Genomic DNA, 72,089 nt, shown 5'->3' with positions numbered 1-72,089 from the left:
TTAAGAAAAATGTAGATTTTGTGCAATTAAACGTCCAAACCATCGTTTTGATCTTCGCTCAGGAAAATTCAAGTACTGTTGGAGGTGAAGATTAAAAATTTGGTTTTGTAATAGATTCAAAGGAATAATGTTCGCAAAAATCAAACACATGTTATTGCTTTGAAAGGGGGAAAAACCCGGGGTTTGCAAAGCATATTTTGTGCTAACATGTTTGGCAAACAGATAGAAAAGGAGGTTGCCACCCAGAATGTTTCCACTGCCTGCCCTCATTGCCAGTTGTAATGACTTATAAATGGCTTGTGGGCTATGGCGCCTCAACTAAATAATACATCAGATTAATACTTTTTTAGATGGTTTTGGGCTTGATATTTTCTTGCGCTAGTTTTTGTTTAAATATCAACACATAGGGTTCGTCTCCTAAGGTTATTGAAGACTCTAATTTTGAAAATTCAAGTTGTAAAGTGTGTTTGTATCTATAAAAAAAGTTGTAAAGGTTTGTTTAAGCTTGAAGAAACATTTATCTCTTTCATCCCTCAGGAAAAAATTGAGATAAGTCGGGAGGGGGGTTTAAATCTTCATGGCTTTATAATTTTTGAAGGCTGCAGGATTCCTGTTAATAATAGGATAGATAAGATTTTATTAAGCAAATGCTGCATGGTTACATATGATATGTTGGTGTGTGATTTTATTAAAATATGGTTTTTCCAATTGATGTACACATTAGAGGATAAAAAAATTCTATTTGATAAACCACCTTGTAAGAGGAATTTAGCTGGTGCAAACCGCTTTCCCGGATCATATGTTGAAATAAATTTACAGAAAGAAGCTTCTTGTGATGCTATAATTGGTCCTTTTAGTTCTTGTCCTTTTCTAGATGGTATGGTCATTTCTCCTTTAAACACCAGTCCCCAAATCCAATCCTAATGAGAGACGTATTATTTAGATTTGAGTTTTCCCAAGGAGGTACAGGAGTTAATGATTTTGTTTTCGAAGGATGAATATCTTGGTTCTGATGTCGAACTGGTTTATCCTAAAATAGATGACTTTTGTGGTCTTTATTAAAGCCAAAGGTCAAGGTTGTTTAATGTTTAAGTTAGATCTGCGTCGAGCGTATAGGCAAATAAAAGGCATTTGTCCATCCAGTTATTAATTTAGTGGGGTTTCAAATTGGAAAAAAACATATTTTCTTTGACACTGTATTATCTATGGGGTTAAGATCTTCAGCACATATTTGTCAAAGAGTGAACAAAATGCTTTTGCTTTTATGATGTTCAAATTTGGTTTTTTTGTATATGTAATTATCTAGATGATTTTTTGTGGTGTGGAAAAAAAAATGATGTGGCTCATTTTGCTTTTATGTTACTTAGAGAGATTTTTGTTAGGAGTGGCATTGAGGAAGCTCCTTGATAAAGCTTGTCCTCCTATCTGACATTATGGTCTTTTTAGGTGTTTTATTTAATAGCAGTACTATGACCATGGAGGTTACTCAAGAAAGACTTGCAGAGATTAAGTCTTTTGGTTTCTTCTTGGTTTAGGGAAAGAGTCGGTTACTTTAAAAGAGATACAAAGTTTGTTTTGGGTAAACTTAACTTTGTGGGTGCTTGTGTTAGGTCAGTAGAATATTTGTTAACAGGATTTTGAATTGGTTTAGAGAATGTCATGCTTGTTCTTCAAATAAATTTTTAGTGACTTATGACGTTAAAAAAGAATTTGTTGCTGGTGGCATAAATTTTTATCTATATTTCAGGGCAAATCTCTGATTGATTATGGAGGGTAATGGTCGCTAGTAGATTCGGTTTTTAGTTGTGATAGTTGTTTAACAGGATGTGGTGGAATTTGTGGTAATAGTTTTTTCCACAGTGTTTTTCCTGGTTTTATTTTAAATCAGAATTTGAGCATTACATGTTTTGGAGATGTTAACTGTCATTGTTTCTCTTAATTATGGTGTGGTCTGTTTTGAGAAAGAAAAAAGTGGTTTTTATTGTGATAATCAAGCAGTTTGTTATTGTTATCAATACGGGCAAAACTCGGAGTTTTGTTTTTACAAAAGTGCTTACGGAGCTATGTTTTTATTTACCTCAGTTCATGAGATTCAAATCAAAGCAATTCATCTCCGTTTTCAGATGAGAATCGTATTGCGTTGTTTGTCCCAGAATGGGATTCGATCCTATGTATTTAATGCTTTTTATGAACAAGGTTTTCTCAATGGTTTCTTTGTTTGGAGAATGTTTGCTTTTTTCCTGAAGATATTTTTAGATTTTTCCATGATTGGTAAATTGTAAATTTGTTTTCAGAGAAAAGTTTGTGATTCTTAAACAGGGACCTCAAGGGGAAGTCACCTAAATCAGCTTTTGCTGATGGTACCAACACAAGAATTTGCATAAACAGTGGGAAGTTTCATCTTATTTTGTTTATTTTTGGACTTTGTTATTTACCTGGCTTCTACATCACTTTACAATTATAATGGCTTCAATTTTCTTAGTGTCTTTTTTAAATCAGTGGGCAAAGTATTAAGAATTAAACATTTAGTGGAGAAGGAAGAATTGCCATATGTGTTTAGGTTATAACATTGATCTTATTAATACTTATTTACTTAATTTATCCCTTAGAGGTATTGCTTAGGTTAAATCCTTGGGCTGTTCAACGTGCAGAGCCTATTACTTTAGATATTTTATTGGGGATTTTTGAAAAGTTGGATTTTTAGCTGTAAAGACAATGTTGTTTATTGGTGTTTATTTCTTTTTGCTTTTTTTCTTTGTGCAAGAAAATCGAATTTGGTTCCCACTTTCTTTGGATGATATTGATAAAAGGAAAAATTTTTGAACTCTAATTGTATTCGCCATTGTGGTAATTCATGTTTTTAATCATTTTAATTGGTCAAAAACTATACAATTTGGAGAAAGAGAGGTTATATGTCCCCTTAGTTAGATTAAAAAATAGGAGGTTATGTCCTGTTACAGCTTATGATATGCTTTTTTTTTGAAAAATTCGTTTCCAACTCGTCATGTGTTATTTACTTTACCCCAAATGGTTCAGTGGTTTACATATTATTTTTTTCCAGAAAAAGTTTTTAAGGGGAATGTTAAATTCAAATGAATAGGTTTAGGATTGTGAGAAATTTTTTCAAGTCATTCTTTTAGACGGGGGGTTTTGCAACTCTTGCAACACTAGGTCAAATATCCCCCCATGGAGCTTATTCAATTCTAGGTGAAATTGGAAAATCGGACGCTTATAAAGGTTTTATTTAGATATCTTAATTGGAATGATAAAATTGATATTTTTATTTCTAGGATGTTTTTGTATTAGAAACAAATGATTTTTGGTTATCTGTTTTTCCCTTGATCATTTCAGGGCCTGATGGTTATATTATTTCTGATTCCATTGGCCCAAGGACGTTAGCGGCATTTTTGCATACCCAAGGTGATTGCCTTCCCAGGGATTTAACATAGCCCGTCTCTCAGCTAGGAATACAGAATGCTCATTTTTTGGTGCAAAACTTTCCACAATTATTCCATGTTGGCACTAATGCATTAATTCTCGGGGAGAATTATTCGTTGATGAGATTATTCAAGTTTTTTCAATAATTCTATTACTTTGATTAGGAGTATTATTCTCATGCTCATAATTTTTTTTTTTTTTGGGGTTTTTGTCTTCTCTTCCTATTTTGCCTTTCTCCGTGTGATTATAGGATACAAGTGCAAAGTTAAACAAGTCCAATTTAAGTTGTTGGAAAAGGTCTATGTAAAGAAAGGGAATTGTTCAATTTATTTCATTCATTTTAGGCCCTTTTTTCAAGTTTGGTAACCCAAATCGTTTCACTATTTGCTGTTAAAGACAAAAGGTCTTCAAATTTGAATTTAGAAGGCACGCGTTTATTACGCCGTTTTTTCATTAATACTGTGTCGCATTTGGTTAAAGGTAAAGTGGTTCTGTAAGATGTTGTTTGCTCAGCATGTAGCACTGTATGTTATATATGTATATATTCATGTTTATATGTTAAGTTTATGTCTGTATATAAGTTTGTTATTTCAATGAATGTAGCTCTGTCAAAATTGTTCATGGTGCTTTATTTTGATTCAGATACATAGTCTTTAAAGGGAGTTGTTCTTATTCCTTTAGACTTCTTGTACGTGGTTCGACAGTATCTTTATGTCTTACACGTTTTTGTTACCTTTTGAAGGAGGTTTTTGTCACTTCTTCGAGGTTAGAAGACTTGTGGTAATGGTTTTCTTGACGTTACCCTAGTCTTGTTGAGATTGATATAGTTTTGATTTTGCTGCATTCTTTTATGATTATTAGATTTGTTAAATTTGTAACATTGATTGATATGTATTTTGTCAGTGATTTGTTTTTTGTTTTTTTTTTGCTTTATGTTTTATGTTTTGGCGGGTTTTGGCGGAATCTGATTAATGTAAGCCCTTTTGTTATATTGACTTTGGACATTTATAATTTATCATGGATTATGTTCTATAATGTTAGTTCTTACATTAATCCATTATTAAGTAATATTGAGTTTTATGTACTTAAGTGTCATACATAAATCAATAAATATATTTCGGTACTTTATTTCCTGGAGTTTGCTTCTGATTTTGAGATAATTTGAAGTATTTTTTGTGAAACATAAAATCTTTTAATTATCGATATTGACAGGGGCTTTTTATTATTACGTCTGTTACCTGGCTTATAGTCTCCCTTTTAAAATCAGTGACTTGTTTTGATTTGCTTGACTGATTTTTTGTATTCATCCGCGATTATTATAAATAAGTCGCTCAACTAGTTTTTGGTACAGTTTGTATGACACGTTTTTCATGGAATGTTAAATTTTGCCACTCCCGCCCGCCCTATTATTTTGTGTTTTTTTGATTAGGTACATTATATATACCTGTTCGTTAGTTTTTTGTTGTTTGTGTATTATGTCATCCAAGGGCAATTTTGTTTGTGTGCTGTTGAAAATATAGCAGAATCTGATTAATGTAAGGGCGGAATCTGATTAATGTAAGCCCTTTTGTTATATTGACTTTGGACATTTATAATTTATCATGGATTATGTTCTATAATGTTAGTTCTTACATTAATCCATTATTAAGTAATATTGAGTTTTATGTACTTAAGTGTCATACATAAATCAATAAATATATTTCGGTACTTTATTTCCTGGAGTTTGCTTCTGATTTTGAGATAATTGTTAAAGGTTTTTTTTTCTTGTCAAGTCATACGCTAGAATTAAGGTTACTAATATTATAGTACTACTAGGAAAGACAACAGCCAGAATTTGGTCTGTATTAGTAATTAGTCGTATCAAAATCTCTATCAGATGTTGACTTGAAAATTTAAAAGTGGTAAGGTAGCAGCTTAACTGTCAATGTTACTCATTCCTATGTAAATTGGAATACCATCAGTAAAATTCATTTGTCGTTGAATATATTCTTATCAATAGTTTTAACTTCCTTGAAAAATATTTAACCTCAGACAGTATGTAACCTGGTGTTTTAGGGTTTTTTTTTTTAAGTTTCTTTTTCCAGGAAATGTGGTGTCTACAACGTTTTAAAACTTATATGCCTATATTCCTTTAAAGTCCGCTGATGTTGATTGTAGGCAATCATGCAAGTGAATTATGTTTAGTACCTAAAAGGTATGATAAACGGAAACTATGCGACGGTAAATACCGAAAATAAGCGGAAAATACGTTTATTTACGATGATTAAGTGGGCGGTAAAATGGGCGGAGCTTATTTTATCTCCTATTGAAAAACGTGTAAAGCTGGATGATGCTGATCTGAATCATGATGGTTCGACAATGTAAAGCTAAGAATGTTACTTCTGTTTTGAGTATTCGAACACTTGGTATTGCTACTATCAGTTAATGTTTTGTCGTTTTACAAAATGTATTTTGTTGTAATGCATGTTTACAATGTTAAATCGGCAAACTCAATCCAAGTATGCAACATTGCAGTTTACATACAAAGAAATACAATTGTATTTTTTCCATTAACAAACTGTTCAACTCAGATCAACAAGGCTGGATTTTTGGCAACGAATAGCTTCCATAATGAACGAGGAATTTAATAAAATCGCCCACTCTACTAAATTGTTATAAATTAAGTAACAAAATGTCAATATCAATTTGCAATTAATCAAGTTTATAACGTTTATTCTAAATTTCTCCAGATCTAACAAAGGTGACGATAAAAATGAAAAAAAAAAGAAGTTGTAAGTGTAAAAACAGAGAAACATATAATTTAAAGAAATATGTGTAGAGAGATACTAGCCAAATACCATTGAATCTATATGACGTCACGAATCATTCGTCACGTGGTCTCTCTCTAATCTCGTCTGATACATACAAAATGCTAGATTATAAATGTTTCACTCGTAAAATTCGGGATTTTGACAATGCTGTTAAGAAATTTGTGAATCAGTTAAGACAGCTTTGAGTAAGTTCCAAAGACATTCAAATTCACTTACTTAACTTATATATATTTTGCGTGACAAGAATACATAGACATAAGAATTAAGGACAGAACACCAACCTCCTAAGTGATAATTTAGAGGATATTTATGATTGTCTTGATAAATCAGTGGATGTTTATGATGGTCTTGAAAATTCAGGCGGTATCTATTATGGTCTTGATAATTCGGTGGAACTTCATGATGGCCTTGATAATTCAACGGATATTATGGTGGTCTTGATAATTCAGTCGATATTTGTGGTGGCCTTGGTACTTTAATGGACATTTATGATGGCCATGATAATTTAATGGACATTTATAAGAGTTATGATAATTCAGGTGGTATCAAAAATGATTTTGATAATTCAGTGGTGATTTATGATAGTCTTGATAATTCAATGGATATTTATAATGGTCATGTAATGACATTGATGTATTACTGTTGGAGGAAAACCTCATGCCCCCTCAATGCATTATTTCAGGCAAAAAGTGCTACCTTAGTAGTATCATCGACGTTCCGTTAGCTAGCTGGGTTGCTTCCTCACATAAAAGAATGCAAAGTCCCTAGCGACCTGGCGGGATTTGAACCCGTAGCGGCGAGGGGTTAAATGTGTTATTAGGCATTTTATATACATAAGACACATTCGTTTATTTGTGTTTGTGTGCGTGCGTGCGTGCGTGTGTGCGTGTCTGAGCTTGGGCGTGCATATATTTCAATTGACAACAATTTTTCGCTTTTTTTCTCGGCCTTTACTTTTTATGATCTCGTATTTGTCGTCACCAGCTAGAAACGAGTGTCCAGATGGCCTGATGTTTTCGTCCTATATTAATTCAATTGTTTCGTATGAAGCTGAAATAGTATCGCCAATTTGTCGGAAAAAATATCATCGATAGCATATTGCTTTAGTTTTTTCACCAGATATCGTATTTATCCATTAAACGTTCTGAATATTGCTTTTTATCACAGGTGTTCGACACGTTTTCATGACCAGCACTATTCCTCTACAACTCTACAACCCAAAACCCAAACAAAAAGAAAAAAAATGACTCTTAAAAATTAATGCTTATTATATTTTAATATGGGTTTACTAATACATGATTCATTACAATATCTGTATGTTTGTAAATGTTTTTAAACAAAGTTTTTTCTTTCTTTTTCTTTTTTTTTCGTCATTTCGTAGCGCTTTAAAACTCGTAACAGATTGAATAGCTTCATTAAATTTACGATACCAGTTACCTTGATGCGAATAAAAACAGTTTTTAGTTCAACGTGATTTGTTTATTTTATGCATATGTCCTGCATTCCAACTCCAAAACACACTAGATTTTTATACAGAATTGAACACTATATATAGTTCTTTGCATTTAATTCAACTCTTGAAAAAGCTTAATTTATTTGGTTACTGTTAACCATAATTTCCAACATAACTGGTAAAATTGTCGACGGTAGTATGAAATATATTAAATTCACTTACATTATTAAACATTTGAAAGAGTTTAATCTATTTTTTACCTAATTGTATCTAAAGGGAAGTAAATGCAATTACATCTGTCATGTCAAGCTATACTTTTTATCTCCCTTCATCTGCCATATACGCGCTCTTCATTACATTGATAGTATTTAAGTAATCATTAAATTTTATTCTATTCCCTATCTTTTTTCTTGTTGTTAATCTTTATTCTTCTCTATTTATACCTTGGAAATGGTTCGCATGTTTACTGAAATAGCATATTCATTTTGTTCAATACTGTTCACGCAACATAATATTGTGTTATATGTTTATTATTATTATTATGACTATTAAGCAGTAATCTACGGTGGCACTGAGGTGATATGTGTGTGTGTTTAACTTATCTCGTGCGCACGAAGTACTACTACGAAGTGCTCACGAGGTAATTAAATTGTGCGCACGATATACTATGTCGTGGCCAAGAGTTAATAAGACGTGCGCACGAGATAATTAATTCGTGGGCACGAGATACTACGTCACGGCCACGAGTTACAATGTCGCGGGCACGAGCTTATTAAGCCGTAGGCACGATAAAATTACTGCGCACTACATACGATGTCGTGGCCACGTGTTACTAAGTCGTGCGCACGAGATAATTATGTCGTAGGCACGAGAAACTATGTCATGATGACGAGATACTAAGTCTATATTTTAAATAATTAGTCTATAATTTAAATAACCAGTTGTCAAATGGCCTAAGTTTAGAGTCCCAATCAACGTTGTCTTTCAATGCCTTTCACTTCAAGAATATAAACGTAAACTCGTAGATTCGAATCCTTGTTCAGCCACTTTAACATCTTTCCTTATTTACATGTTAATGTAATAAAATAAAACATGTAACTGTTAAAAAACACGACTTAAGTTCATAAGAAATTTACGACATGAGGTCAGTTTAAATTAAGGGTTGTATAAATTTACGATTTATGACTTCTGTCAAAGTAGTCCTCCTCGAAATCAAATTTAAAACAATCAATGAATAAACTAAAGTAAGCCGCCCCTCCCTCCCCCTCTTTGAATATATTTAGAAGAGTGTAAAAACATAAGATACTAATAAAAATGTCATAACTAGCATGCTAAGCAGTCATGAAGCTGCACACATTTATTGTAACAGTCAAATGAAATTGAATTTCCAATAGACCTGCATTGTGGCGACGTAATATGTCGCAAGATATCTACCGTTAAATGTCGCAACTGTAACGTTAAATGTCACACGATTTTCCCTTACCGTTAAATGGCGCACACCACCGTTAAATGTCGCAACATTTAAATTCACATACAAAATCTTATATTATGACAAAATACAAATATTGTATTATGTCACTATACAAAATCTTCAAAAACCTGTATTATGTCACTATACAAAATCTTGTATTATGTCACTATACAAAATCTTGTATTATGTCACTATACAAAATCTTGTATTATGTCACTATACAAAATCTTGTATTATGTCACTATACAAAATCTTGCCAATATTAAGGTGTTGTATGTGAACTGGGGGCCAGCTCTCTCTCAGATAGGAAATAATTAGCTGTGATGTCTAAAATATTGGTTGAAATTAAAGTAATTGTTGTCGGTATTATAAATAAACGACCATTATTTATGCCAAAGGGCCCTTGTTGATAAAACGCATTTGTATACTTTTTCATTTAGCAACCCAGAAAGATTCAATAAAAATTAAATTTTAGATCAGTATTTTTATGCTGCGTTTCGGCCTTTCATTTACAAACATGTTTTGTAGACATAGGTATTATACTATCTAGGTATCACAATTGGATTAGTTTTATAAATTCATTGATGCAACAAATCTGATTTTTTTTCTCTTTTCTTTATTCTTTTCTTTCATTGCCAGTAGAAAAGAATTATTATGACCAGTTTAATATTCTTCTCATGACCAGTTTAACTTCTCCAGCTTAATCATTTAAAAAAAGACGGAGAATGGCAGACACTTTACTTATTGGTTTAACCTGAACGATTATACAAGATGATACTTACATGTTAAAAAATGTATTATTTGATTCTAGTTACTTTGGTTCGTATTTTTTAAATGGCAACAATCGATGTAATAGGAAATTGTTGTGCGTTAATAGAAAAGTCAACACAACCAAATGCAGTGGTTTTAGCACGGATTCCTACTTAAGACCGGTTTGGACATTTTAACTTCATGAATTTCCGATTTTATCTTCATTAATTTCCGATTTCAACTTCACGAATTTACGATTTCAATTTCACGAATTCACGATTTCAACTTCATGATTTCCCGATTTCAAGTACACAAATTCACGATATCAACTGCACTAATTGAAGTTCGTGAATTCAAGACTTCAACTCTATGAAATCACGATTTCACCTTCACAAATTCACGATTTCAACTTCATGAAGCTGAAATCGTGAATTCGTGAAGTTGAAATCGTGAATTCATGAAGTTGAATTCATAAAATTGAAATCGTGAATTCGTGAAATAAAAATCGTGAATTCATATAGTTATAATCGTGAATTCACGAAGATGAAATCGTGAATTCGTGAATTTAAAATTCGATTCCGAATTAAATCTGAAATTCAAAAAGTTAAATCGTGAAACCGAATTAAATTTGGGGAATTTTTTAAGTTAAAAGGCCTATCTTTTTTTTCGTAGTTTCCCCCTTAGCAGTTTAAGTCAAAAGAAAAAAACAAACTTTTTTTAAAAAAAGTTCAAAAAAGAAATTAATGGAAATCCCCACTGGTTACATCATTTTCCCCTTTTTTCAAAATTTTTTGATGGTTGAAATAAATGAAACCCTTTTTATATCTAAAAGTGTGAATATGTTTAGAAAAAAAACCCAATTTTATCGTGAGTATATGGTAAGAAAAGGGTTATCTAAAAAGGCACTTCGTTGTATGATCATAAATCCTTTTACGGTCATACGCATTTACCTCTGCATTTGTACAGCAAAATCATTTCCTTGGAAGTGAAGGCAAACTACGGGTTAACTGTCAATAGTCTCCCAAACATCAGTCAAAACTGTGTTTCTGGTATATTTAAAGGGGCCCAGCCGTGACCGGGAATGAATTTTCAACATCACTACTACGGGATTCGAAGCACATTTGGGGTAACAATACACAAAGCAACAACTTAAATATGATTTTTTTATATGCAAAAACAGTAGCGTTTTAAAATTTACACTTTTATAAACCGTTTAAACATTTTAATTTCAAAAAAAGACATTTAAAAAAAATTTTCTTGAGTCAGCAAAACGAGACTTTTCCTTGGGGCCCAAAATTTTTAAAATTATATCCCACCATTTACTGTGATTTTTTAATATAATACATTTTTTTGCACTAACCCTTAAAAACAAATAATCAACAAGCTAAATAGATTTAGTTATAAAAACCACAGGATTTATATTTTTTTGTATCTTTACCCAAATAAAAAAATAATATTGAAAAAATTTTATTTTTCATTGACGCGTTAAATTTTCGATGTGTAACCAACCCAAAAAGCGCATTTTTTTGCTATTTTGTTGACACATTGATAACGCAATAACGTACTCAAAATATGTCACGGCAGGCAATAAATTTAAATTAACGGATTCCCCTTTACAATTTTGAGTTTTTTTTAATCAAATTAATCAGCAATCTTTGTATGTTACCCTCAAATGGTCCCAAGCATTTTAAAATTCAAAAGGGGGAAAGGAACCAGTCTGCCGATTATCGGGGTGCTTTAAATAAAAAGAGCAAAGGGGAAAGGGTTACCAAAAAATAAGAGCAAACCCTATTTTACCCCTAATTTGTCGGTTTTTCCAAAACAAAGTTCATGCTATTTCACGTGAAAGTATATCTAGCTTGAGTTTATGAGTTATGTTATCTAATATCTCTAGTACTTCAACAATTTTCCTTCTCTTTCAACATTTCTATTAAAAAAGAAGAAGGGAATAAGGGAAAATATAGACAATTAATGTTTCCTCGATTATTTTTATCACCAATAAACAATAAACAATAAATAACAGTCCTTCTTTGCAACCCATATTTTCCTTCTAGATAACAACCACTGTCCTTCTTTTTAAAACACATCTTGTCTTTCATAATAAGACATACTTTCATCCTTTATAACACCTTATGCTCTTCTATAAAAAAAACTACTGTATTTCTGCATAATACCTACTGTCTGTCTTCATAGCACCGACCCTCCTTTATAGCACATGCTGCGCTGCTTTATAACAAAAAATAACCCCTACCGTCCATCTTAAAACATAAATTGTCTTTCATAATTACACGTACTGTCCTATTTTATAGCACCTACTGTCCGTCTTTAAATCACCTACCTAACTTTATAGCACATACTGCCAATCTTAATAACACCTTTTTTCTTTTATAGAATATTTCCCTTTTTTCTTTGAAAACCCATTGTTTTCTTTTCCACTTTGTCCTTATATCAAATGTCCTTTATAACATCTTTCCCTTCTTTAAGCACAACCTTAAAAAACACCATGTCCCCTTTATACACCCTTCAGTCTTTCAGTCCTTTTTTAAAAACATCATTCACATGCACCCACATTTTTATAACCATATGTTTTTTTCTTAATGCAGTAAATAATCCCTCTTTTTAAAAAACAAAATGTTGAACACCTACTCCATTTTAACACCCCCAGCTTGAATCCGAAATTAAAGAAGTTTCAATTTTAGTTTTCTAATTTTTATGTTATTTGGATTTATTAAAAAAATATTTTTTAGTCCCAAATTTTTTATTTGTAATACTGTAATTGCAAAATTTTTATAAAAATGCAAACAAATTTTTTTATATAATTTTTATGAAAAAAAGGGATCGATCCCCTCTTTTTAAAAGGGAAAAATAAGGAAGCTGGGAAATTGGGTTCTAAAACAAAACGGTTTTACCCGGAGGAGATACATTTTATATTTCAAAGCTTTTAATGCAGTAGAAATGAAATGAAATTAAAAATTTAATCCATAAATTTGATGTTTAAACCGAAGGAAATTATCATGGGATTTTTATTTTTGAATTCGAAAAAATTTTCTAAAATTTCGATGTGTTTCATTTACAATTTAAAACCGACTGTAACCAAAAACCGAGCTATGGAACATTTTTTTTGTATCAGAAAATTTTAAAAAGGTCACATTTATATTCCTAGTTTGGACTTTTTTTTATTTGGAACTGGGTTTCGAAATTTTGGGGTTTTTTTATGCGTGCACCGCGTTTCTTGTCTATAACAGTTATCGGGTACTTCTGCCTTTACGTTGTCGAATTGTCGCATTATTAGTAGCGTTCTACCGCATTAACGTTGTCGAATTTTCGTATTATCTGTAGATTACTACCGCGTTTACGTTCTCCGATTGTCGTATTATCTGTAGCGTTCTACCGCATTCACGTTGTCGAATTGTCGTATTATCTGTAGATTACTACCGCGTTTACGTTCTCCAATTGTCGTATTATCTGTAGCGTTCTACCGCATTTACGTTGTCGAATTGTCGTATTATCAGCAGCGTTCTATCGCATTTACGTTGTCGAATTGTCGTAATATCAGTAGATTACTACCGTGTTTACGTTGTCGAATCGTCGTATTATCTGTAGCGTTGTACCGCATTAACGTTGTCGAATTGTCGTATTATCTGTAGCATTCTACCGCATTAACGTTGTGGAATTTTCGTATTATCTGTAGCGTTCTACCGCATTTACGTTGTCGAATTGTCGTATTATCAGTAATTTCTACCCCATTTAGTTTCAATTGTGTATTTTCTGTAGGGTTTACCCCCATTAACTTGTCGAATGTGTTTATTGTAGCGTTTTTCCCCCTTAAGTGTCGAATTTTGTTTTACTGTATGTTTAAAACCCCATTAAGTTGTGAATTTTTCTATTTCAGTAGATTATACCGATTAACGTTGTCGGTTGTGTTTATCATAGCTTTAACCCCGTTACCGTTGTCAAATTTCACATTTCGTAGCGTTTAACCCCATGCCGTTGTCAAAAGTTAATTTTCAGTAGTTAAAAACGCTTTTTGTTTTTAAAATTTTCTACTATCAGTAGCGTACAGTGCGTTTTAATGTTAAAATTATATTCATATTGTACAGTTTTCGTTATCTTTATCTTTATTTGCGTTTTTATTTTTTTCATTTAAAAACAATGTTATAAATCTCTAAATTTATACTATGATATGCTGCTGCTTTGAAATTTATCACAATTATTTTTCCATATTTTCCTACATTCTCGTTCAATCCTTTCAGAGAATAAGTAGAGACAGTACGTTCTGTAAAAAACATTTTACTGCGAATGAAAACTGCAACCATGATCTTTTGATTAACAATAAATCTTAGATATACCTGAAATAAGAAATTTATAGCCACGCGAAAATTAGGAGGAATGCAAAAAAAAAAAAAAAAAAACGAGAAAAGAAGAAAACTTTCAGATTGCAATTCATTTAAAGGGAGAAAACGTTTATAACAATAAACAATATAATTAAAAATGGCTGTCTCCATTCTTTTATACAGCAATAATGTAGTATAAAATATTCATCACTGACAAAAATTATAATACATATAAAAAGATAATGTTTATAAAAACTGATAATATCAAAAGAAAAATGAGAATCTATATAAACATGATGTTGATGAAAAATAATTGTAAGAAGGCTCTCATTTAAAACATAATATTCTTTAATTCTTTAAGAAAATAAATTATTATTGCAACTTGCGGTAACTGCACGAGTCTCTTGTGAGTCTCTATGGAATAAAAAGAGAAAAACTCATAATTGTCGTTCATACAGGTATACATTGTAGTATTATAGATTCATATCACATGTTTCATCTGAAGCTGTTGGAATACTTAATACACAACAATTCTTTCCTGATGTTTTTTTGAAGCATTTTTTTCGTAAACTAATCATGAATTGGTAAAATTCTCTGACAGAAACCTTTTTCCCTTTGATTCGAAAGTTATATTAACATGTGCAAAAAATTTTTTTTTTCTTTTAAACGTGTAACACGTTTAAAAAAGTTTTTAAACGAATTGAACTTTTTTCTTAATTTATTAGGGGTTTTAAAAAACTTAAAATGACTTTGAGTATGGGAAATAATAAAATAAATTTTTTGGATATAAATGGCTTATTACAATTATCTCCCATTTCACCTAATTAGGAGTTCGTATTCATAATAAGGCGAAATAAACCTTACAGCAACTTTGTAGTTTTAAAAGCCTAATTAAGAGAAAAAATATATTTGGGAATTTAAATAAAATCCTTGTTTGGAGTAGCTTCAAATGCCTTAATATAAAATAAGAAACTTATTCGAACTTTGTTCATTTTAATAAGTTTAAAAACAAAGAACAAAGAACAAATAAGAATTTCATTAATGCCAATAAGATTTTTAACATGCAAAATCCTTATTAATTTTCAAATTTCGCAACAACACAGTAAGGTCATACATGAACATCGATTGGCGGAGGAAGACTTCTGGTGTCCATCCGTGCACAAACAGGAACTTGAGTATAATCACCGACTTTCCTCACATGAAATAATTATAAGTTCCTGGTGGGATACTGACACTCAAAGGTGAGGGTCAAGTAGATGGACGCTAGTCTAGTTTTAAATTTACAAAAGTACGCAGAGCAATATACTCCACGATGTATATTCAAATTCGTACCCTCTTTGCGAAAATGCAAGGCGACGTTCACAGACCAAAGCCCAAGATACAAACCAGCCATATCAGCAGGTGACCAAGAAGACACCGAACCATAACCGGAAGAGGACAGAAGTCTGCGGCCATGTAATAATTGAAATGATAACATCTCAAAGGGTCCGATACGGGAATTAAAGGTACAGATGGTGAAAGGACAAATTCGACAGGGATATACTAGTATCAAAATTGAGTTCTCTGTCGCATTATCATTTTTGCCTCCGGTTACTCAAACGCAAATATGTTAAGAGAATATTAAAATGATATTACTTGTTTAATACTGTGCTGAAGAGTAAAGTGGTGTCGCAACATTTAACGTCAAGGAAAATCTAGGAGCGTTGTGATATTTAGCGGCGTTGCGACATAAAACGGCGTCACAAACGCTAACGTCGGTGGTTCAAATCCTGTCAGGAACAAGTGGTTGTTTCGCTGAGCAAGAAGATTTACACTGGTTTGTTCAAGGGACGAATTTTTGAGTATGTTTCTTAGCTTTAAACTACTAAATAAATTGTGTATATACTAAAAGGGCAAAACAGAGAATAAAGAAGTTGGTCTTGAAATACTAGATATAATATAAAGGAAAATCCAATTTGATATAGCATTTGGTTTAGATCATTATAGTATTAATAACAAATGAGCTATTTGACTCTATTCTAAATGATAACAATGACATTTCATATTATCAATGTATAGCAAAATCAAAGTTGAGCTTGTTCATGAAATTTCACTTTGAGATAATCATACTTTAAAAAAGTAAGGGAACTAACTCATCAAATTTGAAATATAACAAACATCATAAAATTATACTCTCCATTTAAACATCACTAACGTACAAATTAAGACATTTGTATCGAGAGATAGAAACAAAACACGTATAAGGGCTTAAATGCTTTGAATTAAATTAAATACTCTGAATTAAATAACACTTAAGTGCTTTACAACACATGACACTATGACACTGACTGTCTATGCTATTATGACTGTTTGTTATTGTTGTTGTTTGCTTTGTAATTGGCTGTAAATATTGATCTAGTATGTCAGGAGTTTATAATCATCCCTACAGTCAATATACTATATTTTTTCTTTGCTTAACGTAGTTTCATTTACAGAATTAAATCGCGACTGTAACCAAGGCACATTATGCCAGACGTCCATTGCTTTTTAATTCTCTAGAAATATCAAACTGTCTTAAATTGTGTTTAAATATCGAATTAAGAGGGTGTTCAATGTTTTTTATTTCAACTGAAAAAGCAGCACTGAACATGCATGTTTGTAACATTTAGGTAGCAAAATGTAGTTAGAGAAGTATTTTGACTTCCAAATAAAATACTTATTCACTAAAGTTATACAAATTGACAACAGAACTGAAGATGCAAAAGATAGTTCATGTATATAGCAAATGAGTATTTTTTGAGGGAACGGTTGTAAAAAGATACCAATATTAAGCATGTTTTTTGAAAGATAAAAAATGATGACATCTTTGAGTAATAATTGCTTTTAAAGCTGCACGGTCACTTATAAGTATGCTATGTAAAATTTATAGCACGAGCTTTCTTTGTTGTTACAAGGTATATACTTGCTATTATTGTTTGTTCAGCTTTTCAATTTTTGTAGGAAATTAAAGTAGCTATGTATCTACTTTCCGGCTAGGAGGATTACTCTTTCATTAGTCTCAATATATCTCCTGCAAAACCGACCGATTTTACAAACTGATACATCATAAGGGCGACCGTCATATATATAATCAAACGTATCTTGTGCACAATTTGTTGGGCAACTCTGCAATGTATTAAGCTCTTTTAATTTAAAAGATTCGTTTCAAACAGAATACGGTTGGCCACCCGTGTAAACCGTACATACAACCGAACCAACCGAGGCGTTATCCGAGTAACAATCGGTTCATTCGAGTGTATCCGTGTAAGCCGTGTATCGTTTTTTAAACTAACTGGTACGGATATCATGTCCGTGAATGATCGTATAATAGATCGTAAAAGTACGCAAGAGACCGTGTGAGAGCTTATGAGACCGTATTTAGAACCGTATTTGAATTCCACTCATCGAGTAAATTCAACTGTGTCAAGACCGTACATAAATCGTATTGAATCGTCCGAGACCGCCCCCAAGTCCCACATCTAACACCCGGTACAATTCACACACGGTTTCATACAATCGCCATACGACCAATATGGTTCAAGTACGAATCATACATGACATACGGCATAGTCCGGGTATACAAGGTCATACAGGGCCTCCTTCGGTCTTACACGGCCTCTACGTCAGCACGAACTGTAAAACGAAAACCAAAACTACCTGCCGCCACACTCAACTGCTAGATCTACCCAGAGTATTTGCTACATCACACAAGAATGCATTCAATTTATGAAAAAGGTTCACACACATAGAAAGTATACCAAAAGGGCCATCCAGGCCCGCCGACCACTCCAACCTGCTTACCGTGTCAAGCTTAATGACCTGAGGGACCCACCAATGTCTGTCGGTCTTATCATGTTTTCCAATTCTCTTATTCTTTCATCTCTTGCATCTTGCTTTGTTTTATACGGCTATTTTCACATATATATGCGTTTATTCGTTGGAAGTTCGAACACTATTGAAGCCAAGCCATGATAATGGGTCAATTTATTTCAAACATTCACGTATATGTGATAACTTGAGCATTACTCGAACCACAGTCAGCGTTTCCCTATGTAAACTCTGTGAAAGTCGAGTAAATGGAGTAAAAGTCGTGTTTAATCGTACCAGACCGTACTTGGAACCGTACAACAGTCATAATATGCACGGATAAACTCGGTCATGCAAGTTTAGAACACGATCTTCATACGAATACATATTATGTATTCGTATGCAGATCGTGTTCTAACCTTGCATGACCGAGCTTATCCGTGCTTTGTTCGTACATGCTCGTGCTGCATTCGAGTCTTAGTGAATGTATCAACTAGTCACCAGGCACGGTTGAAGCCCTAAATACTCGTACCAGACGATCCGGGTATAACCGAGTATACCGTAAGGAAACCGTGTGCCCAACATTGCTCTATGTGAGACGGGCTTAACATAAAGGAGCAACCCATTTTTGTCAGCTAATATCAACTAAATGTACTACATTTTATCTACTATACATGTATAATATGATTAACATTTCATACATTGTATACATGTATTTACAAGTGAAATACAAATTCGAAGCGATTAATGTGAATTAACTTTTCAACAATAAACTAATACATCGTTGCAAGACAGGGGTCACTTGCTAAAGATAATTAGTGTTTGAAATTATTATTTGTCCGATGGGATTGCTACACGGCTAAATAAAACTCATATAAACTGGCTGTTTATCAAAATAACTTCAAACACATAATGTTAAAATGCTGCGTTATTCTTGACCAGTAAAGCATAGTTATTAACACTAACTTACAGAATACTTTAAATGTCTTTGTTAAGGGAAAAAACAATGAAAAAAGTCTTTAAAGTTTAAAATTGGATATAGCTTTAACAGGTATAAAGTGGTTGATGATAAAGGAAGTTTGAAAAAAAAATCCCTATAGTTATAAAGTTTATGTGGTAAATAATCTTAACCATGACGTGTCTTATGATAAAAACAACACATATTTGTACTTTAAGTAAATTCCTGTAGAATTTTAAAAAAAATGTTGTTAACCAAAATCAGAATGCGGACGCCGATGGACAACTTTGCATATACTTTGTATAGTCGGGAGTAAAGTGGCTTACCGAAATCGCATTTTAAATTTAACCGACTGTTTTACCTGATATGAGTACGGTGGCATAGAGGTGACATTTGCAGTTTTATTTTATCTCGTGGCCACGACTTATTATCTTGAGGCCTCAAGATATTATCTCGTGGCCACGACTTATTATCTCGTGGCCACGACTTATTATCTTGTGGCCTCAAGATATTATCTCGTGGCCACGACTTATTATCTCGTGGCCACGAGTTATTATCTTGTGGCCTCAAGATATTATCTCGTGGCCACGAGTTATTATCTTGTGGCCACGACTTATCATCTCGTGGCCACGACTTAATATATTGAGGCCACGACTTATTATCTCGTGGCACGAGTTATTATCTTGTGGCCACGACTTATTTTCTCGTGGCCACGAGTTATTATCTTTTTGTGGCCACGACTTATTTTAGCCAATGAAAATGGTTCGTTTTCATCTTGAACAAAATTTTTAATATCACACTGGCAATAGCAGTCACAGGAGGTGCGTGTCAATCACCACCATATATTCACTTAAGTTCACGCTTTTTCCCAGAGACGTGCTGAATTTCAGTAAGGGCTAATCAGCTAGTATATATCACTATAAACTGTATCGACCACATTAACACGTCCACTGAGTAGAGTCTTGTCATCACTAATTGGCCCTCTGTATTCTTATCTTATGGTCCTAACGTTTAAGGATCAAGTTTCTGTAGATGCAGTTTTTTCATAAAATACACTCACTTTTATAAGTGGTCATCACCGGTAGGAAGTTAGCAGTAGCATTTGAGTAGTAGCAGTAACAAAATTTATAAAAACATGAAGTTGGCAGTAACAGTAGCACAGAAGTAGCAGTAGCAAAATTATAAAACGTGAAATTGGCAGTAGCAATAGCACAGCAGTAGCAGTAGCAATCAAAGAGGAGATCTTAAAAGAATTGATATATGTCTTTGAAACTTGTTATATGTCAGTTTTTATAATAATAAAAAGAAAAAGATTCAGATAACCCGTCAAAGTTAGTCATTTATCATTGTGACATTGTAGTATATCTTCAATAATAACTATCTAGAATACAAGTCTTTAATGGGATTTTCGAATCCACAGGGAAAAGGGGCAAGTTATTTCAATGAAACGACCTTAAAAAGTATACATCAACCGCATATATTTCTTAATTAAATCTCAATTAAATTAGATATACGTGCTCATCCTTGAAAATTAAAAATCACATCATTTTTTTTTAAATCTATGATATTCTAACTTAATGCGTCTAACTTGAATAAAGAAATCAATAAACTATGTACAGGAAGCTGCGTTCCCTATAACAGGTCAAGTAATCTTTACTTAAAAAAAACTGACACCATATATATTCATGGTGAACACCTATACTGTGTAGAATTTTAAACATAAAAATATCTACTATCTGTGAAGTCATAACATGTTTATTTTATGTTTACATGTACAAAGGGACTATATAACAATTATCAAAATATTTTCTAATATTAATTTAAAGCAAAGTATATCTTTAAAAAAGAATGAAAGAAACACCTGACCATACAAAAAAAGAAGAATAATAATTATAAAACGTTCCCTTTCTTCACCGCCGCAGCGTTTGACCCGCCGCCTCTTGTGAAAGCTGTGGCCAGTGTGATATAAGGGGTCTTATTGATATTAACTTTTGATGAAACGACCATTTTCATTGGCTGAAATAAGTCGTGGCCACAAGATAAATAACTCGTGCCACGAAGATAATTAAGTCGTGGCCTCAATATAATAAGTCGTGGCCACGAGATGATAAGTCGTTGGCCACAAGATAATAACTCGTGGCCCACGAGATAATATCTTGAGGCCACAAGATAATATCTTGAGGCCACAAGATAATAACTCGTGGCCACGAGATAATAAGTCGTGGCCACGAGATAATATCTTGAGGCCACGAGATAATAAGTCGTGGCCACAAGATAATAACTCGTGGCCACGAGATAATATCTTGAGGTCACAAGATAATAAGTCGTGGCCACGAGATAATAAGTCGTGGCCACGAGATAATAACTCGTGGCCACGAGATAATATCTTGAGGCCACAAGATAATAAGTCGTGGCCACGAGATAATATCTTGAGGCCTCAAGATAATAAGTCGTGGCCACGAGATAAAATAAAACTGCAAATGTCACCTCTATGCCACCGTATATGAGGGTACCTGTATTTATATCACGTCACAAAACATTCAATGAATGCGTGATTGTATATAGTGTTACATCTTGTTTTCATCTGAAGTGCACGTAACCGTAAAGTCGTTTAAAGCTAAAAATATATTTCTTGGAAGGCCTTGTAATAATGAGCAATAACCGAAACTGAAGGTTAAGCTTATACACGCTGTAATGTTCAGAATGGCAAATTATTTTACTTCCTGCAAAATACTTTAAAGGCACACCGTACCATAGGAACGGAACTGCTTTATTCTTATTTGTCAAAACTTTTATTCTTGATTTCCTATTGTATAACTATAACACCATGTGGTCGAACTACTTTCAATTGGTTAACATTGAATAATGGACATGTCCATTTCAGATATATAGCGTAGAAAAGAAAACAGATCTCTCATTGACAGAGGTTCTTAGTTCCGTAGTTCAGGGAAACAGCGACAGATGTAAACGTCTTTGTTTGAAAGAAAATCAATGAACAAAAACTGCCGTTAAAATTTTAACGTAGTAATATTTCTAAAGAAAAAAAGACGCTGCTTATCTTTCTTTAAGGAATGGTCTAAATTTAAAAGGAATATGTTTCTGGAAATATTGATGTGCGTTCCTTATATGTAATCACATATGATGTGGCTGATATTATGAAAAACATATAATTATTTAAAGTTAACGAAAACGCGTACGAAAATAAAAGAAAATGAATAATTAGTTAGATATTTGCATCGTACACAATCTTTAAACAAAATCTGAATACAGCTGTCCAAATACTTTGAAAAATCGGGGCAAAGACATTTTAAAAACGATATTTTTTTTAATTTGACAAAACATTTTATACATTTGAGTGTACATATTTGTATCACGCTACAAATCATTTAATGAATGCGTGACAGTGTATAGTTTACATCCTGTTGGAAAAGAAAATTGTCATCATTTGATATGCTAGTACATGTGACCGTAAGGTCGCGTATGGCTAAATATATATTTCGTGGAAGAACTTGTAATAATGAATGAGCGATAACCGTAACTGAAACTTAAGTTTATTTAAAAAAACTATGGTGGCTGATTTGTGCCATTCGTGTTTTCGCTCCGCGACCCCGCCAAGCGAGAAGCCGAAAATAAATAAGGTTAAATGATGGGGACGCGCAACGAAAACACGCTAATAAACGAGGGCGCGGGGCGAAGTTAAATAAATAAAACTTCGCCCCGCGAGGCCGCGGAGGGAGATTTAAGAAATAAAACGGCCGGGTCGCGGGACGAAAACACGCTAATAAGCGCCCCAGCTATTAAGCGTGTTTTCGCTCGGCGCCCCCGCCATTTTAACATATTATTCTTTGACTTTTCGCTTGGCGGGGTTGCGGGACGATAATACGCTAATTAACGAGGGCCCCCTGCGAAGTTTTATTTTTTAACTTTGCCCGCGCCCCCGCTAATTATTGTGTTTTCGTCCAGCGAACCCGCCGTTTTATTTCTTAAATCTCGCTCCATGCTCCCGCGGGGAAAGTTTTATTTATTCAACTTCGCCCTGCGCCCTCGCTTATTAGCGTGTTTTCGCTGCGCGCCCCCGCCAGTTAACCATTTAACATAATTTTAATTTTCGACTTTTCGCTTGGTGGGGTCGCGGGACGAAAGCACTCTAATTAGCTAGGGCGCGCGGCGAAGTTTTTTAATTAAACTTCGCCCCGCGACCCCGCTAATTGGCGTGTTTTAATCCCTCGACCCGCCGTTTTATTTCTTAAATCTCGATCTGCGGCCCCGCGGCGCGAAATTTTATTTATTAAACTTCGCCCTGCACCCCCGCTAATTAGCGTGTTTTGCGCGCCATCGCCATTTTAACTTGTTAGTTTTCGACTTTTCGCTTGGGGAAAACACGAAAGGCACAAATCAGCCACCATGGAAAACAGCTATTTGAATTCCTGCATATTTCCTTAAAGACCAATCACGCCACAGGAACTGTTTTGTTTTCTGAGCTGAGTCAGTTTAAAGATATACTATGCCCATCATTGCGTAAACTATTTTTATCACAGAAGTTTATTGAAATCTATGTTATTCTGACCAAATATGTCCAATTTGAATAAAAGAATGAATAAATTATATATCGGAAGCTGTGCTCCCTATTACAGGTCAAGTAAAAGTGGTACAGTGAAAGTTGAGAAAACCGGACGGCTTTCGGACTGAGGGTTTTGTCCGGTTTTCTCAGCGGTCCGGTATTCTCAATGTCCCCTTCAGCTGTTCAGGATCTTATATTATAACCGAGCAATGACTTACTAAGGATGCTGTATATTTGCATTTCAAGATCATGTGTACCTATATTGCTAAATAAAGAAATGATAAGAATACAAAAAAAAAAATATGTTTTAATTGTTTTTTTGTCCCATTATTGCATATAAAGACATAAAAGTTGGGATATAAATGAACAGCAGTGACCTCATAACGATCCGCATATGTTTTTTACATTTGGGTAATGGGTAATGATTTAACGAATATAGTTTACTTTATTTGTTTATAATAATAAAATATTGGTCAGATTTTTAAAGTAGGTTTTCGGTAAAGTTTCACTGTTTTTTAATTAATCTAACTTTGTCACATGTAGACATCTCTCGTCGAATTACTTTTCGGCCATGGAATAGAACTTAGCGCCGATAAATTTTCGATTCCGTTGCCGAAACACAATAGAAAAATACTCTATTTTTTATTCATACTGATTGTAACTGATCAATGTCTTCGTGCATTTGGCATTTATATAAAACGGTAACATCTATACCTTACAATAAATCAAACTGTGAAATGAGACAGTATAAACAAATCAGACAATTGTTTCCGTTACCTCTCACTTAGCGTATTAGACACAACCAATTGATAAGTACACAATGTTTTTCACACATTCGGCGTCCGGTATTGTCAGGGTAATTGTCTATATAATTGACTTTGTAGTCCCCAATCAACCGTCCGGTATTCGGTTTTTACAGATTCCGGTATTGTCAATGTTTAATACAATAGTTTAAAGAAGGGAAAATTTGGGACTGAATTATTCGTCCGGTATTTAGAGAGTTCCGATTTTCTCAGCGTCCGGTTTTCTCAAATTTCACTGTATTTTCTTAAAAAACTGCCATTTTTTAATGACACTATATACTCATATTGTAACCACTTATAGCGTGTAGAATTTTAAACACAACATTTCTTCTTTGTGTGAAGTTAAAACATGTTTATTTAATATTTACACAGAGATTGTGTAGCAATTATAAACATTTTTAAATATAAAATTTGATAATAATCATGATGATAATGATAATAATAGTAATAATAATGAAGAAGGAAGATGGAGAAAACAACCAACTTTCAAATGTTTTAACAATTGTCGGGTTTGTCATGGAGTATCAACTCGTCAGCTCTTTTCGTGATATATAATGTATCTAGATTTTGAAAAGACACAAACAACAACGAAAAATTGTCTTTATATACCATACTTTTAATACAAAAATATTAGGTATGAACTAGGGTATGAAAACAATGGTACGGAGCACTGAATTATTTTTAAATTTCATAGAGTTTTGTTATCAATAATCCCGCACATATCACCTGTTATATCCTTAAAGGCTTGATTTTTGAAGTATTAATTGGTGTTTATTTAGAAAGCTAGGTAACTGCAGAGTGTCAAATTAGTTCTGGTAAGTACAGTAAACTGTGACAATTATGAGGGAGTCAGTCTAAATAAGAGCTGTATGTGCCAAGCAAAGTTCATGTCTTTTAAGATGTCACTTTGCATTAGGGGGGCTAATGTACCCTATTATCTTCACCGCCGTCCCTGCCTATCCGGACAAGCTGTAAAACAGTTAACTAGTATAAGGCTTCACTTTCGCACACTTCTATATTACTTCTGTACATACCAAGAGCGAATAACAATTTACACCCAAACGGTCTTCCAATTGAGCTAACCGAACTATGATTGAAAATGTGTAATGTAAGTTGTAGCAGTCTAGTGTAACATATTTGCTCGTTTTTTCTCTACATTCTGAATAATAATAAAATAAAAACACACACAACATTACCTTTTATATTGAGCATGTTTTACTTTGGGCTATGCCTTCTCAATCAATTAACTATTTAAGTCACACATTGGTTTTGTTATTATTGTTGATTTTTGTCATAGATAATGCAGAGGGCATGTTTCTCAAAGCTATTTCTGTATAAATAGAGCTTTATAGAGATATCACCAACAATAGTCTTTCTTCTCATAGCAAATATATTTAAGAGTTGATTTCTCGATTATTCTTTTATCCCTTGTAGTGAACATCGACACGCCTTATAAAACAAGCAATACAACAGTAGCTAAAGTGACTTTAGGTATTAATTGTTTGTATTTCTATAATACATTACCATAAATATAGTAAACTTGTTCTATTTTGCCCATCCAAATGTCATTGACAACTGATTATGTGTAAAAATAAAGGAACTTATTATGACATGTCTCAGTTTTATTAATTTTGTGTGCCATGAATGTTGCTAATTAATCACTAAGGTTGATGAATGTTATTTCTCATTAAGATTCTAAAGCGTTACATGTTGTTTACTCATCCCAGAGAATGATCTAAGTTTGGCATTAAGCATTATTATCACCTCCCTGTCGTTCGTTCTGTACATAGAGAATATCTCGTCTGCAACTCAGTTCTACTCTTTCTGCATCTCTTATTGGTACTGTGGAACTCGAATTCAAAAACCTAAAATATGCCACCTAGATGGACTGGAATACCCTTCCCCCCCCTTTATGCAGCTTAAGTAACAGGTCTGTTAACCCACCTTCTTTTATGTGCAAGGCGTGAATAATTCCCCTTTAGATTGTAACCATGCGAGGTGGCTAGCACTGATCTCAGTCATCGCCTTCAGTAATGAAGTGTAAGCCATTGGGTAACTTTCCGAAAAACTTTGACCTCTCATGACAATTTGTAATTTTGACTGTGCGTACAATTGTGGCGATGTGACTTTATGTGTTATATCGCATGAACTTATATTAGTGATGAGCCCACGAAGTTAAGTCATAACAACGAGTTATGTTATATGTTGTTGTGAGCATCGAGGATAATTTAGGCTGTGATGTGCTCCCGCATATATGTTTCGGAGCCTGAACATTGTATCTCGTTGACGACACTCACTTAATTACCTGTCAGATAGTGCGCCCGAAATCCTCACAACTCCTGGCAGATGTTAGGTTAGATACAACTTGCTTCAGCGCACAACTTAAATATATCTCCTACTGCACTGATACCATAGTTACATACATGGCTATTTCGTGAGCAGAACAATTGTAACTCGTGGCAACGACATGGATCTCGGGCGCACGAGATTAAAATTAAAATCGGCACAAATGTACTTATGTGTCATCGTACATTTTCCGTAGTGCAGAAAGAAAAATGTTACTTGTTTCTTGCTTGTTAAGTGGTGAAATAAATACTATTGCTTAAAAGAGGATCTGTTACTTCAATCCCACTAATCATGTTAACCTCTGCATATGACTTATAACCAAGACCTCAAAATCAATAGGGGTCAGTTACTAGTTCATAACCAACCTACAATAAAGATATGAAGACTGTTGACCAAAGACATTCTTAATCAATTGAGCAGACAAGCTTTTTGAACCTAAGGCAAAGTTACCTTAACCTTTGAACCCAGTGACCTCAAAAACAATAGGCGTGAACTAAATGGTCATGACCCAACATTCCATGCCAAAATCAAGATTGTGGAGCAAATGATTCTAGAGTATGGGCAGACAAAGCTTTTAACGTCAAGAACCCCTGTAACCAATTGACCTCTTTGACCAAGTGACCTCAAAATCAATAGGGGTCCATCTAATGGTCAATGACTAAAACTTCCAAGAAAATATGATGTGGTCAAAGGATTCTTAATTTTGGATAGACAAGCTTCTTCAGTCAAGGGCACCTTCTGACCTTGACCTTTGACCTTCAAAATCAATGGGGGCATAAACTTCATAACAACCTCATTACCAAAATATGAAGACTGTGACCAAACATTCTAAAACAATGAACACAGACAAGCTTTTTATCAAGGTCCCTGTGATCTTGACCTTTGACCCAGCTGACCTCAAAAAGTGAAGCGGTCATTTAATGATCATGACCAACCTGCTTGTCAAATTTGATGACTTGCGGGTTCAAGGAATCAAAGGCATTGGACAGACAAGGGTTTTTTTAGTAAAGGCCCCTGTGGACCTTACCTTTGATCCCAAAATCAATAGGGTCATCTAATAATCATGCACTAACCTCCATGCCAAATTGAAGACTGTGGCGTCAAGAATTTCTTAAGTTTTTGCGGTTTAAAACTGATTCCTTGAAGCTCACAAGCTTTTTTTTAACGTGGACTACACATATTTTATGTCATCAAACAACTATTTGGTCAATTTCCATAAATTACGAGTTCTTATCTCTTTTAGTAAACGTCTTAATTTCTGATACTGCTGCTCACAATTGCCAAGCACAGTGCTGACCTCTCGATATTAAAAATAGTAATAGAAAAAAAACGACAATTTTTTCCATCCAATTAATAAAAAATTTGCTTCTTATTCTAATACTGATGCACATAAGGAAAGCACTCAGTAGATATAAACAAGTATCTTGTTTACTTAACATATACTTCTATTTTTAGATACTATCAATTACGTTAACACAGACAATAATACATATTAGTCGTCTCTCATGGCCAGAGATGATAGGAGTATCGATCACCGCAAAAAATATTAATTTTATGGCTCGATGAGACTGTACTGATATTTTGAAAGATTTTTAAAGTACAGTTTCAACCTTGCAGTAGAGTATTGAAGGAAATCAGGACCTTATATCGATTAACAGTAAGCTGTGATCAAAATATGAATTTGTATCCAGTTGCAGGGGCCGTGGTGTTAGCAAAAAGGGTTAATGTTTTCCATTTTTAATATTCATATATTGGATGGGCTACATATAACAATCTACGCACTAAAACAAGAAACCAAGACGGAGATAGCGATTAATAGCTTTTTTATTCATATGTTGTTTCATATTAGGTATACTACTCACACACACTCATCCCATATAACCCCTTTTAGAACCCATACAGATCAAGTATAAGGTTCAATCTAAATAATGATCAAATACGGACATTTTGATTATTCAAGGCAGTGGCTAATCTATCCGTAGACTTGGTAATTACACCCACCTCTACCTTTAGTTGAGAAACTCAATTCATAATAGAAAACACACATAAACTTTAAATCATTATAAAAAATACAATTGTGCCTCATATTGTCAATAAAGAATAATTTGCGTCCAAAATATGAAGGTATGTGTATGAAATTAGGTACATTAGTTCATTTAGCCCTAACAATGACGAGTGTTACGATTTAATTTACATTATGAACATACTTGTTTTTCAAACGAATTGGGCGGACATACAAGATGTTACTTAAAGCATCAATAATGCCATAAGTTTTTCTATTTTTCGTAATGTCACAGTATATCCAAACAAATTCCATTATCATAGAAATGTAATACAACTATTATTTTCTATCAAGAGATTGAGTATCTTTTTCAGTTCTTTCACATGTTAACAGATTTTAAGATAATTTCAGAGAGAAAAAAGAGTAGCAATTTCACGGAGAACATTATCATTTCCAACGAAATGTCTGCTTTAACTGATATGAAATATATGTATGGCATTATAATGGCCCACCACATCACATCATCTTAGGGCGATTAACCCTGATATAGCTGTATCACTGGCTAAAACATTTTTGAACATATATAACGTCTCTATGGTTGGCGTTTCCTTTGTGGCCTATTTCCACGTACAGATAGATGCATTATCCGCAGGTTTCGTCAGGACCGACTTTTGATCCTCATGAACACATTGGACTCTATATAGAATCGCTCCACCGGGTACAAAGCTTGATTATATCCGTTAAATGCACAATAATATACTGAAAGAACTGGACCTCATGTAAGGGACATATAATAATACAAAAACCTCCTACTCTCTATCTCTCTGACCTCTATTATAATAATGAACAAATTATATTTCATTATTATGCTTATCGTGTTGTGATGCTCACGAGAGATTGAGCATAGCTATAATAACACATTGACATCATATAATAACACATTGACATCATGTAATAACACATTGACATCATATATCGGTAAGTTGACTCTATAGAAGGATGATTCCGCATACAATACTGGTATTTTGAGTCGATATAAGAACGGTTTCAAACAATTTACTGAAAAATTAACATCATATATTGATAGATAGACATTATATAAAGAGACATTGACATCATAAATTGTTTGCTGTATATATATATTAGTTCATACAATATATTCAAAATTTCACATTATTTTTATAAATGACAGAACTAGGCTGAATAACCCAGTTATATTACCCACACGATAAGATTGGTAATGAGGTTGGAGGTCAGGTATTATTTCATCCATCATACACATCTCACCATTTATTAATATACAATGTATATATTACATACTAATTACATTAATATAAATATTATAAAACACACATACAGTATATACATGTACATAATATATAAACATTACCACTACTCACCATTAAACATCCTCTATTTCTTCCATGAAAATATCTGATATGACACGATCCTATACCTTTATTGATTAAGCCAATTTAACTTCAATATGTTTATGAGGTAAAGTTCTCGTTTCACATGTTAAGTGTAATTTATATTAGGATCTTATAATTGACTCCAATCTATTTATTTTCTCAATTCCTGCTTCAAATTATTCCTATAGAATTACTATGCAATTTCAAACTATTATTAAAAACCAAATGACATAGTAGGTAATAACCATTTTTATGCTCTTTTGACAAAATAAATATCTCTTGTCAATTCTAAAAACAATATGTCATATTTAAAATCTTTAGTTTTCGAACCTAATATGAATGGTTTACAACAACATAAAACATAAAACATTATAATAAACTCGTTGCGAAATTCTCTGCATGTATTTGACATTAGAATTAGGATTTGAATTTGCTGTACATTCCCCAAAAAAACCATTGTGTTTAACCCTATTTTAAAATGATATACATTTTATATTATTAGGGCTTTCCCCCCCCCCAAGCAACCAAATTTTTATTTTTAAAACCCACATATTTTTTTTAATTATTAAATAGTAAATTTGTCGCTAAAGTTCTATTGAAGTAATTCGTGCTTTAGGAATACTCACTAGTATATGAATCTTTTATTTCTAGAAACACCTATATATTAATGTCCATAATTCTTTTGTCATTTCTTAATCATTACTTAATGAGACCACTTTTTGTGAAAAATGGCTTGTTTCATTTGAAATGTCTCCCGTGTGAACAGTTCAAATTGCTATGTGACAATGAACACTCGCATTTTCTAATACTAAATCAAACTTTGGCACAAAGTGTTACTTATATACTATGTGACCATTGCCCTATTACCACAACATGACTCAGGCTTAACAATTCCTTATAACCAACTCGGCAATGAAGTTGGACATCTCAATAATTTCTGCCCAAAAATCACTATTTTGTGTTTCTTTTTCATATTCAAAAATTCACTTCAAAGTGCTGCAATCTTCTCATTGAGATTAACATCAGTAATAGATACAATGTGCTTATCAGCAGTTTGGTACACGTCTACCTTTATAATTACGATCTCTCTTGCTCAACTTTTGGAGCCCTTCTACAGAGGGTCCCAAATTTTCTACTGCCCTCTGAGGGGACTCGGCGCCCCGTTTAAACCCCCCAAACTAGAAGTGTCGGCACATCCCCCTTCGGCAACTCTCCCTTATGATTCTTATTCTGTTGGGGGGGGCCGCGCGAAAGTAGTGTTCACTTTTTCTAAACAACATTTCTCAAACAAAAACAAATGTTGGGGGCCTAAATAGGGCATTTTGTCACCATTTGAGACACCAAAAAAGGGGGTGAAAAAGGCGTAAAAAGGCGTTCATATCGCGTAATGGGTTAACAGAAAATGATGAGAATACTTGAACTTACCCAAAATCGCGTTTTCCATGTTTCAACATGGCCTTATATATAAATTTGAAGAAAATTGTTGTTTTGTAGATTTTTTTTCATAAACCCATTACTTTATGAGCATTTTGTGAAAAATGGCTGTTTTCATTGAAAAGTCTCCCGTTACAAGTTCAAATTGCTAAAAAACAAGAAAACCGGCTTCAATACTAATCAAACTTGGCACAAGTGTTGACTGGACCATTGCCTTTGCAACAACATGCTCAGGCTTAAATCTCCTGTTTCCATGGCAACGAGGGGACATCTCAAAATTGCAAAAAACACTATTTTTCGTTGATTTTTCCTATCTAAATTCACTTCAAAGAGCTGCAACTTCTCAATGGATTGAGATAAAGTAAATTGTTGGTTACATGTTACCTTATGATCGATCTGTGGTCATTTTTAGCCTCTCACAAGTCCAAAATTTTCTTGGCGATCAGGGGGGCCAACCCCCAAACAGAAGTGGGCACATCCCCGTTCTGGCAACCCCCTGATGTATCATTTGGTTGGGGCCGCGCCGAAAAAGTGGTCACTTTTTTTAAACAACATTTCTCAAACAAAAACAAGTGTTAGGGGCCTAAATAAGGCATTTTTTACCATTTGAGACACCAAAAAGAGGGAGGGGGGTAAAATGGCGTTAAAAGGCGTATATATAACGCGTAATGGGTTAAAATATGTGTTCCACATTTCTTGACTTGTAGGTATGTCTGAAGTTTTAGCTATAATTTCATAAGCAAATTTCTTATTAATATCCATAGTTAAAATAAGTTTAATATAGGAGTTGATTATTATTAGATATTGAACATTCAGCAAATTATTGCTAATCAAAAAGTTATTAAACTTTTGCATGCACTATTTTATTGCCTGTTCTAAACTATGATACAGTAAAAATACTTCACAGGTTTGCCTGTGACCTGTTCTAAAGATGATATCAAATCTACAATATTACCCTGTTTATTTATGATATCTTTCACAAATTTGATTCCTTTTTTATACAATGTTTGACTGTAAATATATATATTCCATGCTAAAAAATTGTGATTGTTTTATATTGTCTATACACCATATAAAGACACATTGACATCATATATTTGTTCAGTTTAATTCATGTAATATGTTCATGAGTTCACTTTGTATAAAGAAAGGTTGACTCAATAAATTTATATATTTGGACATAACAACGTTAAGTTTTTGTATTTTCTGATCGACGATCAGGAAATACAAAGCTGACTTTCAATATCTGACACAGCGGTTAACGACAAGCCTAAAAAACAAGTAGTTCTCAAAACAGCTTCTAAACTAGCGATTTAAAAGAAAGAAATATTTTTATTTTGTTCCAAGTATCCACCAAATTACAACGCATTCAAAGTTTAAAAGTAGCGTTGGCTTATAGAATTGTCAATAAATGCACAATCACAACTTACGCGGATTAATATGATTTTAACCAATGAAAATGCTATTTTAGTGATGTCGATTACCGAATACTACACAAATAAATCTGACTGTCGAATAGTGGAATATATTAGATTCCACATGTCGGACTGTTTTGGTGAAAAGATTTTTGCTTACTTATTTACATCAATTTTAAACAACAGGTTTATCGTAAACAAAATAAATCGAAATTAATCCGTGGTGCAGTGGTAACGAGCTTGTTTAATGTATGAGAGGTCTTGGGCTCAAATCCCTGTCGGGGCAAGGTTTTTTTTATTTTTGTATTAAGTGTCTTTGTTAAGGAAGTAGTCACGATATGCAAAGATAAAGTGTGGCTGTCATGAAAAACGAACATAAATGATTTTTTGATGCAACTCTAGTTATGCAAAATTCCGTATGTTATCAAAACTCTGGTTCCTTTTCAAGATGAATTATAGTACATAAACATATACAGGAAAATACATACAGATACACAGTACAATTTAGATTGCAAAGATCAGAAAATGCCACAGAGCTTGCAGCCCTTTGATTTAATTATATCTTGAAATGTAACGTACATTTATCGCATATTATATATATTTGTGTGCACAGACCGTATAATCAGTAAGCAATTGAACAGGTAAATAAAATCAAACATAAATAGAATTGCGACAAATTTACGTAATACTAAACGTACCACTCTTTACATGCATGATCAGAACGTATAATGTGGAAAGTCGGTCGCCTTGAAACCGGATTTTAAAAACATATTTGCCATATATAATCAAATATAATAACAATATCAAAAGGCGCAATCAACAGTTCTGCGATATCGTAAAAATCGAACTATACCAACCTTTTGTGAAAACTTACAAATTTTCTTGCAGACGTTACGTTAAATGTAAGTAACTTTGTGCTGTAACATAATATACTGACATTTTAATGGCAGATATATAAGGAAGGTATCTAAAATTGTGTTATATACAAGTCAATAAGAAGAATGGGGGTAAATCGTCTATACAAGAAGCCGGTAATCTGTTTCCATAGCAAGTTTTATACACAATTCAATGTCTATTTTAAGTAAATAGCTAATTTATCATGAATATGAATATCGAGAAGAAAACAAACATTTAAGTTTTATATAGATGTATGCAGAAATGATACTGATTCATGATAACATAATAGACATGTATATTTGACATATTACAATTATCAGAAACAATGAGTTGCTAGCTTGAACGCAAAGGTGAATGTTCTCAGTAACATTTGATCTCGGACAATGCGGCTTATGGTCGAAGACCCTGAAATCATGTTGTTTTCAACGAGTTTATTGACAGATGTTTATTTTTTTATGTTATTTTTAGTTTTTTTTTTATACTGGGCGCCGGTTTCCCATATGTCCCAGACTAGTCGGCCTCTATTACGATTGCTGGTAACGTAGAGCCTGCAACGGAGGACTTATTCGCCTGCAACGTCGTCGATGTCGTAGAGCCGCGACGGAGGTCTTTTCAAGCTGTCAATCGTCGTAGACCTTCTCTAGGACCAAATTCTTCGCTCGATGAACAAATGACAATAGAGGAAAGGCACCTCTTCCTGGAGCAACAGCTCTCTTTAGGGCCACACCCTTCGTCGTTGGTTAGGTCACACCAGCTAAGTGACCTAACTAGGTCACCCATCTGGTGTGACCTAATCCTTCCGAGCGACGTGCACGCCACGAAGGGAAGTCGGAAGGATGTTTACATAAATGACTTCACCTTTATATGGTGTTGATTCAACAGGATACTATATAGTATCTATTTCAGCTTTACATAAACTATCTACACAGCTAGAGATACAGGTGAAGGTAACTTCCTCATTGTAAACAACAATCTCATTTTTCAGGTATATTAAATTATTTTTATAAAAAAACAACAAAGAGAATACGTAGAAAATAGAAAAAAAATGGATCTTCCTGTGGAAATGTTTATCATGATTGTTAATTATTATGGTGAACAACATAGAATTGTTATGCTATTTAAAAAAATAAATAATTTTCATCGGGTGAGCTGTTGCATATTTTGTCACGAATATGAAACTACATTTCATAAAATATATACATGCTTGTTTTATACTGATCTTAAACTGTTTTATAAGTTTAACGCCAGCATTCCATCATTGAGTTGTTCTAAAATACATTGTCAATTATATATTTTACGAACAACTCTTGTGATGCATTGCTAAAGAGGTGTATATTCATATTTCTTTCCCTAAATTTCATTAAATTCAAATTAAGATGCAAAAAACTTTATTTTAAGTAGCATATTTCATCGTGAAATAGATATGATCAAAGTTAGGTTTAGCATAGTATTTCTTTACATGGATGGGCAAATAATAATAAAAAAAACATTTAAAGGGTGTTCAACGACCTAGAAAAATGACGTCAGCATATATACGCATATTTTAAGCGAATGTATCGTATCTTTTACAAAATCTAAATTTGTTTTTCAAAATATCTTTCACCAGTTTCAATAATTAAAACAGGTTTATTATATCTAGCTATATTCAATATCAGATTCATAAATACGTTTTAAGAGCAAAATTTCTAAATGAGTTTAATATATATTATTGAGCAAATTTAAGAATATTATAATCTTACATCTTGATATGTACAAGCAGAGTAACTCTAGCATTGTAAATGACTTTAATCGAAGTAGAAATTATGTTTTGTATGAACACATCTGCGGATATTTCTAAATTCAAAATTTCACCAGTTTCGTGTTAAATGTTGAATTCTGCTTAAGCCGGTGCTAGGGGGGCTTGGACGGTAACTTGCACTTTCCAGTACCGTCCATGAACAGGCTCAATCAAACCGAGCCTGCAACATTTTCAATTCTTGCGTGTTGGGCTTTCTTTATGGATTCTGTATTTATCTATTATTTTTTTTTGTCATTCAAACTATTGAAAAACTGAGTTCTATAAGAAGGATGTATGGAATCATGCTGGTTTGGCAGTGAGTGATACATTGTAAATCCCCAATGTCGACTGAAGGAAAATTGATATATTTTCTTCCTTAAAGGGAAACTCTGACATGCTTGTTTCATTTTCGTAATTAACACGGAATTGATTGATTTGTCGACATGACCAAAACATTATAATTGAACATAATTCTCGGTGAGCATAAAACACAATCTTAAAAATCAAAATCAAAATACATGTATTGCGTTGAGTATAGTTTTTCCGAATAAGAACACAAGCCACTAGACTTTGTTGTTTGTTTTGCAAAGCTCGAACAATAATATTATTTTTCGTTATTTTTCACAAAGCTGTTGTTGTTTTCATGAAATAAAGAAAACGTTCTTGTTTTTCGTATTTATATAAATGGAATATATACCAACTCAAAGTATTATGAATTCCACACATTTACTCGTTCTCGCGATTCGCACTTACGAAAATATCTTTATTTCCGTTTTTCACTCGAAATATATACAAACAAATATCCTTTTTCACCTCAAACATAAGCTCACCAAAAACATGAAATATCAAAAACAATAGCCTAACAGTACATATTGGTGGTGATGGCGATGCGATGACGATGTGCCGCTGCTGCTAAGTCTTATGATGATGGTTGTAAGTGATGATGATTTTTGATTATAATAAAGATAATCATATAATAATGGCGATAATGATAATGGCCATGATGCCGATATAAAAATGACAGACTAGGACGATATAAGTATGCCTCCACTGCTAGAATATTTGTATAGTCAAATTTGCTTCGTATGTGTGATATTTTACACCGTATCACTAAAATGGCAACAGATCGGCAAAGATGTTTTGACCAAACTAAAAAAATGTTACAGCCAAATTACCAACATTTTAGCTGATAACATAGTGAGTCCTGTATGGACCATTTTGTCTGATAACAGGGTGAGTACTGTATGGAACATTTTTGCTGACGGCAGAGTAAGCCCTGTATTAAACATCTAGATAATGGCAGAGTGACCCCTGTATTGATCATTTAAGCTTTCGGCAGATTGAACCCAGTTTTAAACATTTAGATGATAGCAAGTGAGCCCTGTATTGATCATTTTAACTCACGACAGAGTAAGCCCTGTATTAAAAATTAAGATGATGTCAGAGTGAGCCCTGTATAATTGATCCTTTTAGCTGATGGCAGAGTGAGCCCTGTATTGATCATTTTAGCTGATGACAGAGTGAGCCATGTATTGATAATTTTAGCTGATGACAGAATGAGCCCTGTATTGATATTTTAGCTGATGGCAGAGTGAGCCCTGTATTGATCATTTTAGCTGATGGCAGAGTGAGCCCTGTATTGATAATTTTAGCTGATGACAGAGTGAGCCCTGTATTGATAATTTTAGCTGATGACAGAGTGAGCCCTGTATTGATATTTTTAGCTGATGGCAGAGTGAGCCCTGTATTGATCATTTTAGCTGATGGCAGAGTGAGTCCTGTATTGATATTTTTAGCTGATGGCAGAGTGAGCCCTGTATTGATCATTTTAGCTGATGGCAGAGTGAGCCCTGTATTGATATTTTTAGCCGATGGCAGAGTGCGCCCTGTATTGATATTTTTAGCCGATGGCAGAGATAGGCCTGTATGGTTATGATAATGAAAGTGCACCATATTGTTTGTGGCTGCTATACCGTATACTATACTGGGGGCAATTATTGGTCACGTTGTGACATTTAACCGACTTTATTTTGTGATCAACAATAAACGCTAAAAGCGACATTTATCGTCATGGCGATTGCGACATTTAGCGCTCATTGCATTACGCAGCGACAGTCTTCCGAATTTTCTTCAAGTGTGATATTGCGATATTTAACGTTAGTACACCATATTCACCAACAAGTAGTTTGTCGAATTGATAGCTGGGCTTACTAAATCTAAATATATTTATTGAAGATTTGTCAGCAAGATATAATTAATTTCGTCGGGCTATTAAACACCAGTTTGATACGCATGATTTCGAAGACCGCAGGAAATTTAACTCAATTATGACTTTTAATACGTTATGGTAAATTCTGTTTTATTTATAATAAAATTCATTAAAAAATAACGCTCGAATAAATTACATCGTACTGACTCCGAAAAGTAGTAAGTTAAGCGAAGCAAAACAAAAATGTGTTTTAATACATTCCTTATATAAAACAAGTCTTTACGTGCCTGACTTTCAATGGCTAGCATCACACAGCTTATAGGACTACGATATTGTTGTTTAGGATCAAAACTATGTAACAGTAATGCAAATGGATTAAACATAATGATAAAATACATTCATTAAGGTTTGTGATGATCTTATTGTAAACGCAATGGTGTGGTTTAAAATCTATACTTTAGATTTCATACCAACATTTGGGAGAATTTTACCTATGCTACATTTCTTCACAATATAGGACATGGATTAAATAAATTCTTGTTAAGGTAATACATTTTATTAAGCCTGGGATTCAGGCGTTGATATTTTTTTGTTTATTCATAACTTACGCGCTATTTCATACTCGATCGTCATAGATAACACAACATCTATCAACGCATGGGGAAACCTGCGGGGTTTCCCATATACATATTTATTGACTTATAATAATCCTATTAATAGACCGATTAGCACTTGACCAACAAATTACATGACAAAATCGGAATCGAGGCGAAGATGATGAATATTGGCATTTACTATTATTAATTTGCCGCTAGCACAATACTCTGATGCTCACAAACTTTATCCACTTTAACTTATCACACCCGTTGATCAAATTAACTCATCATGCAATAGACTTTGTTTCTTTAATCTGAAATGGTGTTTTGAAAGCAAGTCTCCGTAACTGTTCGTTGAGCTTCGGGTCACTTAGAAACTAGTTTGTCGTTGCATGAGTTATCGTTCTTTAAATAACACCCGTAATTTTCGGGGTGAATACAAGGTGGCGCTTCAATCGAAAATTGTATTTCCCCAGGCTGTCGATTTGCCTAACAGAAGTACATAAAAATCAACAGACTGGAACACAGGTTTCATTTTATTATATATGTATACATCTGTTAATTATTATAGTTAGCTAAGCTTAAAATATCATCAGCACCTACCTTTTACCTGTTATTGCTATCAGATTTTAAATCTCTAATCTTATACATAGATTTTAATTTGTTATAAAGATAATGTCTTTTTATAATATAAATTTTAAGATATCCTTAAAATGGATGTAATACTATGCAAGTACACAAAATTGTTGTGGGGACTATTAGAAAGACAGTAGTGGCATGTAGGTTCCAGTTTATACCAACATACACATACATGCATAATCTTTAGTTAATATGGCAGGTATTGACATGAGTCCAAGTGTGTCACTATGTTTTATTGATTGAGATTATATTACCAGTGAGTAATGTTTGTCCAAGTGTTTAACTATGTTTTATTGATTGAGATTATAATACCAATGAGTAGTTTACGTTCAAGTGGGTCACTATGTCTTATTGATTGAGATTACATTACCAATGAGTAATTTTCGTCTACGTGTGTCACTCTGTTTAATTGATTGAGATTATAATACCAATGAGTAATTTTCGTCCAAGAGTGTCACTATGTTTTATTGATTGAGATTATATTACAAGTGAATAATTTACGTTCAATTGTGTTACTATGCTTTATTGATTGATATTATAATACCAATGAGTAATTTACGTTCAAATGTATTAATTTGTTTTATTGATTGAGATTATAATACCAATGAGTAATTTACCTTCAATTGTGTTACTAATACCCGTATTCAGAATAGATACTTACACTCCAATTAATGAGTAAATCGAATATAATTGCCTAACTGTCAAGACAGTCCTCACCTTTCAGTAAAGTTGTATTCAGGTTATAAAGTAAGTGTCGAGTGAACTCAGGATTGGGATTTACTGATTGAGATAATAATACCAGTGAGGAATGTTCGTCCGAATGGGTCACTATGTTGTATTGATTGAGATTATATTGCCAATGAGTAATTTATGTCCAAGTGTGTTATTATGTTTTAATGATTGAGATTATAATACCAAAGAGTAATTTTCGTCCAAGTGTGTCTCTAGGTTTTATTGATTGAGCTTATATTACCAATGAGTAATTTATGTCCAAGTGTGCCACTATGTTTTTTTGATTTAGATTATAATACCAATGAGTAATTTATGTCCAAGTGTGTCACTATGTTTTTTTGATTTTAGATTATAATACCAATGAGTAATTTATGTCAAAGTGTGCCACTATGTTTTTTGGATTTGGATTATAATACCAATGAGTAATTTATGTCCAAGTGTGCCGCTATGTTTTATTGATTGAGATTATATTACCAGTGAGTAATGTTCGTTCAAGTGTGTAACTATGTTTTATAATACCAGTGCGTAATTTACGTTCAATTGTGTTACTCTGTTTTATTGATTGGGATTATATTACCAATGAGTAATTTACGTTCAAGTGGGACACTATGTTTAATTGATTGAGATTATAATTCCAATGAGTAACTACGTCCAAGTGTGTCACTATGTTATATTGAATGAGATTATAGTACCAATGAATAATTTACTTCCAAGTGTGTCGCTATGTCTTATTGATTGAGATAATATTACCAATGAGTAATTTTCGTCCAAGTGTGCCACTATGTTTTTTTGATTTAGATTATAATACCAATGAGTAATTTATGTCCAAGTGTGCCACTATGTTTTTTGGATTTAGATTATAATACCAATGAGTAATTTATGTCCAAGTGTGCCGCTATGTTTTATTGATTGAGACTATATTACCAATGAGTAATTTTCGTCCAAATGTGTCTCTAAGTTTTATTGATTGAGAATATAATACCAATGAGTAATTTTCGTCAAAGTGTGTCACTCTGTGTTAATGGTTAAGATTGTAATTCCAATGAGTAATTTACGTCCAAGTGCATCACTCTGTTTTATTGATTGAGATTATTATACCAATGAGTAATTTCCGTCCAAGTGTGTCACTATGTTTTATTGATTGAGATCATAATACTAATGAATAATTTTCATCCAAGTGTGTCACTTTGTTTAATTGATTAAGATTCCAATTCCAATGAGTAATTTACGTCAAAGTGTGTCACTTTGTTTTATTGATTGTGATTATAATAACAATGAGTAATTTACGTCCAAGTGCGTCACTCTGTTTTATTGATTGAGATTCTAATACCAATGAGTGATTTCCGCCCAAGTGTGTCACTATGTTTTATTGATTGAGATATAATACCAATGAGTAATTTACGTCCAAGTGTGTCAATCTGTTTTATTGGTTGAGATTATATTACCAATTAATTATTTACGTCCAAGTCTGTCACTTTGTTTTATTGATTGAGATTATATCACCAATGAGTAATTTTTGTTCAAGTGTGTCACTATGTTTTCTTGATTAAGATTATAATACCAATGAGTAATTTACGTCCAAGTGGGTCTGATTGAGATTATAATACCAATGAGTAATTTTCGTTCAAGTGTGTCACTATGTTTTCTTGATTAAGATTAGAATACCAATGAGTAATTTACGTCCAAGTGGGTCTGATTGAGATTATAATACCAATGAGTAATTTTCGTTCAAGTGTGTCACTATGTTTTCTTGATTAAGATTATAATACCAATGAGTAATTTACGTCCAAGTGGGTCTGATTGAGATTATAATACCAATGAGTAATTTTCGTTCAAGTGTGTCACTATGTTTTCTTGATTGAGATTATACTACCAATGAGTAATTTACGTCCATGTGTGTCTGATTGAGATTATAATACCAATGAGTAATTTTCGTTCAAGTGTGTCACAATGTTTTCTTGATTAAGATTATAATACCAATGAGTAATTTACGTCCAAGTGGGTCTGATTGAGATTATAATACCAATCAGTAATTTACGTCCATGTGTGTCACTATGTTTTATTGATTGAGATTATAATAACAATGAGTTATTTACGCCCACGTGTGTCACTATGTTTTATTGGTTGAGATTATATTACCAACGAATTATTTACGTCCAAGTGTGACACTTTGTTTTATTGATTGAGATTATATCACCAATGAATAATTTTCGTCCAAGTGTGTCACTATGTTTTATTGATTGAGATTATAATACCAATGAGTAACTTACGTTCAAGTGTGTCACTATGTTTTATTGGTTGAGATTATAATACCAACGAATTATTTACGTCCAAGTGTGTCACTTTGTTTTATTGATTGAGATTATATCACCAATGAGTAATTTTCGTCCAAGTGTGTCACTATGTTTTATTGGTTGAGATTATAATACCAACGAATTATTTACGTCCAAGTGTGTCACTTTGTTTTATTGATTGAGATTATATCACCAATGAGTAATTTTCGTCCAAGAGTGTCACTATGTTTTATTGATTGAGATTATATTACCAATGAGTAATTTTCGTCCGAGTGTGTCACTTGGTTTTATTGATTGAGATTATAATACCAATTAGTAATTTACCTTCAAGTGTGTCACTATGTCTTATTGATTGAGATTATATTACCAATGAGTAATTTTCGTCCAAATGTGTCACTTTGTTTAATTGATTGAGATTATAATTCCAATGAGTAAATTACGTCCAAGTGTGTCTCTGTGTTTTATTGATTGAGAATACAATACCAATGAGTAATTTTCGTCCAAGTGTGTCTCTATGTTTTATTGATTGAGAATTTAATTGACAATGAGTAATTTACGTCCAAGTATGTCACTATGTTTTATTGATTGAGATCATAATACCAATGAGTAATTTACGTCCAAGTGTGTCACTCTGTTTTATTGGTTAAGATTGTATTACCAATTAATTATTTACGTCCAAGTATGTCACTATGTCTTATTGATTGAGATTATATTACGAATAAGGAATTTTCGTCCAAGTGTGTCAATTTGTTTAATTGATTGAGATTATAATACCAATGAGGAATATACGTCAAAGTGTGTCACTTTGTCTTATTGATTGAGATTATATTACCAATGAGTAATTTTCGTCCGAGTGTGTCACTATGTTTTATTGATTGGGATTATAATTCCAATTAGTAATTTACGTCCAAGTGTGGAACTTTGTTTTATTGATTGAGATGATATTACCCATGAGTATTTTACGTCCATGTGTGTTTCTATGTTTTATTGATTGAGATAATAATGCCAGTGAGTAATGTTCGTCAAAGTGGGTCAGTATGTTTTATTGATCTAGATTATATTGCCAATGAGTAATTTATGTCCAAAAGTGTTACTATGTTTATTGATTGAGATTATAATACCAGTGAGTAATTTACGTTCGAATGTGTAACTTTTTTTTTGATTGAGATTATAATACAATTGAGTAATTCACGTTTAATTGTGTCACCATGTATTATTGATCGAGATTATAATACATGTACAAATCAGTAATTTACATCCAAATGGTCCCTATGTTTCATTGATTGATCTTTTATTACCAATGAGTAATTTACGTCCAAGTGTGTAACCATGGTTTATTGATTGAGATTATATCACCAATGAGTAATTTAAGTCCACGTGTGTCACTATGTTTTATTGATTGAAATTATAATACAAATTAGTGATTTTCGTCCAAGTGTGCCTCTATGTTTAATTGATTGAGATTTTAATACCAGTGAGTAATTTTACGTTCAAGTGTGTTACTATGTTTTATTGATTGAGATTATAATACCAGTTCGTAATTTACGTTCAATTGTGTAACCATGTTTTATTGATTGCGATTATATTACCTGCCCGTTCGTGCCTGAAATAATGCACGGGAGGGCACCTGAGGTCTTCCTCAACCGGTAAAAGCTGGAACGTCGTGATATGACCTATATTGTGTCGATGTGACGCAAAACCCAAAACAAACAAACAAACTAAAGATTATAATACCAGTGCGTAATTTACGTTCAATTGTGTTACTATGTTTTATTCATTGAGATTATAATACCAATGAGTAATTTACGTTCAATTGTGTTACTATGTTTTATTCATTGAGATTATAATACCAATGAGTAATTTACGTTCAATTGTGTTTCTATGTTTTATTCATTGAGATTATAATAACAATGAGTAATTTACGATCAATTGTGTTACTCTGTTTTATTCATTGAGATTATAATACCAATGAGTAATTTACGATCAATTGTGTTACTATGTTTTATTCATTGAGATTATAATACCAGTTCGTAATTTACGTTCAATTGTGTTACTATGTTTTACTAATTGAGATTATTATACCAATATGTAATTTACGTTCAATTGTGTTACTATGTTTTATTCATTGAGATTATAATACCAGTTCGTAATTTACGTTCAATTGTGTTACTCTGTTTTATTCATTGAGATTATAATACCAATGAGTAATTTACGATCAATTGTGTTACTATGTTTTATTCATTGTGATTATAATACCAATGAGTAATTTACGATCAATTGTGTTACTATGTTTTATTCATTGAGATTATAATAACAGTGAGTAATTTACGTTCAATTGTGTTACTATGTTTTATTCATTGAGATTATAATAACAATGAGTAATTTACGATCAATTGTGTTACTCTGTTTTATTCATTGAGATCATAATACCAATGAGTAATTTACGATCAATTGTGTTACTATGTTTTTTTCAATTTGATTATTATACCAATAAGTAATTTACGATCAATTGTGTTACTATGTTTTATTCATTGAGATTATAATACCAGTGAGTAATTTACGTTCAATTGTGTTACTATGTTTTATTCATTGAGATTATAATACCAGTGAGTAATTTACGTTCAATTGTGTTACTATGTTTTATTCATTGAGATTATAATACCAGTGAGTAATTTGCGTTCAATTGTGTTACTATGTTTTATTCATTGAGATTATAATACCAGTGAGTAATTTGCGTTCAATTGTGTTACTATGTTTTATTGATTGAGATTATAATACCAGTGAGTAATTTGCGTTCAATTGTGTTACTATGTTTTATTCATTGAGATTATAATAACAATGAGTAATTTACGATCAATTGTGTTACTCTGTTTTATTCATTGAGATTATAATACCAGTGAGTAATTTGCGTTCAATTGTGTTACTATGTTTCAAGGGTCAGGACGTGCAGTTGTTGCACACTTGGTTCAAGCGAACAAATTGGTTGCAAACCTGACAAAATGGCGAACACGGAGTGATTTTTTGAAGCGGGTGAACGAATGTTTGCCAGACAAATGGGTTTCTTTGTTATTTTGAAGTTCATTAATATGTATATTCCATAATGCAATATATATGCAACACTATATATGTTAAACGTTTCAACATCCTAGATTTTGTTTTAACGCAGTAATTGAAGATATAAAACTGATCTTGTAGATATTTTGAGATTTAATTAAGATGTGACTGTTTTGGTCACAAACTCTGGGCACAAGCGTTATTATTGTATTATTGTATGTAGGGTGTCAAGTGTATGACAAGTAGGACAGCATGCGTATGCACTGTTAAATATTATTAAGTATATATCATTAATGCAAAGTAGTAATAAGAAGATCATAAACAATTTGGCTCTATATTGTTTTAAAGCTTTCAAATTAAGGGATTCACTATTGTAATGATATAAATGCCTTTCTCAATCCGAAATCATTCCTTTTTTTTGTTATTTATTTCCATGTAACTTTTGAGTATATATAAATATATTTTTTCCTGTTACATTCTCACGATATATGTGTTCAAGGAAATAATAATTTATGTATTATATGTAAAATATTCCATGTCTTACCAATATATATATGTTCTTTTTTTTTCATTATTAACGACAATGGGCTTGTAATGAAATATTTGTTCTGTTCTGTACTGTTGTACAGCGTTCATCGGAAATAACCCCTCAAAACTACGAAAACGAAAGTTAACATGTTTCTGTTCTGTTTACTAGTTTCTTGTGAAGCTAAAAATGTCTGCATCCAGAGCAGTATTGGATTATTTTTGTGCATTAATTGAGGGGATTTTTCCGATGAACGCTGTACAACAGTGAGAACTGGTAGTACAGGCTTCGTTCAGACCTGGCGTTGATGTACCATGCTGGATTTTTTCTCATATATATAGGGAGAAGACTCCTTTCGTTATCTTGATGAAGACGCCATTTTAGCTCACCAGAACCGAAGGTTCAGGATGAGCTATAAGTATCAAAGGGAGATACTCCGGCAACCATAGTCGTTCATTGTGCGTCGTCATACGTCATCAATCATTTTCTTCTCTACAACTGATGGGCAGATTAACCTCAAACTTGGACTGTAGCATCCTTGTGACAATCACACTTAAATTGCTCATGCCATTTCAATTGGCCCCTTTAAGGGGTCAACAGAGCTCAAAATAGAAAAACTTTTAAACATCTACTACTAAATTAAATGACGGATTATCATCAAAATTTGTCTGTAGCCTTGTTAGGTAGTATTGTATCAAGTTTGCTCATTTTAATTTGTTTGGCTCCTTTTAGTGTCTCTAGAGGTAAAAATAGGAAAACCTCTAGACATCTTCTTCTATAGAACCAATTGATGGATGATAACCAAACTTTGTCTGTAGCATTCTTAGGCAGTATTTCATCAAGTTTGTTCATATTATTTTGATTTGCCCTTTTAAAGGGCCGCTTAAGCTAAAAGTAGCAATGCACTTAAACTTCTGCTTCTACGGAGATAATTGATGGATGATCACCAAACTTTGTCTGAAGCTTTCTTAGATAGTCTTTTATCAAGGTTGCCCATTTTAATTTGATTGACATCATTTAGGGGCCACAAAAGCTTAAATGCCTTGGGCATACGGCATTTCTTCAAATATATTTTAAAGATATTCTATGCTCAAATTTATTATAATTAGAAAATATTGACAGTTGATAAACAGTCTCTTTATAAAAATGAAGTAACTGTTTTTTGACTTCACACAAAGTAAATATGTTTATATGTCATGTATGTTTTAAAACTCTTTACACTTTATGTCATAGTATGAATATATAGTGTCTGTTTTTACGTGGCCAACAATAAGGAATGCAGCTCCCATACATAGTTTATTCAATTTAGACATATTCAGAAAGATTTCATAGATTTCAATTAATTAATGTATTAGAAATATTTACTCAAGTATGAGCATAGTATATCTTTCATAAATAAAGAGGAACAACTTATGGCGGAACGTCGTCCATACATGTGTACATTTATTCTACATAGTCTCATAGGTACACACTTGCAACATAGACATTTTTAACAATGCCTTTCCAAAATATTGGGGCAAAATATTTCAATTTAAATGGTGAATAATGAGAAATGATGGGTTAGAAGAGTGATTTAGGACCATCTAAGTGGCCCTATTTTGTATAATGAAGAAAAAGAAAAGAAAAACAATCAGTATTGTGAAAGTACATGTATATTACAAGAGGGGCAAGTTAAAGTTGAGCTGAACTTGCCGAAAGAGCACTTTAATTTAACCGAAGACAACTAATATTTATTCGTATACAAATAAAATATTATAAATGAAAACGGTAGCAGACGATAAATAACAAAATAATGTTAAACATAACCTTGCAAACCAATTACAGAAATCATAATTCGTATATGAACAAAAGAGCAAAATATGCCTTTATCCATATAACCTAATGAACATTGGGATCTGAACGGGTGCAAACTTGAAACTGTTTAAAATTTAAAAATACATGTAGTATATTATTTTGAAAGATTCTTTACAATTGTCAGTGCATAAGTTTAACAGAGCATGGTAAGACGAAACTGTATTTATAAAAATAATACAGTTATAATTTTAGCCCGATATCTATTCAGTGTGGATAAGAGGAGCTAGTGTTTATACAAAGAGCTTTATAAACACATCTGAAGTTGTTTTATTTAAGTCTTATTTAAAATTTATCAATTACATATTCAAATGCTGAGTTCTGCCTACGCCTTTGCAAGGATTGGGGCATGATTCGTAGCTTGCATTTATGAACATTTTCAAGTTTGTTGTCTTGTGCATTCTACACGATTTCGTTTCTTTTTCCTATTACTTTCTCCCATGCTATCGAAATTGAAACAGTCAAAGAGGGATAAAATATTCATTTGTAAACAAGTAAATGTGTTTAATGTAAAGATCGTCCAATAGAAATTACTATATACATACAATATTGTGCTGTAATTGTGAAGCTTTTTATGCTAGACCTATTATGCCATTCTATCGAAATCGAAATAAACTATTTTGGAACTAATAATAATAGAATATTTAGAGAAGGAGGGTAATAAATATTAAATTTCATATACAAGGGTGGTAATATAAAGTATTACCAGTTTCGTCTATGTTGCGTCAACTAAGGACAAAGGACTGCATATTAACATACCAGACATGTATTTATAAATAAATATTGACTATATTGATTTTGAAGACACGCTTATGATTTATCTGAATATATATTTTGAATAATTGATTATTGTCAGCATTCATCATAATTATAATAGTAAACACAAACATTCAACTTACTTCAAGTATTTTAACGTTTAATTTCCACGACAATGGTACTAACATATACAGCTGATTTCCAGTAATTTTATTTACAATACAATTTGCATCAAATTCTTGTTAAATATTATCATGCATAATTATCTTAATATGATAGTCTCTTGTAGTAGAAATCTTTGTTCTGAATCTAAAATTGAGTTTTGTCAAAACCACATTTTTATATAGATTAAGGTTTATAGCGTAATTTCACAATATGTTCATGTGTCACCTTTTCAAAGACAGATTTCTTCAACAAGCGAGTAAAGTACGAAATAGGCTTCAATGAAATCGAAGAATAAAAAGTCATATTTCATAACAGCTAAAATATACCGACCGAAAATACATATGAATAAATATAAATGGCTAAATCGTTTAAAAGTGTGTGGACTCATCTGATGAGTCGGTTATGATCTTAGATGGACCAAAACAATTAAAATATTTTTGAATGGAACATAATGTACCATTGATGTTTTGAAAACATTATATCCGATTTCATTGAATATTTTGTACAATAATTATTGACAGTTTTTAATGTCTTGAGTTCAATTAAAATATGGTTATATATAATAGGGGATCCATGGACTTTGTGCATATCAAATTTTGTGAAACGACTGCTTATTGTGAAGAAGTCCCTTCAGCTCATAAACAAGTTTTAGTTCGCGCTGTAGTTTAAAATTTGATTTTGCTTGACTTAAATCCTGTCCATTTAGTGACTTAGTCACAAACTAAAACAATATGAGTAAAGATATAATTAAAATGATATGACCATAATCTTCTCCGAACAAACAAATCTGAAATATTCTCCAAAGAACAATAAAAATTTTGGAGTGCCCAGCTAAGCCAATTACATTTGTAAAGCGCTGACGACAGTTTTAAACGAGTAAAATGCTAAAATTCTACAATCCACGATTAATAAGCAGCATGCAAGTCGGTCAAAAAAGAACAACAAAAACCAATATTATATCATTCTTTGATGTATGATTCCAAATTATGGCCTTTTAATATGCTATGCTACTGACTTTATTATTTTCAATGAAATCAACTGTAATATTTTAAAGATGTGTTTACTGAATAACAGTTACCTTATAGTAATATGACACCGAAGACGCGTTAATCAAAACGCATTGAGCTGGACAATTGGAAAGAAAAGTTAAAACTTGAGATATATTTTCTGCATAAATTCGGGGTTGAGAAAAATTCAAACCATTAATGTTAATGAATACACATAGGCTGATTTTCACAAATGTAAAGATAGCTGACCGATGTGTCTTTTATGATATATATATATTATTTAGTAATACCTTACTTTAAGCAAAATTAACATTTCATTGTTTATTTTGGTCGGTTTGCAAATTTATTTGTTTCATTAACTTCCACCAAACATGTCATTATTCAAGGATTTGAAATCATTCAAGTTATGAATATATCTGTCTCAAGACAGAAATATACTGTATGTTTAGACAGAATTTTACGTAACAATTACAGCTTTATTGTCATATTAATGACTTAAACACGAGAAGTGTACATGATGAAAGTACAATTGTACTATCATGAACATTTACAATGCAATGTGCGCTCAATACAATCACGTATTTGAAGTAGGAAAATATTGAAAATCATGAGTTTTCACATTTTTATTTCAAATGAGCATAAGTGATATAATATTTCGGAACGGTCTCTTGTCCAAGTTTATGCTTATTGATATCAATGAATATGGATGTGTTGTCTAAGAACGCAAAGTTAAAGATTGCTAGCTCAGTACAGGAAAACAGAAAAGAATACCTTCTTGTAATTCCATATATAAGAGTTAAATTTATCCTAGAAGACTGTTTTAATTTAGACAATTTTTGTAGGCAGAAACACTAAAGTTAAGATGGCACGTGACCTTTGAAAAATGGACAAAATTGCTAAAAGAACCGTGGTTTAATATCTGCATAATTAATATCACGTAAGGGTATCTAAACTGGTTTACAACACTATTGAATGATGCCCCTTCACATTCTACAGAGAAAAAACGATGCGATGCGGACTTTAAAGCAGGCTAAGCTTTTGGAGGACGCCCGTCCTTGAAGGCCTGGCACTTTTGCAACCCTAGGCTTTATAATGATATTGTTTTGACTTACAATAGTCATACATAGGATATATCTAACCAGTACAGTTGGTCTTTCACGAAATTGACTACAATCCTTGTTTACAGAAAATCTTGCCAAAAGAAGGCTAAAACACAATTTTTTACTCAAATATTCTGACTAATGTTTTAATTAGAAACATGTCAGGCGGTCTATGTCACTTGCCTACCTGAACGTTTTTAGGGAAGTCTCTACTTGATTTCTAACTATAGAAGCATTTCACTAAATAACTGCCAAACAGGCATAAACAGTTCTGTTATGTTACCCCATAAAGAATGACATTTTTGCTAAATGCCATTTTGCTTAAAAGCGCAATGTTTGAACAAACATTGAATCAGATACACCTTTGGTCCAACAACTAAAATTCAACTAATTAGTGTTACTATTGTCTTTTGTTGTTCACGTGCATTGCGTAAGCCATCAGTCAGACCACTGACCTGCAAACAGATGTTAATTTAGCTTTTGCTTTCTCCGTGACAATATTTCTTGTTCTTGTTTAATGCTTTTGTTTAAATTATTCAACATTGGAAAGGGACCATGCAGTAGTGCTAAACTGACCATATTCCATTATTGTTTATAAAATTGTTGTACCCTTCTATTTCATAACAAAATAACAATCATGTCATGTTTTTTGGGCTTTATATTATATTTTTCCAATTTGTCTTCATGCCATCAAAACGGAGCTTAATAAGGTACATAAATCTTTGATATAAAAAACATCTCATTTGATAAGCGACAAGTTTTTGTTGTTGGCCAAACTAATTCAGGAATTTTAGGAAATTTAGGAATATTATCTGTAGCTAACCTGAGCTTAGGTGAGTTCTTTGATGTCAGCGTGTCCGTCGCTTGTCGTTAAGTTGTTAATCTTAATTGAAATAAATACCTGATTACAGTGAATAGAATCTTATTTAAAACATCATTCGGTTATGTATTTTATGTAAAACAAAACTAACACTTGTTTTTACTTAATATATATGAATGTCAACTTTAAATAGACCATGCCTTTTACATATGTATTTTATATACAAAAATACAATAAAAGATATGTTCTGATATGAAATTGTTAACAAAAAGATCTGTAAGACTTGAAAATGTGAAGAATGTTAAATGTACACAATTCGCAATGATCATCAGGATTTGAATTGAGCAAAACAAAAACATGCTCAAATTTAAAACAATACAATATAGACTAGGAATTATATACCTGTTTAAACATTCATGTCATTTGCCGTTCGTAGGCCCCATTATTTTCTAAAAGATAATTCAGACACAAAATATTAGATAGACTGTAAAATTTCCCACATTGCGTCAGTTCAACTGAAACACATATTTTCTTTTTAACTATTATCTTCAAAAATATAAAAATATGGACTAATCGGGTGCAACGGGTTGGTTGTTAATTGTCGTAAAGGTCATATTTGAGCTAAGTTATCATTACCACTATATCATTCGATCTCAGTCTTTGCCATCTAGACGCGCGTCTGAATAATACAAACAGTTTATCGTGCAACACAATAAGATTGTATAATAGTTTGGGGACATTTCTGTTGAAAATGCGTCAGAGTTAAATCGTATACATATACAAGCACAGTGCGTTAACTGGAGTGCAGGTATTAGTTACCCGCACTCCTGTGCACGCCCATTGATTGGTTCATTCTTGCCGGGGATTACTTATTGTGACGGCAGAGAAACGAGACGCGACAGAAATATGATATTCAGAAGCGCGTTCATTGGTTACTTTTTTCCTGGGGTTTCATATTGTGAAACAAGGACCGTGCTTTTATGTTTGACTATGATACAAAAGAGAAATAACACCAAAACACTCAGCAATCTGATTTGTACGAGGGGGCGTAGCCTCATGTTTCGGTGCTCTTTCTATTACTTATACAGTACTTATAAGACACTTACTCGTTTAAGGCTCTTGCAACATGCCTACGTTTATATTATAGCCAGTCAACTTAAAACCAAATATATTGTAGTTATTGTAGCATAACCATGTAAAATTAAATATTCTCCAAAGAACAATAACAATTCCGAATTGCCCAGCTAAGCCAATCACATACAGTTTTAAATGAGTAAAATGCTAAAATACTACAATCCACGATTAATAAGCAGCATGGAAGTCAGTCAAAAAAGGACAACACAAACCAATATTATCATTCTTTGATGTATGATTCCAAAATGATGGCCTTAAATACACTCTGCTTCAGGCGTTACTATTTTCAATGAAATCAACTGTAATATTTTAAAGATGGGTATACTAAAATACAATTACATTATAGTAATATGGCACCGAAGAGATCCATTTATCAAAACTGACTATTTGGAAAGAAAAGAAAAAAAAAACTTGAATTATATTCCTTTCTAAATTCGGGGTTGAGATAAATCCAAACTATTAATGTTAGTGAATGTACGCATAGGGTGATCTTCACAAATTTAAAGATAGCTGACTGATGTATCTGAAGTTATTCACCTTATTTTAATCAAAGTAAAAATTTTATTGTTTGTTTTGGTCGGTTTGCAAATGTATTTGTTTCAATAAATTACACCAAACAGAACATTTTTCAAGGATTTAGTATCATTCAGTTAATGAATATATCTGTCTCAAGAAACAAATATATTGTATGTTTAGACAGAATTTATGGTTTTTTGTCATATTAATGACTAAAACATGAGAAGTGTACATGATGAAAGTACATTTGTACTATCACGAACATTTAAAATGCAATGTGCGCTCAATATTATCACGTATTTAAAGTAGGAAACTATTGAAAATCTGATGTTAACATTGTGTATTACAGTTTCTGTATAACTGATATATGTACGTAAGAATATGTTTTTTTTTTACAATTAAGCTAGTCTACGGAACGTCAGTGTTTGTTTGTACCTTCCTCAACCATTAAAGCTATATGACAAATTCTGCATGTTCCGTGTTGGTGCAAAAAAAACAAAAACAAAAAACCCCAAAAAACAAGATCATCAAAAGAACTACAACAAAAAAGCAAACAGAACGAGTTCAATAAACCTGTTGGGCTCCTTGTCGGTGGTCACAGTTGCTGTTTTTTTTTTTGTTAGTTTCATTTTCGGGGGGATGCTACCCTTTATTTTACAACTTGTTACATAATATAAGTTTTTTTTTATTGTTGTTAACGCTGTAAATCTCGCGATTACAGATATCTGTTTCAAATTATACCGTGATTTTTTGAACGTTAAGCTAATTATTCACACAAATTGAATGACCGACTTTTAAAAACATAATTAAAAAGTTCTATTGTAGCGGAGCGAAACAGAAATATGATATCTGCATTGACGTATTAAGTCTTTTTTTTTACATGTATCTATAAAAAAAGAATGAATGTTTTATTAGCTTACAGTAAATCGACTGCTAGAATGGTGAAACGATATGTAAGACATTGATTTGTAACAAATATTGAACAGGAAAGTTAAAAAGTGAATTGATTAAATTGAATGATAAAGGACATCCATTGAGTAATATTGTAATGATTGCATTGTTTTATTTATTCAAGTTTAATGACTGACCTTAAAAGCATATCATTTACTTAAGTACTTTCTGTACTTCAGCAAAATTGAAATACGATATCTGCTTTCGCTTTTATATTTATCTATAAAAAGATAAGTCGTGACATGTTTGGGTTTTAATTGTGTATAGTACAACAACTCCTACAACAGTGGGAATCGTACAGAAAACAGAAGAAGTAAATGCAATTAACCATATCCGAGGGCGCGGAGACGGGTCTTAATGGTTTTCTTTTTTAAATCAATTTGAAATAAAAACATTTAGTGGGGCGGGAAATAAGGTCTTTGCTGTCAAAATAGTGCAAATTGTGATACAAGCATGAAACTTTCATGAAATTATCTTTAGACCATGTAAATTTCAAAAGTGAAGTGGGCCCAAAAATATCTCTGCTCATTCAAGATGGCCTCCATTTTCAAGATGGCCGCCATGTAAATTTGATGTACATAATAGATCATTCATTCCAATTTTTTGTACAGACCTGAAACTTACACCAAAGCATGCATATAGTTTCCCCTTTTCAAAAATTTAAATCTTTAAGCAATTTCTCTTGCATATTTCTTCAGAATCCAAGATGGCGTCCAATATGGCTGCCAATTTTAATGAAAACTGATATATCTCTTTTGTAGTATAATTTTTTGCACACGGTATGCGTATTTCCATATAAAATTGTGAAATATATTAGAAAAAAAATCAAATTTTAGGTTAACCACATTGTTAGTCATGTTTTTAGTTTTTTGTACAAAAATCCTTAAAAAAATCAAAGAAAAGGTGCCATTTTTTTCATTTTTCTCTAACATGGTTTTCTAGGTCTATGTACAAAATTCCAAAAGTTACATAGTTTCTTAAAGTGTATTTGATATTCAATCAACACTATGTTGTATTGTATAATTGTAACAAAAACAAACAAAAATGTGAAGGTTTTATACTTATTAAAAGTGGGTGGGGTAAATTTATCAGACAATTGTAGTATAAAATAACGTTTTTTAAGAATTCTTATGCAAATATTCACTGTAAAGGTATTTTATTGTATTAAGGTATTTTTGTTTTCCCTCAGGTCTAGAGGGTGTACTATAATATCAATAAATGCAGATACAATCATATGTATACATTCAGTTATTAAATGTTTGCATGATATAAGTTGTTTCAATAGTCGTAATATAATTTGATAATTGTACAGAAAGAAGACTGAATATTCATCAACGAACCATATGTTAGATAAAATCATGCCTGGACCTTAGTGAAATGTTGTCTATTTATGAATACAATTATTTCCTGCACAATTTAGTCTTGCTAAAAGCTTGTAACAGAATGATTCAAAGTTATATTTACTTGCACATCATTGTAACCAGGTATAATTGAATAAGTACCATCCATTTCTAATAACTTACGTAGACATGATATTTTCAAAAGAAACAAAAATTTAGGCGACTGATACATCATATTATCTAATGACTAGGTGTGCTAAAATAGGTATCAATAAAACCGCTTGACCCACATAACAAACATAGCTTATACTTTGGAATATAAACTAAATGTGTTCCTACTTTATTTTTCCCATAAAACAAAAAAGCATTGTTGACCCTAGATCACGCGCCTAAGGCCCACTGCTGGAAAAGGTCTATAATTCTTTTATACTGAAGAATGCTAAAATCATATAAGGAGTATCTTTTTTCACCAGTCATGATTTATAAACTATTTGAAAAGAATCATGTCCAATAACTAGGCTCTCAGAACTACAAGAAGACTCATATAACTATATTCCAATAAGAGTCCATGTAAACTAAGTGATTTTGACCCTATGCCAATAGTTCATAATCTTTATTATATAGCATCACAATGTTATGATATACGATATTTTCTCTTCTCTGTGCACTGTAGTTTTGGAGAAGATTTTTATTATATACGTCAATGTAAACTAAGTGACAGGGAAAGCCATTTTGGACTGCAGGAACATGATTTAAAGGCCCTCAGGAACACAGTTTTTAAAGACTTGTGTAGGGAATCGCATTGAAGTTGTTTTGTTGTTGATGTTATTAAAAAAAATCAACAAACAAACAAACTGTAATGCCTAGAGCTTAGATAGTCAAAATATAACCTTGCCAAGTAAAGAAGACCTCTTTAAAAGTTATATAAAACACTTTTGTATCATTTAGTGTACATGCAATAAATTTTTTTTTCTCAAAAATCAAAATGCATAGAGCACTGGCCCCGTGTTCACAAAGATTTAAGGATCAGGATCAAGATTAGGATCAAATTTAAAAACCCTGATATTCTTCATTGTTTATCCTCATAGATAAATATTTGATTATAAATTTGATAAAACTGGACTTGAAATAGCAAGTATATGAAATTTTAGAATAAATTAATTGTTAATTTTGCAAGATATTGGGCATTTTACAGTTGATCCAAATATTGATCCTGATCCTAAAATTGATCCTTATTTTGATCCAAATATTTTTGTATTTGTTTTGTTATTTCTTGATTTTATCCCAAAATAGTTTGTTTTCTTTGCAAATCAGCATATTTTTACATTTTGAATATTTACAATTTTTATTCAACAATACACAAATAATTTTAGTAACATTAAACAATGAAAATAAAATCAGGATCACTTGATCCTGATCCTGATATTTTCTTAGTGAACACGGGGCCTGGTTCTAAGCTGGCATGTAGCGCCACCTTGGGTCTTTATTAACACATTTAATGAATCATGCTCATAGAGCCACCTGGGTTCACAGACTTGTATAGGAAAACACATTAAAAACATCTAGTGTTAAACTTAATTGACTTGAAATAAGATATTTGGGATGTAGACTGATATAACATGCATAAATTTGTATGATGCTACTGCAGTCTAAAATGGTTTTGCAATGGTATCACTTAATTTACAAAGACTACTGTAATAAATCTGTTTTCTCTTAATCTACACTATCCGACGCATATACATTAAACTGTATCATCATAATTATGATGATATATCATGGACAACATGGTCCAAATTTACCAAACACAAAAGGTCACTAAGTTTATATGGACTCGTATATAGATATGGTTATTAAAGTTCTCTCGTGTGAAATAAAAAATTGAAAGCAGATATTGAGCATGTTTCTTTAAAAGCAACCGGATTCAATTATGACACAAATCATGTGTGTTATGACATAATTGACACTCACAAAATGATCTTTTTTCCAACAATGATCTTAGGTGAGTGATCCAGGGTCATCATTACCCTCTTATTGAAAGAAAAAAATAAGATATGATTACTTTAGGAAATACTAGTACACTTAGTTTGTATCTTAACATTTTTTAAAAAGTTGTATGCAGGCCAGGCCATATCATTGATATATATGTTTCACATCACATACATTTTGTTGGCTTTTAAGCCATGTTTATATTATAAATATAAAATTGTGGAGGAGTCAAAAATATAATATGCGTTTATAGACTACCTTTATACCTTACATTCAAGTACATGTTTGCTATTTTAAGCACGTTTAGTTGATTTATTGTCTTCTTATATGTCTTTACGATTAACAATTAATATATGATATCAAATATATTGAAACAAGAATTATCATGCAACCAAATTTAATAACTGAATGTATACACATGTTTGTATGTGCATTTCTTGCTCACCCACCAAATTGCCCGAAGGAAGACAAAACTACTTTCATCCAATAAAATGTACTTCTTACGTTTGAACATTTGCATAAGAATTCATAGAAAAGTAAAAAAGCAAAGAAATAGAATGAACTTAGCTATGTAAATTTTCTGTTGTTTTTTCTTTCACAATTATCATATAAAATTACCCCACCCACTTTCACAAAATATAAAACCTACAGATTTAATGCTTTTCTTACATTCTTTACAATAAACACATGATATTAATGGAATGCCAATTACAGTTTAAGATATACAGTAACTTTTTTAACTTTGTACATTACTTTAGAAATTCAAATTTGAAAAATATGAAAAAAATTGAATTTTTTCTTGATCTTTTTTAAAGATATTTTTAGACAAAAACTTTTTAAATGTTTACTTTTATTGAGATTTACATATAATTTGATTATCTCTGATATGTTTAAACACTTTTTAGTCCCCTACCGGTTTACCGGAGGGGACCTTAGGGTTACCCTCCGTCCGTCTGTCCGTCTGTCCGTCCGTCTGTCTGTCTGTCTGTCAGTCCGTCAGTCCGTCCGTCCACAAAACTGGATCCCGCGATAACTTGAAAAGTACTGAAAATATTTTTATGAAACTTGGTATATGGATAGATGGCAGTATGGAGATTATGCACGTCTTTTTCTTTACTTCCTATGTTGAAAATTCTGGTTGCTATGGCAACAAATAGGCTGAAAATATGGCAAATTTTACACATAAACTGGATCCCGCGATAACGCAAAAAGTACTGGAAATATTTTTATGAAACTTGACATATGAGTAGATGGCAGTCTTGAGATTATGCACGTCTTTTTCTTTTCTTCCTATGATGAAAATTCTGGTTGCTATGGCAACACATATGCTGAAAATATGGCAAATTTTACACATAAACTGGATCCAGTGATAACGCAAAAAGAACTGGAAATATTTTTATGAAACTTGACATTTGGGTAGATGGCAGTCTTGAGATTATGCACGTCTTTTTCTTTTCTTCCTATGTTGAAAATTCTGGTTGCTATGGCAACACATAGACTGAAAATATGGCAAATTTTACACATAAACTGAATCCAGTGAAAACTCAAAAAGTACTGGAAATATTTTTATGAAACTTGACATATGCGTAGATAGCAGTCTTGAGATTATGCATGTCTTATCTGTTCTTCCTATTTTGGAAAAATATTAGTTGCCTTGGCAATAAATAGGCTTAAAACATGGCAAACATAACAATATTTGTGATAATTCAAAAAGAGCTGAAAATTTTTATGAAATTGCATCTTTAATTCAAGAGTTATCTCCTCTTTAAGAATTTTGCTTTTAAAATGTTATATTTTGGTAACAGGGATGTTTCAAATATTAACTTTAGATAGTCCTTCAGTCCTTCTGTCTGTCTGTTCATAAAAACTGTTTCCTCTGATCACTTTTAAAGAAATTTTCCAACAAATTTACCTAAAATAGAGAAAAATTGAAACACAAGGGAATGGCCAATGGCTCTTCAGAATGTTGATGGGGTTCTAACCGGTAGGGGACTTATGGATTGCTTGCAATACTATGATAATTGCTTGTTTTATCATAATAAACATAATTTGTGCAACAAATTATACTATAAAAATGATATAACAGTTTTGCACAAAATCGACGGCCATTTTGGACGCCATCTTGGATTTGGAAGAAGTATGAAAGAGAAATTTTGTGAGATTTAAATTTTTGAAAAGGAGAAATTATATGCATGCTTTTGGTGTGAGTTAAAGGTCTGTACAAAAGATTGGAATGAATGAGCTAGAATGTACTCAAATTTATATGGCGGCCATTTTGAAAATGGCGGCCATCTTGAATGAGCAGAGATATTTTTGGGCCCACTTCACTTTTGAAATCTACATGGTCTAAAGATGATTTCCTGAAAGTTTCATGCTTGTATCACAATTTGCACTATTTTCTCAATTTCCCGCCCCACTAATTAAACTGATATAAAATACAATTTCTGTCCGTAATGTAAATGTTAAGATATGTTAAACGTGGTGTATAATGTAAATATCGACCGACTTTAATGACAGTAGCCAATGCAAGAGAATGCACTATATCTATCTGGTGGCATTGAAAAGCATTCTACCCATTCATTACAACGCAGGGTGTAATGGAGTTTTCACATTTTTATTTCAAATGAGCATAAGTGATATAATATTGCGGAACGGTCTCTTGTCCAAGTTTATGCTTATTGATATCAATGAATACGGATGTGTTGTCTAAGAACGCAAAGTTAAAGATTGCTAGCTCAGTACAGGAAAACAGAAAAAAATACCTTCTTGTAATTCCAATATATTAGAGTTTAATTTATCCCAGAAGACTGTTTTAATTTAGACACTTTTTGTAGGCAGAAACACTAAAGTTAAGATGACAGGTGACCTTTGAAAATGAACAGAATTGCTAAAAGAACCGTGGTTTAATATCTGAGTAATAAATATCACGTTTGGGTATCTTAACTGGTTTGCAGCACTATTGAATGATGCCCTTTCACATTCTACGGAGAAAAACGATGCGATCCGGACTTTTAAGCAGGCTAAGCTTTTGGAGGACGCCCGTCCTTGAAGGCTCGGCACTTTTGCAACCCTAGGCTTTATAATGATATTTTTTTGACTTACAAAAAGGGATAAATAGGATATATTTAACTAGTACAGTTGTTCTTTCACGAAATTGACTACAATTCATGTTTACGGAAAATCTTGCCAAAAAGAAAGCTAAAACACGTTTTCTTTTACTCCAATATTCTGACTTATATTTTGATTAGAAACATGTCAGGCGGTCTATGTTACTTGCCTACCTGAACGTTTATAGGGAGGTCTCTACTTTCCAGAATATTGCATTCTAACAATAGAAGCATTTCCCTAAATAACTGCCAAACAGGCATAAACAGTTCTGTCAGCTAGACAGGCAGTGGTCTTAGTTTTCTTAGAACTAACAATAAATGGCACATACCTTTATATCTAGGACACACCAATTTCTCGGCAAAACAATATTTTGAACACAGACAAAGTTTTTGACAAAGTTTACAAGTATAACCATTAACGATCAAGATTACCCATTAGCATGGTGTACTGATCAGTCGGGGAAGCTGTGTTACAATACATATATAATGATTTATTTCTTTTAATTTGTTTTTTCAATATTTACCAATTTTTGGATTAAGTCTAGAGAAAATACAACACTGTTACAAGAAAGTCATGTTTTTAATTCAAAACGTTTGCCTCACACAAACGAACGACAAGTGCATTGAGTTAATAAGTGTTATGTTAGGGGATGCGTTCTTTGGATGTTATCTGTCCATGGTATCCTTCGTCTCATATATTTCCCCTAAAGACTATCTCATATATTTGTCGACAAATAAGCATACAAAGGAATGCAAAAGAAAGTTGTCGGATTTATTGAAAAGAAACATAAAATAATGTAACAAACCTGAAATGTTTTGGAACAATTGTCCTTAACTTACTTGGCCGTAATGAATAAAAAACAGGTCCTTGTCAAAATTAAAGGTTACAACAATCAATACACATTAGTTTATTTTGATTGTCCAAGCATTTTACAAGCTGACGTCGATCAATTTTTTAAAAAAAATGGTTAATTAAATCAAATACAATACCTCATTTGGGATGAAGCAATTGGTTCATAATATGTTTACCCCATAAAGAATGACATTTGGGATGAGGCAATTGGTTCATATTATGTTTACCCCATAAAGAATGACATTTGGGATGAGGCAATTGATTCATATTATGTTTACCCCATAAAGAATGACATTTTTGATGAGGCAATTGGTTCATGTTATGTTTACCCCATAAAGAATGACATTTTTGATGAGGCAATTGGTTCATATTATGTTTACCCCATAAAGAATGACAGTTTTGATGAAGCAATTGGTTCATATTATGTTTACCCCATAAAGAATGACATTTTTGATGAGGCAATTGGTTCATATTATGTTTACCCCATAAAGAATGACATTTTTGATGAAGCAATTGGTTCATATTATGTTTACCCCATAAAGAATGACATTTTTGATGAAGCAATTGATTCATATTATGTTTACCCCATAAAGAATGACATTTGGGATGAGGCAGTTGGTTCATATTATGTTTACCCCATAAAGAATGACATTTGGGAAGAGGCAATTGGTTCATATTATGTTTACCCCATAAAGAATGACATTTTTGATGAATGCCAGTTTGCTAATCAATCAGCGCAATCTTTGCACAAACATTGAATCAGATACATATTTGGTACAACAACTTAATTTCAACTGTATACTATTATTATTGTCCTCTGTTGTTCACTGGCATTACGTAAGCCATCCGTCAGACCACTGAACTGCAAACAGAGGTTAATTTAGCTTTTAGATTCTCCGTGACAATATTTTTGTTCTTGTTCAATGCTTTTTTTCAACATTGGAAAGGGAACAGTAGTGCTAAACTGACCCTATTCCATTATTGTTTATATAATTTTTGTACCCTTCTATTTCATAACAAAATAACAATCATGTCATGTTTTTGGGGCTTGATATTATATTCTTCCAATTTGTCTTCATGTTATAAATACGGAGCCTAATATGTTACATAAATCTTTGATATAAAAACCTCTCATTTGTTTAGCGACAAGTTTTTGTGGTTGGTCAAACTAATTCAGGAGTTTTAGAAAATTTAGGAATATTATCTGTAGCTAACCTGAGCTTAGGTGAGTTCTTTAATGTCAGCGTGCCCATCGTTTGTCGTTAAGTTGTTAATCTTGATTGAAATAAATACCTGATTACAGTGAATAGAATCTTATTTAAAACATCATTCGGTTATGTATTTTATATAAAACAAAACTAACACTTGTTTTTACTTAATATATATGAATATCAAATTTAAATAGACCATGCCTTTTACATATGTATTTTATATACAAAAATACAATAAAAGATACTAATGAAATGAACATTACTTTCTGAAATGAAATTGTCAACAAAAAGTTCTGTTAGACTTGAAAATGTGAAGAATGTTAAATGTAGAGTACACAATTCGCAATGATCATCAGGATTTGAATTGAGCAAAACAAAAACATGCTCAAATTTAAAACAATAATTATAATATAGAATACAAATTATATACCGTTCCATGTGCCGTTCGTAGGCCACGCTATTTTGAAGAAAAAAATATTTCACACGCAAATATATTATATAGGCTGTACCCTTTTCCACGTTGCGTCAGTACAAATGAAACACGTGTTTTCTCTTTTAACTATTATCTTCAAAAATATAAAAATATGTACTAATCGGATACAACGGGTTTGTTGTTAATTGTCGTAATCGTCATATTTGAAATTATTCATCTTTACCACTATGTCATTCGATTTCAGTATTTACAATCTAGACGAACGCGTCTAAATAATACAAACGGAATCAAACGTTTATCGTGCAACACATTTAGAGTTTACAGTACTTATAAGACATTTACTCGTTTAAGGCTCATGAACATGCCTACGTTTATATCAAAGTCAGACAACTTATAACCAAATATATTAAAGTCGGCTTTGGGAATAACCGTGTAAAATTTTAAAATAATGCAACATGTTCATTAAGCATATCTCTGAGAAATACGGATGTGTAATTAACGGTAATACATTACTCGTAGTTGGTTGCGCAAACAATATGACTATTAAAATGTTTGGCATATAGATATTTTTCATATACAGTATAATATTTTAAAGGCATATAACGAATTGATTGATTGGGAATGATGTAGCTTTCCGATATAACGTTTTTCTTGTTGGGATTTTTAGATACACCATTAGCCATTACTACCCCATTTAGTCAACTAGTATTATACTGAATAGTAAAACAGAATAATTGTAAAACGAATGATTTTTTATTTTTAGAAAAAAATGAGACGCTCGACTCGAAAAAGGAATCCGCCTGCCAGACATGAAGACGATGACGAACCGCCGCCACGAAAAAGGCAGCTACAAAAGAAATCACAACCCCCGACAGCTCATAAGGTACATATACCGCATAGGGGACCTACACAGCAACATATGTTACATTCTTCGGCTACAGTATCGCCTAATTCAATAACGTCCACGTCAAGGGCACCTACACTACCAGCAAGGGCAAGTACATTATCGCCTAATTCACATACGTCCACGTCAAGGGCTCCTACACTACCAGCAAGGGCAAGTACATCATCGCCTGTAATAGCCATACTACCACAAGCGGACATGGCGCGGCAGTGTTTGGAGCAAGACATCAAGTTGACAAATCGACAAGGTTAGAGACAACCACATTTTGTGTCTAAATTATGCTCGGTTAGTGCGTCCCTGAACATCTAAATAGTAAAAGGAATATACAGAATAAATTTGCGGACATGGCCACCTGGTTGACTATGGAGGGCGCTCGTTGCCAAAATTCCAGACATGTAAAGTGTTCCTTTTAAAAAATACTTTGAAAATGCGAAAATTTATGCCTGCCATTTTTATTGTACCCTTGCATAGCTCATATTATGCCTCTTAATTCAATGTTTTAATTGAAGATTCCCGCCGTTATATAACAAGTTTACATATAGGTCGTAACAACTTACCTTACATGGAAAACGACAACATATTTACAAACTCGTATATTCCATTGCATGCAATAAATATGCATGTTTGCACACTTATACATATCTATCTGTACCTGAAATATACAAATGAAATGTAAAACTCAAATACAGAAAATGGAGTTTAAGAAAACGTGTTTCCAGTTGTAGAACTACATCAGTGTGTTAACGATGACAAAAGTAGATTCACAAAGTTAAACGATTTAAGTCATGTATGACGTCCCGCCCCTCTCTGAGTATTTACGAACTTCTATTGCGAACAGGTATAAAACCCGGCATTTCTGCCGTATTTCTAAATAAAACTGAGGGAAATCATGCCGCATTATTCCTAACATAATCTTGTTACATTTGTAACAAAAGTTTTATCATTAGCTACATCAGTTGAAAATTGCCGATTTTTCATTTATTTGATACAAAATGATTAAGATTACTTATGCACTAACTTATTATTTAACCTCGTGTTTTCCTGAGAAACATCGGCGATTTGGAAATTTTTAGGGGACAAATGACCAACTTCAAGCGAGTAAATTTATTCATAATCTAAAACCCATCCATTATTTGTATTGATTTCATTGAAAAATTTTCAACACAACTATGCAAGTGGCCATCGATTTAAGGGAGCTATGTGATTTATTTGCCGAATGTATGAGTGTGTTTTAAGAGAGAAAAAAAAACAACAAAAAACAAACAAAAAACGATAACTTTGAAACAAAATTTTTAATACTTCTACATTTTTTTTTTTATTTAAAAAAATATTTTTAAGGTATCACTAGAAAGATCATAAAGAATTCTTATATTTGACTCTAAAAATTGATCAAGGAATAAAAATGTAAGTTAGGGCGCCGTGTTTTTCTTACTAAATTTCAGAGTTTGGTTTACAGAAAGTAACATGATAAACTTTGAAACGAAAATTTTAATATTTCTCCTTAATTCATTTTTAAGTTTAGGCATGAAATACTTATGTACTATAAAACTTATGAAGCAGACTTTTTTTCGAGTCAAAGTTATCAAAATTGATTACAAAATAAAAGAGAAGTTTCGAGGGGACGCTGTGTTTTTCTTACTGAATTTGAGAGTGTGATTTTCAGAGGAAAAAATGATAAATTTTGTAACGAAAATTTTAATACATCTATTTAATTCATTTTCATTTCTGAGTAATATGGAGTAATCTTTCATTTGATACCAAAAATATATGACTTTTTATATAAAATAAGCTAGAAGGGACGCCGTGTTTTCCTTCACCTTATTGAAAAAAAGGAGAGAGGCGACGGGTATTATACCTGTCCCTACATTTCGGTAATAGAAGTTCGTAAATACTCAAAGAGGGGCGGGGCGTCATGCATGACTTAAAATCGTTTAACTTGGTGAATCTACTTTTGTCATTTTAAACATGTTACTGTGTTCACGTACTCTTGTATTTCTACAACAGGAAACACGTTTTCTTTAACTCATTTTTCTGTATTTGAGTTTTACATTTCATTTGTATATTCCAGGTTACATGCTTATGTAGTATATGCAATGGAAGATACGAGCTTGTCAATTTGTTTTTCATATTAAGTCTGTTGTTAGGATTTGCAGGCAAACTTGTTAATTAAAAGCGGGTGCTTTCAATTAAGAGGTATATTATTTACTGTGCACGAATACAATCAAAAATGCTAGACATGCAGCTTTTCAAAAGTCTTTTTCAAAAGGAACAAATTACATCTCTGGAATTTTGGCAACAAACGCCCTCCATAGTTGACTAGTTATAGCAATAGCGTCATTCAACATAAAGAGAGGGTGGGGGCCTTAATTGTCATAAAGGGAGAGGGTAAAAAGGTCATTAACCGATCAAATACAAAGAAAAGCGATACAATTGAAGAATATCTTCGCTCAACACACAGAACCACTGACAGTTTTAGCCGGTAAACACTAGCTATTTCAGGATGCTGTGGAATACTATGATTTCAATTATCGAATAAACATATCATTTGTTGATTCCCTACTTTAAATCAATATACAATCACGGTAAACATTGTAACATACTATTTGCATTTTATTTCAATGGCATGGTAAGAAAAAATGTTATGTAATATGTACACAACTTGAAAAAGCGTATTCCTTTGCAAATAGACTATGTGCAATTTCAATATCAAACATTAGGGTAAAACAAGTTTTTTTAAATTATCTTTAAAAAAAATTCATACTAATATTCCAAGACGAGTCAACAATACCACAACTAGTATTAAAAACATGTAACAAAATTGTGCTAAAATTACAAAAAGCGCGTTCGCAGGTCAAAAAGTTTCTTACAATTTGGTCAGAAGTATTCCGATTTATTGACATTTGCACTCCGAAATTCGGAGTGCGCTCCAATAAATCTGTCCATGAACATAAATAATCAGTAACTAAGTTATAATTAAATGGCCAATGCCTTTTGGACTGAAGTCTTATTTTTTTATTGGACATTTACTTGTTTAAAGTTTTAGAAAAACCGTTGTGGCTTTGGAATACACAGAATAAAGTATGGGCTGTGGCCTGTATGTTGAACAGGGACTGTTGTCTGACTGGACGTACTGGTACATCTTTTATCTAAACCTCAGTCAATCAAGTGTAAATCTTATAATAGTGTACTACTAAATAACAACAGAAGTGAAATGTCTTTCAAGTTTTTGAATAAATAAATGTATAATTATATGAATTATGCGAGAAATCGGAAGGTCAAATCGATTGATTGGGAAAAATGTAGCTTTCTGACAAAATATAAATTGTTGGTAAATGCGCCTATATTCATTAAAATATTATACCTAATAGTATTGAAAAACACTAGTATAGTGAAGTGAACAAAATGATTTTAAAATGCTCAATTTTTAAAATTGTTTATATTATATGTTAGACAAAATGGGACGCTTGACTTGAAAGAGGAAACATCCTGTCAGACCTGAGAACCATGACAAAACGACGCTACTAAAAAGACAACGACAAGCATCACCACCTTATAGGGCACCTGTATTTCAAAGGGAACCAAGCGGCAATCTATGTCACCTTCTGTGGTCACCTCATCGTCTAGACCAACTACAAAATAACAATCATGTCATGTTTTTTAGGCTTTCTATGCATATTTTTCCAATTTGTCTTTATGTCATAAAAACAGAGCTTAATATGTTACATAAATATTTGATATAAAAACCTGTCATGTGTTAAGCAACAAGTTTCCGTGGTTGGCCAAATTAATTCATGTTAATAGGAATCTTATCTTTAGCTAACCTGAGCTTAGGTGAGTTCTTTGATGTCAGCGTGTCCGTCGTTTGTCGTTAAGTTGCTAATCTTAATTGAAATACATACATGATTTCAGATGAAAAGAATATGATTTAAAACATGTGTCTGAAAAATGTTAAACGGTAATGCATTACTCGTAGTTGCGCAAACAATATGACTATTTAAATGTTTGGCATGTAGATGTTTTTCATATACAGTATAATATCTTAAAGGCATACAGCTGCGAATATTATTTAATACAAATTATAGCTTAATATGTTATTTATCCGAGTTATGTCTTTAAAACGTTGTAACGTTACTATACGGCATATAATCGTTTCCATAGCAACACCTGTCTACGCATCCTGGCGCACGGACTATTTTCTTGTTATAAGTTTTCTTACTGAATAAAAAGAGCCCCTAAAATTGCGTCAAACGTCACGACAATTTTATGACGTCACTTCCAACTTAAGGACGTCATTTCCGCGAGTTGTTTAAGCCGTTACCGCAGATCATTATAGCAATACGTGCGCGACAAGACAACGACTATGGAAACACCGTCAAAAGAGGAACAGCGTGTTTTATTAAGTTTTGCGTTAATCTTTGGAAAACGCCAACAGAAACTAAGCAACTTCTAGAACAGGCAAACAACGGACGTACTGCTAGTCGACCATTGGTATTTAGATGGCATAAAGAGTTTCGGGATGGCAGAAAGTCAACAAAAGACAAGGAAAGGAGCGGTCGCCCCAATGGACTTTTCCGTTTTTCCGGCCATCAAATCCGAACTACGAGGAATCCGGTTTGAGGACCTAGTTGAACTGCGCTCTAGAGTTATGAGCATTATTGCAACATTTAAATCTGACTGGTATAGAAATGTATTCGCCAAGTGGGTTACGAGGCATGAGAAATGTGTACGTTGTGAAGGAAGATACTTTGAAAAGGAGTAGCACTTGAATTTCTACGGTGACGTTAAACTCTGGAAATAACGGCAACGTCGGATAACGTCGTTGCGTGCGCCGGGTCACCGGTAGTGTATGTGCCTAACGCATTGTAGCTTTTGTATACATGAAGCTATTGTTATGAAATTTTACACTATAATAGATGAGGTATTAAAGTAATACATAGTAAACTCTTGTTTGATTTTATCTTTTTCAACGCTAAATATTGACCCAGTCTCAAAACTTTCCGAACAACCCTCGTATAACGAATTGATTGATTGGGAATGATGTAGCTTTCCGATATAATGTTTTTCTTGTAGCGATATTTAAATACACCATTAACCATTACTACCCCATTTAGTCAACTTATCATTTCTTCATTATCCTGAATAGTAAAAAAGCATAATTATAAAACGCATGATTTTTTATTTTTAGAAAAAATGAGACACTCGACTAGAAAAAGGAATCCGCCTGCCAGACATGAAGACGATGACGAACCGCCGCCACGAAAAAGGCAGCCACAAAAGAAATCACAACCCCCGGCAGCTAATAAAGTACTTATACCGCCTAGGGGACCTACACAACAACATGGGTTACATTCTTCGGCTACAGTATCGCCTAATTCACATACGTCTACGTCAAGGGCACCTACAATACCAGCAAGGGCAAGTACACCATCGCCTGTAGCAGCCATACCACCACGAGCGGACATGGCGCAGCAGTGTTTGGAGCAAGTTATCAAGTTGACAAATCGACACGGTAAAAGACAACTATTTATTTGTATCTTTATTATGCTCGGAAAGTGCGTCCCAGAAAATCTAAATAAAAATGAAATTTATAAAGTCAATTTGTGGACATGGCCACCGTGTTGACTAATTTACCAAAGGCGTCATGCCACATAACGAAAGGGGGGCACAGATTGTCATTAAGGGAGAGGGTAAAAAGGTTATTAACCCATCGTATACAAAGAAAAACGATACTATTGAAAAATTGTTGCTCAACACACAGAACCACTGACAATTTGGGCCGGCGCACTATAGCTATTTCAGGATGCGGTAAAATACTATGATTTCAATTATCCAATAAACATAACATTCTTACCTGGTCTGCAATTTATTTCCACCTTTACAATGCATATACAATCACGGTAAACATAGTAAAATACTATTTGCATTTTATGTCAATGGCATGGTAAGAAAAATGTTATGTACACAACTAGAAAAAGCGTTTCCTTTAATGATAATATTGTACTTTGTGCAACTTGAATATACTACACTAGGAAATAAGGATTTTTTAGAATTATCTTTAAGAAATTGAATACTAATTTTCCAAGACGAGCAAACAGTACCATCACTAGTAATAAAAATGTGTAACGAAGTTGTCCTATTATTCCAACAATCGTGTCCGCATTGGCTATATCATGGTCATAAGTGTCACAAAACGGGTCAAAACGTTTTTTACAATATGGTCCAAAGTATTCGGACTGAAAAATGTCAGTAAATCTGTCTATTAACATAAATTGTCAGTAACTTAAGAGCCAATACCTTTTGGACTGAAGACTCATTTTTTATCGGACTTTTACTTGTTTATATTATAAGAAAAACCGTTGTGGCTTTGGAATACACAGAATTAAGTACGTGCTATGGACTGTATCTTGAACGGGGCCTGTTGTCTGATGGGACGTTTTGGTACATCTCCAATCTAAACTGTAGACAATCGAGTGTAGAGCTAATAATAATGTACTGTTAAATAACGACATAAGTAATATGTCTTTCAAGCATTTGAATAAATAAATAAATATGTAAATGAATTATGGGAGAAGTCAGAAGGTCCAATTTATTTGAAAATGTAGTGATAAAATGTAAATTGTCGGTAAAGTGCGCCTATATTCATTATAATATTATTCTAAATAGTAGAAAATAAAATGATTTAAAACACTTGTAAAGTATAGTAGACAAGAATGATTTTAAAAACGCTCATTTCTTTAAATTTGTTTAAATTATATGTTAGACAAAACGAGACGCTCGACAAGAGAGAGGAAACCGCCTGTCCGACTTGAGAACCTTGACAAAACAGCGCTACGGAAAGACAGCCACAAGCAACACCACTTCATAGGGCACCCGTACTTCAAAGGGAAACCAAGCGGCAATGTAGGTCATCTTCTGTGGCTACCTCATCGTCTAGACCCACCTACGACTTCCGACTAGGGCGCCTTACACCTCCGCATGTAATATCCGATACCACCGCAGTGTTTGAGCAGAACATTCCATTGGTAAATGAACACAAGGTAAGAAACAACAGATACTTAATGTCATATCTATGCTCAGGGAGATTGTTCCTGAAAATGTAAAAGAAAGGAATACATTTATTCATTTTGTGGTCATGGCCACATTGTTGGATAGATATAACTATAGCGACATACCACACAACGACAAAAGGGACAAAACATGTGATAAACCAATGAAAAACGGAGGTCATTAAGTAATAACCTCATGAAAAACAAAGATAAACGATACCATTGCGGAATGCTCAGACACATTTTGATGTAAGCCACCATATTTATGTGCTCAACCCACATAACTACTGGTCATGCGGGTCGGTGTACACTAGCTATTTCAGCATGCGATAACATGCTCAATTTCAATTATCGATCTTGCACAATAATAATTTACACATTTTGTCAGTGTTGTTAAAATGATAGAAATCATGCTGCTAAGTAAAAAGCAAACACTAAAGCTTTTCTGGCTCCGCATTCTACGGCAAAGGTACATTACATAACGAAGGGAAGTCTGATATGGATGAAATATTTTCAAGATAATAATATATTTTGTAATGTATCTCGAATCATCTTTAAAGGGATAATTAATCAATAATACATAATGAATCTGTATTTTAAGAAGAACTGGAGATGACAAGGTCTTCTGATATTGAGATTTGCCGAAAAGCCATAGTTAAGAATTTCGTCGCACTTAAGAAGTATTTGCATCCAGATCCTATAATTGATTGTGAGACAGGCTTTGAATTACTTACCGTCGCAGACAGAAAGAATATCCAGGTACGATATAAAATAGTTTAAAGGCCAGTACAATTTAGATTACATTATTCAATTGTCAGTATTTGATGACATGTGTGACATGGTGAGTTTTTGTGTCGCCTTGAAAAGGTGACATAAAGGGGTTACTTTTGTCGGCGGCTTCGGCGGCGTCTGTGTCATTGTCGGCGTCGGCGTCCCCTTAAGCTTGTCCGGATCATAACTCAGTAACTATAAGTCTGATTGACTTCAAACTTGGTATGCATGCTTCTTTCAATAACCCGAAGTGCAGTGCACAAGGACCGGTACTCTGCAGTTCTTATTTTTTTAGTTATTGCCTTTTGTTAATTTTCATACTTTAATTTTTTCCGGGCTATTTCTCTTCAACTAAAAAAGCTATGGACTTGAAACTTCATAGGATAATAGATCTCATTAAAA

The 72,089-nt window shown here is 32.7% G+C and overlaps 1 protein-coding gene across 1 annotated transcript; it reads left to right on the top strand.

Moving 5' to 3' along the window:
* The first annotated feature begins 37,995 nt into the window (after positions 1–37,995).
* Positions 37,996–70,827, top strand: LOC132728659 (serine/arginine repetitive matrix protein 1-like). The gene is made up of 4 exons (XM_060714337.1): positions 37,996–38,440; positions 63,730–64,117; positions 69,056–69,379; positions 70,631–70,827. The coding sequence occupies exons 2-4, from the start codon at positions 63,736–63,738 to the stop codon at positions 70,825–70,827; spliced, it is 903 nt and encodes a 300-aa protein (XP_060570320.1). The 5' UTR covers positions 37,996–38,440; positions 63,730–63,735.
* Positions 70,828–72,089: the final 1,262 nt, after the last annotated feature.

Source organism: Ruditapes philippinarum, unplaced genomic scaffold (genome assembly GCF_026571515.1).
Source record: "Ruditapes philippinarum isolate M1 unplaced genomic scaffold, ASM2657151v2 ctg7847_1_1_1_1, whole genome shotgun sequence".
NCBI lineage: Eukaryota > Metazoa > Mollusca > Bivalvia > Venerida > Veneridae > Ruditapes > Ruditapes philippinarum.
The sequence above is the reverse complement of the archived record's forward strand: the minus strand, read 5'-3'. Positions and strand labels throughout refer to the sequence as shown.

What these genes read in the sequence shown, in the direction of transcription:
- LOC132728659 (XM_060714337.1), top strand. Translation starts at nt 63,736, where the DNA reads ATGAGACGCTCGACTCGAAAAAGGAATCCGCCTGCCAGACATGAAGAC. An exon ending in CAAGTTGACAAATCGACAAG is followed by an intron (nt 64,118 to 69,055) that starts GTTAGAGACAAC and finishes TTTTATTTTTAG; the next exon opens with AAAAAATGAGACACTCGACT. An exon ending in CAAGTTGACAAATCGACACG is followed by an intron (nt 69,380 to 70,630) that starts GTAAAAGACAAC and finishes ATTATATGTTAG; the next exon opens with ACAAAACGAGACGCTCGACA.